Source organism: Orbicella franksi, chromosome 7, assembly GCF_964199315.1.
Source record: "Orbicella franksi chromosome 7, jaOrbFran1.1, whole genome shotgun sequence".
NCBI lineage: Eukaryota > Metazoa > Cnidaria > Anthozoa > Scleractinia > Merulinidae > Orbicella > Orbicella franksi.
The window spans coordinates 21648825-21716324 of NC_138151.1; the positions used below are offsets into that span (position 1 = coordinate 21648825).

The 67500-nt window shown below is 40.8% G+C and overlaps 3 protein-coding genes across 5 annotated transcripts in view; all 3 read left to right on the plus strand.

Annotated features, from left to right (window-relative positions):
* LOC145492366 (fasciclin-2-like) overlaps positions 1-3052 on the plus strand; it is a 6202-nt gene extending 3150 nt beyond the window's left edge. Inside the window, exons 2-6 of the mRNA XM_081471813.1 lie at positions 1-36; positions 459-713; positions 1336-1602; positions 2062-2355; positions 2527-3052. The exon at positions 1-36 is cut by the window's left edge and continues 324 nt beyond it. Of these exons, the coding sequence (XP_081327939.1) occupies positions 15-36; positions 459-713; positions 1336-1602; positions 2062-2355; positions 2527-2870 (1182 nt within the window). The 5' untranslated portion in view covers positions 1-14 and the 3' untranslated portion in view covers positions 2871-3052. The remainder of the gene's footprint in view (positions 37-458; positions 714-1335; positions 1603-2061; positions 2356-2526) is intronic.
* Positions 3053-23043: 19991 nt separating this feature from the next.
* LOC145492284 (uncharacterized) lies at positions 23044-46376 on the plus strand. Of its 3 annotated transcripts, none has more exons than XM_081471687.1 (19): positions 23044-23069; positions 25512-25883; positions 31665-31919; positions 32119-32385; positions 32761-33054; positions 33204-33515; positions 33703-33738; positions 33817-33936; positions 34433-34454; positions 34603-34642; positions 37593-37851; positions 38540-38650; positions 39207-39397; positions 39510-39632; positions 39735-39805; positions 40752-40792; positions 40876-40972; positions 42763-42862; positions 46011-46376. In XM_081471687.1, exons 3-19 carry the CDS (start codon positions 31667-31669, stop codon positions 46077-46079), a joined length of 2406 nt encoding a protein of 801 aa, XP_081327813.1. In that variant the 5' UTR covers positions 23044-23069; positions 25512-25883; positions 31665-31666; the 3' UTR covers positions 46080-46376. The 3 variants fall into 3 exon arrangements, with proteins under 3 accessions (XP_081327813.1, XP_081327810.1, XP_081327811.1); XM_081471684.1 differs by lacking the exon at positions 23044-23069 and adding an exon at positions 23603-23856; XM_081471685.1 differs by lacking the exons at positions 23044-23069; positions 33817-33936 and adding an exon at positions 23603-23856.
* A 1447-nt stretch (positions 46377-47823) lies between these two features.
* Positions 47824-65053, plus strand: LOC145492305 (uncharacterized). Its single transcript, XM_081471728.1, has 19 exons — positions 47824-48101; positions 49416-49778; positions 50854-51108; positions 51630-51896; positions 52290-52583; positions 54708-55019; positions 55225-55260; positions 55384-55503; positions 56794-56818; positions 57707-57746; positions 57965-58223; positions 59097-59207; positions 59569-59759; positions 59905-60027; positions 61154-61224; positions 62290-62330; positions 62714-62810; positions 64025-64124; positions 64717-65053. The coding sequence occupies exons 1-19, from the start codon at positions 48032-48034 to the stop codon at positions 64783-64785; spliced, it is 2844 nt and encodes a 947-aa protein (XP_081327854.1). The 5' UTR covers positions 47824-48031; the 3' UTR covers positions 64786-65053.
* The last annotated feature ends 2447 nt before the right edge of the window (positions 65054-67500 follow it).

The window sequence follows — 67500 nt, forward strand, 5'->3', positions numbered from 1 at the left end:
AAGACCACCTGAGTATGGTTCAACTTATTGTGACAGGTAAATACTGCAAGATGTTCGTAGAGGAGAAAAAGTTTAATTTTACTGAATTAAGAATGTTTTCGTTACACGTACTACGTGCATTTTTACCGTATTTATTCGATTAAGCGCCCAACCTCGAATAAGCACCCACCTGGAATAAGCACCCACCTGGAATAAGCACCCACCCGGTAGGTAGGATCATCATGGTCTAACCTTTCTCTCGCTCTAGTCCGGTCGAGTTCCTCTCCTTCAGGGGGGGAGCGCGGGATCCTTTCCCGCAGAGCGGCTGGTAATCGAGCCTAAGTAAAATGTTTTCTTCGTTATTATCAAGAGGCCGGATTTTAGGGAGTATTGCCTTCCATTACTGCCATGTGTAATATGTCATTAATTTCCACTTGATAAGATTGCTGCGTGGCATACTCACTTTATTTTCTTTGCAGAAATACCAGTTATCAACCCACCATCAATAAACGGAAGTTACATTGAGGGCTCCTCAGTCAATATTAGTTGTGCAGCGACTGGAAAACCAGACCCGGAAGTATCATGGATACGAAATGGACAAATAAAAAGTTCCGGGAGGAGCACAGCGTATTTGAACTTCGACCAAATAAAAAGGACAGAGGATGGACTGTATACCTGTATGGCTAACAACTCAGCAGGAACAAAATCTCACAAAGAGATCCTGGTGGTTCGTTGTGAGTCTGAAGTAGTAGAGAGATTAAGCATGACGTTACGTCAAACGGCAAACGGCAAAAATGAAACTTTTGCTGTCTGTCCTTTGCTGCTTGTACAGTAGAGTGAAAATATTTTGCGGTGAATAGTAAGAGACCAGTGGCGGATCCAGACCTTGAGCTAAGGGTGGGGGGGGGGGGAAGGGGCGGTTTTTGTTTTGCTTTCCCTTCCGGCTGTTCTTCCTTCTGTGATTTCTCCTTTTTTTGCCCAAAATAAGGGGGGTCCTGCCCCCCCCCGGGCCCCTCCCCTAGATCCGCCACTGTAGACGGTTTTCTATTTTTGTGTGATTTAGTTAAGGATTAGAAGAAAATAACTCAAATTCAGATGTAATCTTTGCCATTTGCCATCTGCCGTAAAAGTCATGCTTAAACTCTCAAGAGTTACAATTTACATCTTTATCTTGCAAAACAAACTCACCAGGAATCTCTTAATTTTGTGTGGTTTTAGGACATCGAATACAACCAAAAAAAGCAAAAGGGATTTTCTATTGATCGTTACATTTTTTGTTTACCAAGGCAACTGTCTGTCTTGTTTACCAAGGCAACCGCAAAATGCCAGCTATTTCCTTTGTTATCTTCTTTACAGACCAGGCAAAAATACTAAGTGTTAGTTTGTCAGCTGCCAAGTCTTGGATTGGTCAGGCAATGACGTTGAAGTGTGTGTCAGATGGGGTTCCTACACCAACACTTACCTGGTACAAACCTGAAGGAAATGAACCAAATAAAGTCACAGCTAAAGAAAGCACAGTGAAGGTGACGATAACTGATGATCAAGATTTTGGTGAATACAAATGTGTTGCTTACAATGGCCTTGATCCTTTAAATGGCACTTCAATTACTTTGCTACAGATAAGTATGTCCCAGCATATTGACAAGTATATATAATTCCATTGGCGTAGCTGGAGAACGGTCTTCCTTTTTGTCAAGTATATGTTAATGAACTTGTGGTGTTTGCGGAACAAACAGAGACTGGATTTGACAACACAACGTTTTAATCCGCCATTTTAGATGGTCTCTTCTATTCAAGCACATGGTCACTTCCAAATAAGGAAATACCATATATGGACATACACTACAGAACTAACAACTATTTTTGTAGAAAGTTACAAAGGCTGCCGTTTCGATTTCTAAAACTTTTTAAAATGTGATATAAACTTGGCGTAAGTAAAAATGCATTTCTGAATATTCAAGATTGGAAGAGTTAGAAAGGTGGACTTTTATCCCTAAATTATCCTGCAAGTCCAAATTGAAAGAGGTGACAAACTGTCAGTTAGGTGAAAAAGACGCTTTTGTTTACTTTATTTATTTATAGAACAACCAGGATCCCCGGTCATCATATCTTCGGCTTCAGACATTCAAGCCACTTCACTGACAGTAAAATGGACTGCACCAGCTGATGATGGAGGGAGTCCTATCACAGCATACCGAGTGGTCATAATAAAGGGTAGCACTGAGATAAAGAATGTTAACATTACTGACCCTGGAATAACCAGTCTGTCTGTTGGAGATTTGGAGCGAAAAACCGAGTACAATGTAAAGGTGTTTGTCAGAAATGTGGTCTTTGAAGGAGCAGCTGCCCAAAAAACAATCACAACAAAGATGAAAGGTAAGATCTCCAGGCGGCAGCTTTCACTAAGTCTCACCAAATAAAAGATAATCTTATTACCATGTTATTCATTGTTAGGATTATTTTATCGCCCAGAATAGACATAAGAACTCGTGGAGTTCATTGATCAAAATGATAAGTATCACTTCTATGAAAATTATTATCAATTAGGCATTCCCGGAACACCACAAATTATAGATGTCCCTGCAGAGGTGCAAAGTGATGAAGTCACCTTAAAATGGACAATGCCAAGCAGCAATGAGGTGGACATCACACAATACACTGTGTATATTCGAAACGTTACCAGTAACGACACCGTAGGTGACTGGAGAAAGCTTGAGGTCATTTATGATGTCTCTATTCATGCGTACGTCGTCACACTCAAAAAAGGGCAGAAGTATGACTTAGTGGTGACTGCAACCAACAAATGTGGAGAAAGTTTGAAAGACCAGCACTACATAAAGAGAATCAGAGTTTTAGGAGGTAAAGCTATGCCAAAATTATTATTCTCTTAGGGGCTATTTATTCAACTGGTTCTTTCTTTCTGATTTTTCTGTTTCTCATTAAAAACAAGTGAGCAAAACTCCCCAGGCAATTGATTAACATTGGTTTTAAAGTTGTAGTGCCTTGGATCGCCCCCAGCGAATTGTGGTTACTGTTGTCTTCAATAACTGTTCCTCTAACTTTGACACATTTTTCCAGGGCTAATTTAAGTCCGTTTTATTTTTATTTCAGGCTCCACAAAGTCAACTGCAAACCAGGATCAAATAGGTAGACTACTGTAGACTAATTTGTTTGACAAGGTTGTTTTGGTAACACTGTTATTGTATTTCTAAACTTTATTATATATGTTATCACCCACAGTTGTTAGGTGCGACAAAGAATTGGAGATTCTTCATGCTGTTTATCTCAGCGTCATAATCCTATTGGTGATAATCATACTTGTTATTAGTGTTATCCACTGGAGAATACGTCGAGGACCAGGTACTTTCCATTCGCCTCATACGCATGCTCTGTAGAGTTGTAGCCAGGCTTTCGTCAGAGACAAGGCAAGCCTTGCGAACGTCAAAGGCGTAAGCTCTAAAGGGCGGTGAGGACAACCCCCCTCAAAAAAAATAGAAGCCCTAAATGTTATATATAGAGCATTCTTCATGGGATTTTGCAGAAGTCTCGAGTTACATTGTAATATTTCCTCAAAAGTAACTATCGAAAACTGCCGAGCTGTTTCCTTCCTACGTGTGTGTGTCTGAGGGCATTTTAAAAAAAATGGAAGTGTGTCAGACGTGTTTCCCACAATTCTTAGCGATACTATGGCTCTCTGATGCCAACTCTCTACCTCTCTATGATAATGGCCGGACTTTGTTCACAAAATTAACATTTGTCCCTCAGCTTTAAAAGGGCCGGATCTGGTTATTTACGAACTCGCCACTCGAGGGTCTTCACATCATTTGATGAAGAATTTCTGTAAAAATCTCATAATTCAAAGGGAACAAATTGCGCTGATAAATAACTTGTCTTCTGCCTTTAATTCCTTCACCTTACCTGGGCTTATATTTCACGGACCAATGGCAAATGCTTAATTTGTGGAGGTACTTTTCCAAGTAACAATATTTTCTGTTTAATTTTTTGATAAGGAAATTAACAAACAGGTTAGGTCATGGACGTTATCATTTTCTTCTGTCTGTATTCTTAAGGCCGACCGATGGAGTTTCCCTCTGTGACATAATACACAAGGGGTACATATAACTTTCCTCTATTCCCCATTGACAGTTACTCTTGTTAAGATTGACTGCTTTGCCTTGGCTTTCCTGCCTACTATCACTATCTACTAGTTCTACGTGATTCCCAGTCTGCCAAAGACTTTCCTTGCTGAGTTTTCCCTCTCCTCCAAGGGGGTACTCATTAGATTATTTTATTATGTGGCAAACTGGTCCGAGATGAAAAGGAGAATTCTGACTGATTCCCAGAGCGATTCAAACTTTACAATGCCGACCGATAAGATGATTCGCTCAAGAAATAGTTTCTGCGAATTCCTATTCCAAAACATACCAGAAACATAAAACAGTTTGTTGTTAAGAGGAAGTCTTTTTTTCTTTCCATATTTCGCGGGCAATTTTAATGAGAAGCGACCTGAAAAACATGAAGAAAATGCTTAACTTTCGCACGCGTTTTTGCCGAGATCGGATCACAAGGACACATCAATTCGTTGGCAGAGTTTTAAAAGAGCCATAATCATAAATGTTTTACTGAACTAACTCAGTCGGTTCGTATTGGGAATTCTTTGTCCTGTTCTTCTTTTTTTCAAGTTTTAACTTGCGAATAAAAGAACTCAACAAGTATTTTCCCACCACGGACCTCATGCGAGTTCAAAAACATAATATATGGGGAAGCGCCACCCAGAGGTTTGAACCCTTACCCCCTAAAGGACTTTTATAGAACATTTATGAAGGAAGAGGTAACACTTTCACATACCTTCCATGGAAAATGACGCACCTACTGTAGAAACCAAGTATACCTTTTCTATACAAGCCCATGGATCCTGCCATGGATAGAGTAACTCTTAAAATACTTGAATGAATAATCTAGTCGTTCCTTTTATCTGTTCAAGGTTTTTCATGTACATATCTAAACGACAATATTCAAATGGCAGTTTTTCCTTCTCTTTCCACGAGAGAGAGAAAAAAACGGAGATACCTTAGGAACAAACCCAACAGAAATCTTTGCTAACCTCTGCTCGTTTTAAACGCTACATTAATTATTCCTTCCTTTCAAAGGAATTTTTTAAGGCGCTGAAAGACTTGCAAAAAGCTCTGAATAATACTTTTTATTCAATTTGTTTTCCTTTTTTATAACAAGTTCTTCTTTTTTACAGGGGTTCTTAGGCAAGAAAAACGGTGAGTACAACAGCCAAAACTTGGTTACAGATAATATCTAATATTCTTATTTATTATATGGCTGTGTCTCACAAGGACTGGGAACTACCGAATTTTCGAATTTGATTGGCTGAATTCGATATCGAAAGCGTTCTAGATTTTCCCATCTAGACCGGCATCTAGACCGGCAATGTCTTGTGGTAAAAAAAGTTGCAAACTAAAATGCAAAAATATTGGATATTTTCTTCTAAAAATATTCATTTATGGAAGTGCCAAAAAGCCTGATGAGAAAAAAAAAGTAAAGAGGACGAGCACACTTTGGCAGAATTAATTTCAGCTCATCGCAGTTCGCAAGCAAAATGTCAACTAGTACAAACCAGTTACATTCAACAAATTAAATTTTTCTTGTTTGCCATATAATAAGCATCTTATTAATCAAGCTTAGTTGGTCTGTATGGGAGAATCTTTACCTCGGTTGTGTGTACAGTGAGTTCGGTCTGTACTCACGACCTCGGTTAAGATTCTCCCATACAGACCTCCTGCTCGGTTAATAAGGACTAAGTATACCCTTTGTCTCAGGAAAAAAGATTTAAGTAAAGGACTGTTTTAGGAAGCAACAGCTAGCCATGATTGTTTACACCACTTCTTATTTCAGAGAGTTCTAATTCCAGCGTCAGCAGCTTGTCATCCCGTGCAGATTCCATTCCCATGGTAAGTGCTTCTTTCAGTTTGTCTTCCAGTTTAAACAATCGAGGAAGAAGTCGTTTTGATGACATTGTGCAATAGAAAAATACTGGCAGTAACAGTTTAGAACATATCTAGAGATAGCTTTTCCAATCTGAGAAATCAAACGATAACGTCCTCGTGTCATTTGTGTACATCTGCCTCAGCTCCTATCACGTTTATAAAGTTCTTTTAATCGTTAAAATCCTGACCTATTTTCTGTTCTCTTCAAGATCACTGTTGACCACCAGGAATTAGAATTTCAGTTCACAGAGACAAGTGACGCTACCAGCATAACCTACGAGATCCCTAATAGCGTTGGAGATTATATGCCGCTTCATCCATCAACAAGAAGCTGGGAGATCAGTCGACAACAAGTCGATATCATTAAAAATATCGGAAAAGGGGCTTTCTCCCAAGTTGCTAAGGCAACAGTCAAGAACATCAATGATAACGAAGAGGTCATAACAGTGGCTGTGAAAATGTTGAAAGGTTATGGAAACTTATCTTTCAAGCTTGTCATTAAAACCTTACGGGATCCTCAGAATCGAATAGGAACTTTTTAGATATTATTTGCAGTTTTAATTACTTTGCTATATTTTGAGTTTGCGATTAGGTAACAAATTTGTAGTCTTTAAATGACTAAGAGAAAGAGAAAAAGAAGCACCCCCTATATAGACCGTTTAGGTGACATGTCACGCTACCTTGATAAATGGTGAAAATGCCCAAAGCTTTGTCCGCCAAGGAATTAGAATCACAACTAAACTACAGCAAAACAACCACCCCTGTGACTGGAGTGATAATGGTAAACAATGGCCAAATAGAGACCTTCGTAAGAAGGAAGCAGCTGCCCCCTGGTAACTGTGGGGATTGAAATATTACCAAATATAACTCAGCATTACAATGTAATATTTCTATATGAAGAAACAGTCCCCTTGGAAACTGTATCCATCTAGACACGTGCACAGACAAGTAACAGTAAAGCTGGACAGCCAGCTCTGTACACTGCTCAGTGCTGATGAAAAAAGGCAGCCATATTTCAAAACCTGAGAGTTTGTCCTGGGACGTGTACTTTGAAGACTGCGAATTCGAGTTTTAGAGGACTTTTTAAAAGCTAACAGCAGCTTATTAACCGAGAAGTCAAAACCTGTAGATCTAGAGTACATTTTTAGGGTGCCTTTCTTTAGAAAAATCCAAGACTGGATTCTTAAATCCAAAAACGGATTTTGCGTTTGTTTACTAAACAGATTAATCCAAGATAACTCAGATAATGGTGCTTCAAAGGAACCGAAGAATCCTTGCCCAGGGTGGATACTTGGGTTCCTTTGACGCACCAATTGACACCATCATCTAAGGGATCATTGGATTTATCTGCCTAATAACGAAACGCAATTTTCACTTCACGGACGTCAGCTGGTTATTTCCCGCGAATGCAATTACGATCGAACAATTTTAGCGGCTTGTAGAACTTTTGTATTGGTTTCACCAATTAGAGTTTGTATGTCCGTAAATAAACACAGTATTGTGTACTCTTCTTGTGTTGTTACTGACACTACAGTAGAGAGCCTTGGGTTGGAAGTCGAATTAAGCAAAAGCTATTTTTTAGTTTCCTGCTCTTAGTAAGAAAATAAGCCGTCAAGTTTTGAAGTAAAGGACCTTTTGTATCACCTACGAATGTAATGACCAACCACTAATTAATGTAATAAAAAAATATTATCACTACTGTATAACCACTAATGTAATATACATTCAAAGAGAAGAGATTTTATCTCATTTAATACGCTATTGTTTATGAGGAACGTGTATAGAACATATACAGAAAGATGTACCAAAATGTGATTTTGTTCTAGATGACCCATATTCCAAGTTTAACATACTACTCCCATGCCTTTACCCTGGCTTAACGTTTGCCTGTAGTTTTAAACACTTTAAATGAGTTTTTTTGCACCCTAATCTGTAGCTCATTATGACGCGCTAACAGAAATAATTGGTCCAAATTGAACAAAACAATTGGTAGATGCCTTCCTCTTTACTGACCTATGAAATATGGGAGTTCTGTACTGACGTCGGTGTTCCTTTTTGCCTCATTAGCATACAATGTTAAGCTTGGGCGTCTTATTAAAGGAGAAGTCAGGCTTCAAAAAATGCGACCATGGTTTTTTAAAGCTTTCAGGCTTTAAACCAGCGTAAGGCAAAAAATTACTTTACATATCGGACTTATTTCTTGAGACAATTAACCATGCAATGCTCTTTTAATATCAGAGCAGATGTTTTTTCGTTGCCTGCTCATGCTATACGATGAAGGTAAATGAAGCTCAGAGGAATAAAGCATTCTCCACCACATCATTATGTAAAAGGCTTTTTTGCGGGGAAATAGCTCAGCGAGCGAAGGTTCCCCGGGGCCACAAGTTCAACGAACACCTAAAACAATTTTTTGGCGTTGCTTTAGCCTTTTGCCTCAGTCGAGTAGCTACAAAAGACTTGTCTACAACATAAATACTTTGAAGCGGTTTATGGGGTGTCTGGAAAACCCGAACAGCGAATAGCGAATAGTCCCGAATAGTGCGAATAGTCTCGAATCGGGCGAATAGTGGCGAACAGTCGCTAAAAGTGGCGAATAGTAACGAATAGTCGTCAATAGTCACCGCTTTAGATCTAATATCCAGCGCTAATTAATTATCCAAATGAGCAACGGAATTTCAGTGAATGTATTACCTTTCTTCTCCGGACTCAGGCTAGAAGGCTGTCCATTGCCGACATTAAGAAAACAGAAAACACAAGGATAACCTAATAAAGACGTATTTACGCTTTTGCAGCGGTTAAAACAGAAGAAATTACGTTTAGGAACACCTTTTTGTCCTGATAAGCGTCTGTGCTTTTTAGCGGGAAAATCCCATCCTAAGTTGCTACGAGGTTGACTGCGAGATACTGGGTACCCTATTTGCTACTATTTGCCACTATTTGCCACTATTCGCCACCATTCGAGACTGTTCGCCACTATTCACACTATTCGTACAATGTTCGTACTATCCGTTATTCGCTATTCGGGACTATTCGCGACTATTCGTTATTCGCTATTCGGGTTTTCCAGACACCCGCGGTTTATGATCAGTTAGAAGTTTCTGTCGTTATGATAACAGTATTTCCCATAACTTTAAAAGCTCATTGCTCTCTTTCTTTTGTAAATGATAACAGCAAAACATCTTGAAACAACTCTATCAAGTGAGCAAAGTAATGTGTCAAGCATTTCCCAATGTGTCAAGCATTTCCCTTATTCTGTTCAATCGACTTCCAAATGAAATTTTGTTTGCAAAGGAAATTGAACTGCTACTTATGATTGTCTGTTTATAATTTCTTACTTGGCACAATAATGTATAAATTGCCCTAAATAATGACACGATGTTCAAAAGGAAAATAGTTTTCTAAATCCATGACTCATACCATAATAAGGACTACAACCGTACTGCGTGACTCAATAGGTTTAGCGTTATGCGTGAGGTGATTGCATTACAGTGATTAAGGTATCATGGTAGGTGGATTTTTACGAAAAATGCGAAAAATCTTTTTTTGGCTGTTCAAATTGAGAAGACTGAGATAAATATTTGCAAAAAGAATGGAAGAGAGGGCTTTTTTACTTTTTAACTTCTAGCAAAAAACCTATTTTTGAATATTATTAACCCCTTGCAGCGTGTTGACACCTCTAATAGGCCCTTCGCAGCTGGAGTCACGTGACCAAATTTTTCCTATAAAATTTTTATATTATGGTCTTTAACTTAAAGAATGCCAGAAATGGAAAGAGCGCATCGAAAATACCAAAATGGCCAAGTTTGAGGCCCATGGAATTAAAGAGTAAGTTTATATGACTGTTTGAATTTTCAGAAAATTTAGAGGATTTGTATGGAAAATGTTGCTGGAGAGCAAGGCCTTGCTCTCCAACAACTTTTTCCATACAAATCTTCTTATTCTTTTAAAAACTTGGAGCGTCATAAAATCTTCTTCTCTAATGATGGGGGCCTCAAACTTGGCCATTTTGATATTTTCGATGCGCTCTTTCCATTCCTGGCATTCTTTAAGTTGTAGCCCATAATTTTATGAAAAATAGGTCACGTGATGGCTTAGCTGCAAAGGGCCTATTAAAATTCATCGCCAGTTGTCACAAGTAACGCGAGTTGCGGTGTGATATTTCATTTGCGCACGCGAACTGTTCTTGATCTGGTTGTTTCATCGCAAGTTGGCTTTCGTTCTTGTCAAATTTTCTTTATGTCAGGGCGAAAAATTGTTGCCCGTTTTCGTCTTCGAAGAGGCCGATTAGGTAATTTATACGATTCACGGGGATTCAGGGTCAGGGGCATTTTGGCGGTTTTCGTCCGAAGGACGAAAGTTTACAACGTGAAAGTTTGTCACGCTATCGGACATGAACCTTGTGAAATGAACTGGAATATATGTGGAGGAGAGCAGACGAAAGAAATCTCCCCATTCGCCTTGTGAATATCATAATCACATTGTTTAATTAAAGTAGCAATGACATGACGAGCTTTGGAAAATGCATGGTTTGCCTGAGTAGTATATAGGGAGTCAGACAAATAACGTTTCGCAGAGGAAGAAGCATTTCCCCGTTTTGCAGCCCCCAGCTTTAATTCCGAAGCTCGCAAACTCGCTTCGGTTGAACCAGGGGGCTGCAAAACGGGGAAATGCTGGGTCCCTCTTTGAAACATTATTTGTCTGACTCCCTATATACTACTTACAACAACGGGGGAGGGAGGGATTCCAATTAAAAATAAACGAGCTCACTGTTATACCGCCCGAACATAAGCGATGCTTCCAGCAACAAACAAGTGTGCGTGGTTGATGCGGGGCCGGGGAGAAAGCTGCGAAAAGAGGTGTGTAGGTGTTTATTGCAGGCAGCACAAATACCAACTAAAGAAAGGAATGAAAATGCCAGCGCCGTGTAGAGGCTGGGGAGTCGGGGTTTTGTGCGATTACCGGCTATGCATTCCATGCAGCGGGAGCGCGCTTAAACACCGGCTTATCCGCAAACGGAAATAGGCAAAGAAAAATTTTGAACTTGTTTTGCTCGAGCTCAAGGCAACCCAATTAGAGAGATGAACACCTTCCATCATACAACAAGTCACTATGGCTTCAGTTGCCAAAAGGTTTGAAGAAATTCTGAAAGAAGAGTTTGCAAAATTTGATCCAGCATCGTTGCAGTATTTAGAGCAATTACTTGCAGAAAACAAGCCAGCCGTTAGAAAGATTGTTCAGAACGTGCTGGATGAACCAATTTCCCAAGAAACGCAGAAGAGTTTGCAAAAACCTTTACTTCCAAAACCTTTCCAACCAAGACCCCCTACCCGACAAAGAAAGGTGAGAAAAAATCAAGCGCTTCTGAGGGACTACGACCCTTTCCCTGCGCAGAACATCCGAACAGTGACAGACTACCAGAATGAGATCCTGGACCTGTTCGACGATGCAACGCATCAGCGGGAAGAAAGTAAAGGGCGGCGTTACATTCGATAGCGCTTCATCAGAGGTCTGGAAAAAGACCTGACAACAAACTTTATGGCCAAGATACGTGAAAATGTTACCACAGCGTTTTACCTGAGGCATGTTTTCTCGTCTCAGTTGCGCAACATTGAAAATGAAGAAGAGACGGTGATTCTGTTCTACAAAAACACCGACTCACCTTGGATAAACAAGCTGGAAGAGGCGGAAGAATGGCTTAGCCGCCAGGAAAAAGCCGCCTTGAGCTTGAAGGCGTCGAAAGGCCGAATACAAAGTGAGTGTTTGAAAGCTTTTTTAATGTCGACCTGAAGGTTGTGCTTGACAGGCAGCCGTTGGTGGGAACAGGCCCGTTACCTGACTGGCTGCGCAACCTTGCGCATAGCCGGGCAATGGTGGCGTTGGACACGTATAAAGACAACCTGTGCCTATGGCGCTGTATCGCTGTGCACCAAGGGGCTCTCCCCCACCGAAGCACAAAAGAAGCCAGAAGCTTGGCGCAGAGTTTCTACAAACTCAAAACCATGCCAACCGACCACCCAAAAACATCTCTAGATGAGTTGGACAAGGTTGAAACCCATCTGAATCAGGGCACCGCTGTCTCAACTTGGCTCAGAATACGCGTCTACGAGCCTGAACGTGGAGAAGCTGGCGAAGTGGTATGGCATGTCAGAAGAAACGTGAATCCCAAGCTGGCAAACATTCTGACAATCGGGGTCTACGAAGGGCTCGCTTTCCTAATAAAACACATCACAAAGCTGGCGAAAACCTATGAATGCACGCATTGTAGAGCGAGATTCACAAAAGTTTGCAATCTCCAACGCCATTTCCAAAGCTGCAGTGCGGGAAAAACGGTAATCTATTGCCCGGGTGGAAAAGTCGAAGACCCGCAGACAGCTTTCGAGACAGTTTTCTACCCAAATAGCACAGCATCCAGACAAGCGCTGCTGTGGCTTGAGCGAGAGGCCAAGCAGCGGAAAATCCACATTCATCACGCAAGATGCGGGCATGGGGGGGGGAGGGAGAGATGGCTAGCGCGCGAAAGCGGAATGAAGAGGACGGTGTTCCAATACCACGGCTCCCCCTTCCCCGGATGCCCAAAATGTTACCCACGCTATCCAGAAGAAATGATTATCAAAAACGGTAAAACGCCTGAACAACTGTACCAAGCCACGGTGAACCGTACAGCATTTCTGCGGGAGAGCGGCTACGAAGTAATCAAGGCATGGTCTTGCGAAGTTGGGAACCTTAAGGGGGAACTTCCGAGGACGGAAACGAAAACTTACCAGCACTCGATATTGTATGATTTCGAGGCATATGGCGATAAAAACTATCGGAAAGAGCCGACAGGAGCGTTAACGATAGAAAACGCGCACGTACCAATCTCGGTGAGCGTTGGCGACACCCTGGAAAGAGAGCCCATCCACATCTGCGAAAGAGACCCCGCGGAGTTGGTCCGCAAGTTTATGGAAGAGCTGGAGAGACGCGGAAAAAACATCCGGGCCCAGGTACGAGCGGAGTTTGTGCCAGAAGACGTGCACCTGCTGCCAAAAGCGCAGCGGCAAAAAATCGATGAATGGTGCAACCAGGTTCCTGTCGTCGGGTTCGACTCAGGCAGTTACGACCTGAATCTGATCAAAAACCACTTCGCTAACCGCCTTGCTGAAATATCGCCCAAAGTCAGAGTGGCAAGAAACGGGAACAAAACAATGTTCTTGCTCACCTGGGGATTCCGTTTCCTTGATATCATTAACTACCTGGGGCCGGGGACGAGCTACGAGAAATGGGTGAAAGCCTACGAATGCAAGACAGTGAAATCGTGGTTTCCCTACGAATGGTTTGACACCCCCGAAAAGCTTGATTACCCTGGGCTCCCAAAATACGAGGACTGGTATTCGAAGCTAAAAGGCGGATACGTTCTCACGCGGGATGAATGGGAGGGGTGCCAGCGATTGTTCAAAGAAAAGAGCACGCGCACCTTCGCGGACTGGCTCCGTTATCACAACAATCTCGATGTGGCTCCCGGCCTTGAGGCTCTGGAAAAGATGAGAAACTTCTACACCGAGAACGGAATCGACATTCTGAAAGACGCTGTCAGCATACCAGGCGTGAGTTTGCATTACTTGCTCCGGGGAGCGATTGAGCGTGGCGCAGAGCTTTACAGCCCGGGTAAAGAAGCTTATGAGATGCTAAAAGAAGCTGTTGTAGGGGGGCCGAGCCTGGTTTTCACAAGGTACCACGAAGTTGATGTAACGCGGATCAGGTCTAATCAAATATCAGAACCGCGTCTTTGCAAAAACATCCTTGGTTTAGACGCCAACGCTCTCTATCTTTCGACCATGCTCAGAGAAATGCCTTGCGGAAAGGAAAGGGTCGTGCACTACAGCGGCGAGTTCCAAGCGGAGGCGGCTCCTGCACTAACGCACAGGCTCAAAGAGGGAAGCTGGTTTGGATTTGCCGAAGTCGACATCGAGATTCCAGAGCGCTTGCGGCCAAAGTTTGAGGAGATGTGTCCTTTCTTTTACAACAAAAAGGTTCCCGCCAAAGCTGTGCCGAAACATATGGCCGATTACTTGGCTATAACCGGCAGAAAGCGCGGAGACGGAAAAGAACTTGTGGGGGCGCCGTCTGCCGAACGGCTGCTAGTATACGCCCCTCTGCTGCTGTGGTACGTGAACCACGGGGCGGTAGTCACGAAGGTTTACAGAACAATCGACTACCAACCGGCCAAGATCTTCCCCTGGTTCGTGGAGCAGGTGACGGAGGCGCGCCGGACAGGAGACGTGGACAAAAGCAAGGCGCTGCTCGCTGAAGTGTTCAAACTGCTGGGAAACAGCGCGTACGGGAAGCTCATTGAAGCTTTGGAGCGGCAAACAAACACCATTTACACCAAAGACGAGAAGGTAGTCGACAGAGCCTTGCGAAGCGCGTATTTCTCTGATCTTGAAGAGGTCAGGCAGGCGTATGAGTTGGAAAGCCGGAAGCCTCGGATCACAATCAGACGGCCGTTTCAGGTTGGAATCGCTGTCTATCAGCTGGCAAAGCTGCGGATACTGGAGTTCTATTACGACTTTCTCGACAAATATATTGACAGAAGAGATTTCGAGCTGATCCAGATGGATACAGACAGTAACTACATGGCAATCTCCGGTGAGCGGCTGGAGGACATTGTTCGGCAAGAGCTGAAGGCAGAATTCGAGGCGGAAAAAAATCAGTGGCTGTCTTGGGACAAGTGGAGCGGTCGTACCCCAGGTCTCTTCAAGCTTGAGTGCGAGGGCAGCCGGATGATCGCGCTCTGCTCGAAGTGTTATTTCGTCGACGAAGCAGAGGACGAAAAAAAGAAGTTTAGCACAAAGGGGATGTCAAAGAAGCAGAACGAGATAACGTGGCCGCGTTTTAAGGCAGCTTTGGAAGGCAGCAAGGACATGGCAACGAACAGAGGTTTTAGGATGCGGGACGGGCAAATGGTCACTTACGAGCAGAAGAACCTGGGGCTGAGCGCTTATTACGACAAGCGGTGGGTGCTGCCCGATGGGATACACACCGAACCAATCGAATTTCACATTTAGTTCACGTCAGCCGGAGGAAAAGTAGTGTTTGGAGGGACAACGAGCAATTCTTCACGCACGAAGCCGCGCTTGGGGCCGTCGCGCAAATAGTAGAGAACGGGTTGATCCGGTTTGGTGAAAGATCTTTCAATTTTGTAAACTTTCAAAGACCAGATTGGATCCGTGGCTCTTTTTACACCCCCTTCAAGCTCACCGGGCTGGTAGAGATAACGAACTTGGACAAGAGAGGGGAGTATTTTTTCGCTTTTCCCAACAGGCCTTGAATAAGGTGTCGACGGCCTTGCATAAACAGATTTTTCTTTGATGGCAACGGCGGGTTTCTTGCCGATAAGGCTTGTGACTTCGTTGTTCAAAGCCCAAACAACCTCTGGAAGTCTTTTCACCCAGGCAGTGGACCGCGGACCCTCAGGGCGTAGAATTTCCACGGCGTACTGGCGGCCGAACAAGCGCTCAGCCAGGGTGCGGTTGAAACGTTCAACAATGGCCTGGTCGCGGTGAATGTTAACGCGTCTGCGCCAGATGTATGTTTTGTGCTTTTCCATTTCTTTTGTGACAGCGCCCATGAATTCGCGCCCGAGGTCAACCTGCAGTGTTTCAGGCCATTCCAGAGGCGAGCGCTTGTAAATCTTCTGAAAGGCCTGGGCGACCTCATCAGAATTTTTCGAAGTCAGGTGTTCGGCCTCTTTGTAGCGGCTGGCCACGTCAACAACGGTCTGCGCGTATTTGAAAACTTTGCGCCCACGAGGGAGCTTCTCGTGCGGCAGAAAAAGAAGGTCCGCCTGGTGGACCGCGTTGGGTGTGGGAACGTCGAATTTCGGCCGAGGAATTCGCCTCGGCGCGGGGAGGAATATCTGCCAGAGCGCTTGTCTGATCAGCCACCTTTTTGCGGTTTCTTCAGGTACCTTGGCGGCCTCGGCTAATTTTTTTATTGCGGCGATACCTTTCCAGTAGCCCCCGGGGCCGTAGTATAGCTTTGCTAGTTTGGCGTCCATATAAGTAAGGCGTAAAAAAGTTTAAAGGAACCAGAAGGCTGCGTAGCCCAGAGCGAGCGCCCCGGCGCCTGCGAACATGAGTTCACCCTTTTTCTGCTGCTCGCTTGGTTGACAGAAATCTGAGAACTTGGGCTCTTTGGGGGGTGTCATCTGTTCGTCAGGATGCGCCTGGTTGTAGAGTTTGAAGGCATAGTCGGTGTTGGTGAAGTTCTGCTTGGCCTCTGCCTTTATTTCCGCGTTTGTCGCAATCCAGTCGAGAAGATGGGTGCGGTCGCGCGTGTATTTGGCGTAAGCCGCTTGATAATCTTCGAGAGCTTTGTCGTGGCGCTTTTTTCTTCAAGCGCAGCTTTGTCGCCCCCACCAAGCGCCCTCGCCAGATAATTACCTCCGATAAAAGCCGTGGCGTTCAACACAGCCCCACCAACCATAATCGCTATGCTTGCCATGGTGCTATATTGCAGAGTCTTTTTTTCAAATCATTAATTTCAGAAACTGTTCGAGGTTCTTCTTGTCTTCAGCAGGTTTGCAAGTTGGCCGCAAGCCATTCGAGAAGTTTTTTTGGTTCGATCTTGTGTTTTTCTTTGGTCTTTAGATACGCCTCGACGAATTCGTCGTGGTACTTTTTTAAAGACTCCAAATTTTTTATACGCCTTTTTGTCACAACCCTGTCGAAAACGTCTTTTTTGCGGTTTAGAATTACTTCATCGGAAACCTCTAGAAACTCCTTGACTGCTTCATCGTAGCTCTTTCCTTTTTCTCTAGCGGCCCTCAAAACAGCCTCGTGAACATCGCTGACTGCAGTAATCCCCATGGTGCTATATTGTAGAGACTTTTTTTCAAATCATTATTTCAAACGCTGTAAGGGAGGATTTTTTGGTCCTCGAGGTACGTTTTGAGCGCAATGCTGCCCGCCATGAGGCAGTGAACTTCACGTAATTCATCGCACTGCTGCTGGGATCAGAAGTGAAATTCTCTTTCACAGCCTTTTTTGCGGCTAAGCCAGTGAGAGTAGCGGCGTCAATGACAGTCTTGACAAGCTTGTTGTCTGACAGGATAGCGGCTGATAAAAGGAAAATAACAAAAGTTTAAAACAAAATTAATCTGTCTTTCCCGCGGATTTTTTTTCTTCTTCTTCTATTCTTCTTTCTTCTTCTTCTTCTATTCTTCTTCTTATTTTTTCTTCAAGCCTTCTTTGTCTTATTTCTTCTCTGTCCTTATTGTCAAAAGCTGCTGTCAAAAATTTGAATGTTGCGCGAAGAACCTTTATGTTTAAGCCGAGCAACACATACGTGACACCAAAAGAGGTGGCGAAAGTGATTATTTTCTGTTGAACGTTAAGTTCTGGCATCGCGATATACCTTACACTCAAAAGTTTAAATTATTTTTTTTAAACCTTTTGGCTGTGTCGTGCGAGCGGGTTCTGACTCAACACGCGGGGGCTCAGGTGCAGGCTCAGGCGTTTTTTTGGCGAATGCGGCCTTTAGCTCTTCACGTTTGTAATAAATCCCGACCAGTGAAACGACTATGCTGCCAACAGCAAGCCATTGGATGGTGCTGAGGCCGCTATTTTTTTCTCCGCTGCTCTTTGGGCTTTCGCCTTCTGTTGTCGGGGCTGGCTCAGGAGCAGCTGTGGCGGCGTTCGCTTCTTTTTCCGCGAGATAAGCTTCTGCTAATTTCTTCTGTTGTTCACGGGCCAGCCGGTTTTTTTCAGCTGTCGCTTTGCCAGCAGCCACACGCTTGGGATTTTTTACGCGCTGCGTGGTTGCAGTTGGAGTTGTCGCTTGCTGTGTGATATCGACGGCAGGTGCTGTCTGGGTCTTGCCCTGAGTTGCGCTCTCGGATTGTTCGGTTGACATTCTGGAACAAATGCGTATGCTGAGCAAATATAATAAGGCTTAGAAATTACTCACAATTTGTCTCCAATCCCTCAGTAGTTGTTGAGAATTGCTGCGGAATTTCTTCCAATTTTGCTTCGGCTTTTCTCTCCAAATGGGAGTTAAAATCAATATGTTTTGTGGTGATGAACACCGCGTTGGCCGCAGCAAGAAACCGGCCGCACTTCAAAGCAAGGTTGCCGGACAGATTGGAGAGCTCTTTGTTTATGATGTAGTCGTTTCTGAGTTCTTTTTGGTAAGCGTCGATGTCTTTGATTTTGACGGTCATTCCGACCGCTTTGGATACAAGAAAAATAAAGCTGTCGATAAGGCTTTCTGTTGTCTTTGAGCACACGTACGTCTCGTAGCGTTTGGTGTATTTCTCGACCTCTTTGTCAGGTGCTTCACCTGCTCGTGGGTTAGCTGCACTCCGATTGCCTCTCTGGCTTTGCCTGTGGACACCAGCACGGCCAGCTGCTCGCGAAGAGCGGGAATGTCAGGTCCGGGGGAGATTGGCAGTATACCTCCGGTTGGCCCACTCGGCTCGGGCTCGGTTTGAAGAAGGTTCATAACTTCTGCTAACGCGGCCTCTTCTTCAGCCATTGTGCAAGGCTATATATTCAACTTTCATTTTTTTATTCAAAATAACTTTACCCCGTAGGGGTGTCGAAGCGAGAACACAAGATAAGAGAATTTTCGCTCTTTCAGCTTTGAAACCAGACCTTTGTACTCATCCTGAGAGAGTTCGCCAGCGTAATCATCAAAAATGGCTTTCGTGGTCTTGGCCGAGGGGGTGTAAAAGAGGACGATCGCCGCCGCGTTCTCCCGGAAGGAAGATGTTATGCCGGTCATCTTCTGGGTCAGCACCCAAACGCTGATGCCAATATGCCGAGCAGAAAAGGCGAGATTCACCAGCTCGCCTGTATGCCCTTTCACATCTTTGGAGGCTGCGCAGTCATCGAGGATTATGAGCGTGTTGGTGCCCTCGGAAAGCCATCTCACGAGCTTCAACCACTTTTCCACGTCGTGCTGCTCGCATACTATCACATCCATTCTTGGATCATTTTCACCAATTCTGTGGTAGGTCTTGTTGTGCGCGAACGTCGGGCAGATGAGCACGATGTAGTCGAACTTGAAGCGGAAAGGGCCGTAGATCTGGTCCACCACAAACCTTGATTTGCCTGAATTCGTCGGCCCCACGATGAGAGCGTTGAAGGGTATCTTGCTTGGGTCCATGTTCATATTCAATTCTGTACAGATTCTAGCTGTCTGTCCATAATGTTGGACACCAGCAATTACCGACAATTACCGCTGTTTTGTTTATTTCATGTTGCGGTGTTTTATCTGGAGCCTTGGGCTCTATTTTTTGCGCCGTTGGTTGTGCTTGCTGAGTTTCGGTCGAAGCTGGTTTCCTTGATTCGGCTGTTGCGGCTTTGTGTATCGGGTTGGAAGGATGGCTGTTGGGAGGATTAATTTTTGACGGGCCGCCTGCCATGAGTTTGAGCGCAGCTTTTTTTGTCTCCAGGTTTACCTCGTTGTTTACCCCCAGTTTCATCCCGGAGACCGCCTGTTTCAGCTTGTTGTTGTAACCTATTGTGCTTTCGGTGTTGATTATCATTTGCGCGGGCATAAGCCAGGCCATGGGGGCTACAGCAAGATTGAGCCTGACCTTCGCTTGATCCACCGCGAGCTAGTACCTTTGCACGCTCTTGGCCAGGTCGGGCTGTCTGATCGCGTCTTCCATCAGAACAAGAAACTCGCTTTGGGCTTCTCTCGCTCAACCGCCAGAGCCGAGAATACTGCTGCGTACGTTGACTTGCGCGCCCAGGATGCAATAAACGAAAGCCTCGATTGACTGGTTGATTCGCGCCAAGCCCGCCTGCGTCAAACCTGATGTTGTGTTTGGCGCGAACCAGTCCGATTGGGTATCAGAAGCGGCACCCGGCTCGATGTAATAAATCAAGTCCCCTTTTATAGCTTTCCCGCCTTCATCGCTGAATTTGTTCCATCCAGGGTATTTATAGTCAGTTTTAGTCGCGCCTGACGCGTACACGTAAATGCTTCCCAGACCGTGGTTTTCCCCGTGCGTGTAGCGGAAATCACTCGACGGGTCTATACCGAACTCGCTGCATAGCCTTTTGTACGAAGCAACGTCATAATGATTATTGAATTGGCTGAAAGGCGGGTCTCCGGGCAAAGCGCTTATGCTCTGAATACCTCCAAGCTGGTACAAAATGCGCCTGACCGTGAAATACACGTAGAAGATATAAAAAGCTCTTATCTGTGGGGGGAGATTTATCCCGTTGTCAAAGATTTCGCGAGAAATTCCACACCCTTGTGTCGCGCAGAAAACCGCGAAGTTGAATTGTTGCGACCAATATTTCATGTCAGGCCCTCCTAACCAGTGTTTTGATTCGGTTCCAGAAGTGTGCCTGAGTTTGGTTTTTTGAAATATTTCTCTGAATTTTGTCGTGAAATATTGGTCAGGCGTGACGTAGATTTTGATTTCGGCGTTAAATATTTTTTTCAAGCTTGGCGCTTTGCCATCGAAAGGCTCTGCAGGGATTGCCAAAGAAACCGTCGAACCAAGTGGCGACAATTGATAAGGAAAACCTCCGCTCTCTCCCAAACCAAGCGCTTGTTTCATTTCCGCACTCCAATACCGCCTGTCTGAGCCGAAGACGTTTTGAAACGAGCCTTCGCTTTGTTTGAAAAACACCTCTGCGGTTGCGTGATTTTTCTCGTCGATGCTTTCTTGTGAAAAGAACCTGCTTTTTTCCGCTTTTGGAAAGTGGTTTAAAAAATTTGTCCACGCCTTTTTCTTCGCGGCATCCGCTTTCTTCACAAACTCAGGATCTTTCCACAAATTCGCCATCTATTTGAACACAATTTTGTTTGTTAAATATAAAATGGTTGTTCTAACTATTGTCACCCAAGAGAACGGAGGGACTATCTATTTTGAAGAGCCGATACCGAAAGTACATTTCATGAAACTCATATCTTGTAGTTTATACAACAGCTGGGACACTTTGAAAAAAGAAGGTTCGGCCACCTTGGGAGATAAAGACAAAGATAGAGCTGGATCAGTCAGTAAATTACTCCCAGGGCATTATAGTTTAGAAAGATTGGCAAAAGAAATAGACGGTCTGTTCGCCAAATATCAATATAAAGAGTTGCAAACAGCAATAAACCAACCTGTTGGCCAGCTTGTAATCAGAAATTTTGGGGCTGGGGCAAAACCTATTGAACTTGATCGCGATTTAGCCAATTTGCTTGGTATTGGGCGAAAGTTGCTGCCTATAACCTTCGTAAAACGGCTTACAGCTCCAACGACATATTTTATTCATTGTGATTTGATGAACAAAGAACGGAATCTGTTCAATGGCAAACGGTCAGATGTCTTAGCCCTTTTTGATTTGAAAGGGAAGCCTTTCGAAAAGGTACGCTACCAGGGTTCTCCGCAACAGGTTTTGCGAGACTGCTCTACAGACGAGTTTATAAATAGCATCACTATTAGCGTCAAAGATGAAAATGGCGAACTCTTTGATTTCAAGGGCTTCCCGCTTCTTTTTGAATTAGAGTTAAATTAAATTTCTTTATATACACAATGTCTTCGGCAAATCTGTTACCTCCAAGCGCGCCGCCTGCCTCGCCTCTCTATCCAGTACTGTCGACGCCTTCTGAAAATTTCCGCTTGCAAAAGATCAACGAGATTTCCAACAGTTTGGACCGTGAGGTCGGCCACTATCGCCTCGTTGCAAAAAAATACAAACGGGCAAGAAAATTCGTTAATTGGAGTGCCGCCGGCTCCAGTGTTCTCTCGGCAGCGTTTTCCAGCGCAAGTTTTGATTCCGCTCTGTCTGTGGTTGGCCTGCCGGCAACAGTTCCTCTTGGCGGCGCTGGTGGATGCTTCGCTCTCGTTTCATCAGGGCTGATAATCGCCAGCAAAAAACTTGATTCGAAAATAAAGAAACATCAAGAGATTACCGCGCTCGCCGTTGCCAAGCGGGATACAATCAACAGATTGCTCTCTAAAGCTTTGAACAACAACGAAGTGTCTTCCCACGAGTTTGACACCATCCTTTCCGAGTTTCAACAGTATAACGCACTCAAGGAACAAGTCCGAGCAAAGATGCTTCGCCAACCGTCAAAGAGAAAGCTTACTGATGTTGATGTAAAGAAATTGGAGAATGACATCCGCGGCAGACTTCAAAATGAACTCATAAAAAAAATAACAGGTCCCCCCGCTTCGAACTGACTTTTAGAAACGGACGGTTTTATTTGCATATTATAAAAGCATGATTGCCTGCTTCCACTTGGTTGCGTTTCTTGTGAATGAATATTTCACACCTGAGTGGCAAACAAATGCTCGCGATATTACGCGCGAGGTCGTTGCTGCTATGCTTGAGGCCGATGAGGTTTTTTACTAGGAACACCCCACCTTTTTTCGCTAACGCTCCCTGCCAAAAAGGAACCACTCACGCCAATTGTAACCATCTCAAGAGCATACTACCAAAAAATTCTTGTACTCAGCGATGGCTTCTATTAGAGGTATTAACCCAGTAGGCGGGCTTAGCGATACTTTATGAATAGTTCCCTCCCTTTCGAAACAGGGGAAGCAACAACCCTCGAAATAGCAGTCCGGATATTCTAAACAAATTATCATTGGTGCAATCTGCTGCCTGTATTTGCAGAAAGGCAGTTTTAAAATATGCTCGTGCACCTTATCCCAGCCCAAAGCCTTTTTTTCCCTTCTTTTTTTTTGCGATATACTCCTTGTAGATTATCTCACGAAGCTCTGAAGGGAGGTTTTGAATGGCCTCGGAAAGTTCGCAGCTTTCTTTCCGGCCCCGCATCAACCACGCACACTTGTTTGTTGCTGGAAGCATCGCTTATGTTCGGGCGGTATAACAGCGAGCTCGTTTGTTTTTAATTGGAATCCCTCCCTCCCCCGTTGTTGTAAGTAGTATATAGGGAGTCAGACAAATAATGTTTCAAAGAGGGACCCAGCATTTCCCCGTTTTGCAGCCCCCTGGTTCAACCGAAGCGAGTTTGCGAGCTTCGGAATTAAAGCTGGGGGCTGCAAAACGGGGAAATGCTTCTTCCTCTGCGAAACGTTATTTGTCTGACTCCCTATATACTACTGCCTGGTACTTAATTTGACGACGTATTTCTATTGCGGAGGTGAGTATTACACCACAGACACAGACAATTTTACATATTTACGAATAAATGAGGACTTAAAACGGTAGCGCGACCTTCACAGAAACGATGGATTCGTGCTATCGAGCAATGGTCATATCAAACTTTTCAAGGCTGTCAACAAATATGGCACACACCTCCGACTACGAGTAAGTATTCCACGGCATGACAGAACTGTCATTATGTCTCATTAACTTCCGCTTGGAGGCGAACGACAATTGCTAAAGGTACACTACCACAAATTTCGTGATCTATATTTCACCAGGAATGGATGTTAGATGTAAATTATTACTTTTCATCCAACAACTCATGTGAGCAAAGAAGCGGTCTACCTCTAATTGTGTCAAACCATTTCCCGTGTTCCGCCCGGCTCATTTTTGATTTAACATAACATTTTGTTTGCAAAGAATATAGAAGTGCTTTCTACGATTGTGTTTTGATTATTTTTGACATAAATGCAAAAATGACCCCAAATAATGACACGATGTTTAGAGGGAAAGCAGGCTTTAATACTCCCACAGGAACGCTCTCTCATGCGTGTTGCGTGACTCAATTCGCGTGATGTGATCAGGCTGATTAAACATGGCGACGTTGACAACTGAGACTGTTATCTAACGGCGACAAACGAGTGTTTTTTTCGTTCCTTGAGTGACTGCGACATCACCATTTAGAGACTTTAAAGTTTTCTGTGAGCTGATGATCGCGGTAAACGTTCTTTCGTCAAGCCACGTCTTATATTTTATCCTGTTTCCGATACTTCCGCATGCAGGTACGTGTCGGGGATTCAGTATTTATTCGAAATCTGTTTCATTTGCTGCATGAAATGAAAATAGAATGGTGCTGGTGACAAACATGGACGAATTACATTCGTTAAACTGGAAGTTAAAGTCTGATCACAAATATGTCTAATATAAGTACAGAGTTATATAAAGGAATACATGCTTTCAGATGGTTGTCTGAAGCCGATATTCTCAGTAAAGACAGTTTAGGCCCAGGTCAAACGTCGAACTTCACCTGAGACGAACTACTGTGAATTGCAATTTGAGTCGATCCAAACGGATAAAGCCCAGCTCTAATTCGAATTAAGATCGACCAAACGTCGAACTTATCATGAACTTAATCCGCTCAGTTTAGTCGATCAGCTTAGTTCGTCTCATGTGAAGTTTGACGTTTGACCTGAGCCGTAGCTAAGTTTGTTTGAATTCATCATACGGTTAACCAAAGTGTTCCGTGTTATTCAGTGAAATGTTGATGTAATTCATTAAAAGGATAAAACCCGGGGATAAAACAAAACTTATTTTTATCTACCGCGAAATCATCATTATCTGTCGTTAACCGAAGTTATGTGAGATTGTTATGGAGAATGCAACAAAATTGGACACGCAACGATGACTGTAAGAAACTGACATCAAGCTTTGGAGACGAGAGCAGTTTTCCCGGGAGTGGGGTACTCCTTGGATATTTGGTGAGAGTGTACCACACGGATTTCTTAATCTTGGCCCTTATTACGTTCTTTTGCATACCCGTTTCAGTGTTTACTTCATGCAGGGACCTTTAACCTCACGGATCTACTTTTTTATTTATCGTCACACTCATCTTTTATGATTGTTCACCAGCATTTACTTATCTTAATAAGCTGTTTAATCTAGGGTTTGTAAGCGGTATTTTTCAGTTCAGGCTTTGGCTAGCTGTCTGCTTGATGCCTCTTTCTTCCGCGTTTCGTGCATGTGGCAGTCAGCCGTGTGTCTAGTTCGCTGTGTATATGAATAACCGAGTGTCCCCTAGCAAGGCAGGAACGGCCGAATTTTTGTGCCTGCTCAGTTTAAGGAGGAATTAGATGAAATGTAACATTTTTAGCCGTATGCCGTCAGTTTGCTTTGTTTAGGTGCTGTCCACTGCTGAGATCACAGTTAAAGTGACGGGGGTGGGGTGGCGGGGGGGGGGGGAGAGAGGGGGAATCACATAGATAGCGCTCTTGTCTATAGTGCGCTGAACTCTGAGCTGGGACACTGACCTGGGTAATTTTGTCTGAAGCAAGACACTTAAATATGCCACCCTCCAAAAAGTAGCATAAATGACGATGAAAAGCTGTGGGTAACACTGCGATAAAGGAATATCATCCCATCCACCAGGGGTAGAAATACTCTTAGTCCCTTCATACTATGGAAACCAGAGATGATCGTCGCCCTGTCGGGCCATTAGGCTCAAATGTAGATTCCACCTGTTTTACCAGTTAAGTTATTTAAGTTTCGAAGTAAAAATCGTTTCCCAAGGATTATGGATATATACATAAATTGAAGACGTTACAAGACCTTTACAAAATCCATGTGTTCGGTCGTAAATGAACTTAAATAGTTAGTTCAATTTTATTTTTAAGGGTTTTTAATACTTTGTGAGAGACACTGACAATTTTGTTTTGTGCAGTCTGTGGACTACAGTTCATCTCGCCCTTTAATGGAAACAAGGTGACTGGAGTTCTTGGATCATCTGTTAACTTCACTTGGGCCTTTCATGGAAGAAACGTAGGCAGAGTTGAGTGGGGAACAAAACGCGATGGTGCTGTTGACATTGAAAGTGTTCTGGTTTCCATAGACAAGCTCCAAACAATCGCTACTACACAGAATCCTCCATACAGTGGACGTGTGAGTGGAGACTGGGATGGAAGCAGCCCTGGACAGGCCACTTTCACACTGAACTCAATCCAGAAAGCAGATGAAAGGTTCTATAGTTGCGGACTTTCACCTGAGAAGCTTGGTGGACAACCTGTTTATGATACTGTTCAGTTGCTTGTTGTGGGTAAGTGAACAAAATTAAAGGTAACTAATCTCCTTACCAATTTCTCTCCCAAACTCTGTTTTGTATTTTCAATTTACTAATTAAAAAACTAAAAGATTGTACTGATAGTAACTTCAAACTTGGATCTGATAGTGTTGAAGCAGTAAGTTGCTGTTTTTGGGAATCTGCAGTTTCGTGTTTTAAGTCAGTACAAGTCAGCACATTTTTTATGGTGTACCTTACTATAACCTGCAAGTGCAAGTAATTCATACTCCCAACATTTATTGCATGATATTAAGTGTGCATAGAATGTGAGGTACATATAATTAACATACAGTACCAGAAGTATATAACCCCGAAGCGTGTAACTCCGACCAATGCTGCTTTTTTTAGCGAGCCAATCAAAATTTGCATCCTAATAATGGAGTGTTGACTACTGCTATGTCACAGTTTGTCATTTCTTCCGGAGCAATGGCGGACACATTTGTCTGCTTATAGCGGAGCTTTCCACGCTGGATGCTGCATGTATGATGATTTTTCTTGAAATGACTGAATATTCGTAAGCAACAGACTGGTTTTCTTTTCAAGGTAATCCACTACACTCCGGCTCCCATTCGCTTCTGTAACCAAACATTTTTGTGGCTCGTTGCGTCGACGGGACGGATTAGTACTATCAACTTGGGCCTTGCGAAACGGACTTGACTAAGAGAAAAGCTTGGCAGAGCTCAAGCGGTCATTCATTACTTTAGTGTCAGAGATAAAGGGCAGTTTGCACAAAAAAAAACAGTAAGATCTGAAATTCAGGAGAACCACATGATTTACAACAAAATACATAACTAAATTGAGTTATCTAGAAGACAAATTTCTTAACATTTTTCAAGATCAGTGGAAGGATATCACTAAACACGTAGGCAACAATGAAATTAGTTGCCATGCGATAAATTTCACAGCAATGATACCCTTTAGGATCACCTCGCTTATCTTGGTTGGGCAGTCTGTATGTGGTGGTGGTGGTGAGGATAATGATAAAGAAGAACAAGTTGCCCTCACTCAACGAAACATAACTATCCGCTGGGCTTGCACTTGAAGAAGAATTCTTTTTTTCGTTAACAAGAACCAATTTAGCGCTTATAGTCACATTGAACTAGTAAGTCCATTATAATGCGAATAGGCCTTTCCCGCATTCCACTTCAGTGCGTACGAGCAATAGCACCAGAGCGAGGTTGGGGTGGACATTTTCATACATTTACTGTATTTTTGTCCACCCTGACCTCGACTTGGCGCTATTGTTTGTTGGAATGCGGGAAAGGTCTATTTTCTATCATTTTGATATCAACATAAGCCTGCTGTTCAAACAACATGTCCGCATAAAGGGTGAGTCGTGGTCGTGACATCTCCCACTACCGGAGTGGTTGAACTGATATCACCAAGTCTTGGATTCAATTGAAGTATGATATTTTTAGCCTCTCTTGGTAAAACCCTATTTACATGGTACGTATTGCAACTATTGTAACGAAGTGAACACCTGATTCCCTTTTAGTTGTGGCAGTTCAGAATTACATGTCTCTCGTTTTGTGGCGTACTTAATTACATGATGTGTGACACTCTCCCAGGCCGACAAGATTATATATGATACAGCATGGTTCTATGTAAAAAGAGAGAAATGACTGCAGTAAAGCACAAAATGTATAAGGATAGTATTACATAGTCCCACGGCAAATCCAATATTGTTCACTTAATGTTAAAGGTCATTCTGATCGTTCCTTGATTCTCTGCATTGTTTTCTGAGCAGTAAGTCGTACGGGACGATGTTGCTTATCATTTATTGTTTCTCTGCCTGTGTTCCTATTACTGCGCATGCTGCTTTCGTTTAACAACTCCAATGGATATACTTTATAGTATCTCTAAAGGACTTGAAAGCTCTTTTCCACAACGTACTCTTACATATCTCACTAATCCGTCTTTCCCTGTGTGTAAATTAGTAACGACACCTTCTTCCAACTGGTTGCGTGGTGTATTATGATATATGAGAACGACGTTTCCTATAGCAATGTCTTCTTTTTTCTTGTTTGATGTTTTCTCTCGGTAATAGTGATGTTCGCGCAAACTCGTTAGATATTCCTGTTGTTATCGCGTCCAGATAGCTCGTATTACTTTCTTGTAATACTTTGCTCTTTTCGTTAGTTCTTTAACTGAAATTTGAGATAGGACATAGTCTGGATCTACTTCATTTTCTACAATTTTTGTGTGATCGGGTCGGAGGAGTGGCTTTGTTGAGATCTACGTAAGGATATCTTAACTGACGGCTTTTTAACGTTGCCTCTATTTCAGTGAGTATCGTGTTTAGTTCAATCACGTTCGGACAGGTTTTCCCTACTGTCTTCTTAAAGAATCTTTTCACCAGCCCTTTATCCCTTTCCTAGAATTCTCCCCACCCGAAGCTCTTTCCGTTATGAATTTCCGGGTGATGTCATGGCTGGGGAAGACCTGTTGTGAAACATTTGTTTTCAAGAACTTAACTTTGCGTTTTTCCAAGCTCTTGAGCCCCCTCCCCCTCCCCGGGGGGGGGGGGGGACTCCCACATAGAAAGGACGGGAGTACTCGTCAGAAATTTTAAAAACAACCCCTCAGAAATACCAAGATCCTGTTTTGTGGGTGTGGCTTGAATTTGTCTTCACCCCTAAGGGGCACCAATTCTAAAACAAAACATTATCTCCTGTCATATTTTTCCTCAAAAGCTTCCGCTGTGGACCTTTTGAGGCTGAACTCCCTAAGACGTAACAAAACCGATCTTGTCACCCCTTATGCGCAGGTGATCATATTTACGAAACTCTGATTTTTGAGTTTTTTTTTCTTTCAGGTTTTAACTTTTTTTTTTCTTTAACATTTCTACAACAGTTATTGTTTCCTCTGTTAAAAAAAGAGACATGTAGGGTAGGAATTGCCTAGAGTATACACATTACTATCATTTCACACTAATTTACCTTTACCTGTGTACATAGCCACTTAATGACTCTAAATGCTTACTGGATATGATTATGTAGGTAGGCTATATATTGAAATTTTTACAGAAATCATTTTAGGGAAAAAACTTAAGGAACCACAGAATTTCTGAATTTTTACCAGATACATGTAAGATTCAAGTTTGTATGAAAAAGTACTCAATAAACTTTGTTTACTATTACTAAAGAGAAATTATTATTATTATTATTATTATTATGATTACTATTATTGTTATTATTATTATTATTATTATTATTGTTTATTAAAAGGCACGACGAGCACCCCATCCTTTTATATGGGAGTCCCCCCTTCCCCCCCCCCCGGGTTGAGCCACGGCTTTGAAAGTTCTTGTGCAGGCAACCTTCTCCTCAGTAGGTCTCTTGGTACTTTTCACAAATAACATTTCGTTTTATTTCAGCACCAGCCTTGCTCCAAACTGTCAATTCTCCCGCTTTCTTGTCTGTGACTTTAAAAAGGCTTGGGTCGTAGTCTGGAAATCCGCCTTCGTTCCTGTCTCATTTGTGCTTTTTGACGAGTGATACCTTAGCTAGAAGGAGTTATAGGGGGGATGCGATTTAGGCAAATGAGCGGCCGGTTAAGCACCCATGAACTTCCGGTGTTACTTGATTCTAACAGTAGGTAATCAACGAGTGATAACGTAACGATCAAGTATACAAATAAACTTGACTCTCCTTGCACGCTGAGACTCCATCAAAACTCATGCAAAGTGAAACCGAGTTTCCAAGTTGGTGTGTGCGTGCATATATGTATGGATGTATGTATGGATGTATGTATGGATGTATGTATGGATGGATGGATGGATGGATGGATGGATGGATGGATGGATGGATGGATGGATGTGTGTATGTATGTCTGTTTCGTCGTCCTTTTTAAATAGAGGAGTAACCTGTCCCATCTTCCAGCGTGAAGGATGATGCCCCGGTAGAATTGCATTTCGCACGTTACTATTTGACAACAACTCCTCTATTTGCGTCTTATTTGTAAGATGAAAACTAAGACGATTTTTATTTGCTTCATAAGAATGGCTTTTATGCTTGGGTGGTTGTCAAAATCTTTTCCGGAGTCATGCTCTTCAACTTTCCCGACAATGCGCGCAAAGTTGTCATTAAATAGCTCTGCTATTCGGTGTATCTCGTAGAGAACAGTGTCTTTTTCGATAAGCGTTATGTCATTCGCTTGTTTAGAGTTCCTAGAGTGTAAGAAGGGCTGGTATGTCGTCCAAAACACCTGCCTGCGCCTTGTTATTAAAGAATTCTCTTATGGCTTTGCGCCTTCATGAAGCGCAGATATTTCTTTGTGTATAGCTGATAATTATTATCCGTCCTCTCCTTTGTCAATATTTTCCAGGCCTATTTCTGTAGCGTATCGCCTTGTGCCATTCCTCTGTCATGTAAAGGACTTGTTTGCTCCGCACCTGAAATTGTTTCAACGGAGCATGCTCGTTACGCACCTCCGTAAAAAGTGTTTGGAACACAAAAAGTTTGTCGTCTACGTCTTCAAAGATATCTATGGCACCAAAAGGAACAGTTTTCAAATCAGCTAAACACATATCACGATCAAAGTACCTTAGACTGCAGAAACGCAACTTTCTCGTTTTCATTTTTCAACAAACAACAACAACAACATAATGACCTTTTGATGAAAATAATATTTGCAGTTATGTTAGTTACCAAACAAAATGATTACAAATTCGATTGTTTCCTATCTTCGCGATAGCCATTTCATTTTCAAAAGGTTATGACTTGCTGAGTCGACTTCACTTACAAACATTAAAATTCAATAAAACTTCCGCGCAAACCAACACAAGGTTTAGGGTATTACCCATCGCAGGTCTCAGATAAGCATCCAACCCACAGTTATGAAGAAGCACGATGACACCTTGGTTCTGGTAATATATAATCGTCTTCTGATTCACTTCTCTGCAAGTCGAGACCACTTGAACATCACCAAAAACGTATACGTAATAGACGTTAGCTTGGGCGGTTTATTTCCCATTATAGACCACGTGATATTCTCTGGATAATTTTTCTTTTACCCATATTAAAATTATTCATTCATACACATTCGACTCGTTTAAAAATTTAAAAGAGAGAATTGTCACGAGTATCACCACGTGGTCTGCAATGGGAAAACAAACCGCCCAAGCTAAAGAGGTGCATTGAGTCATAAGTCAACAAAGGATTATATTCATCAAGTAATCCCTGAGGAATCATCAAAACACACGACAAAAATATACTAGCTTACAAAATCCGACCGATACAACCCTTGAAACATCACATAACATTTTAAAATAGTTAATACGTTATTACTGCAACCAATACATAACTAAGTGTACTACATAGAGTGTCTTGGAACCAAAACAAACCCAATTACAGTACCCTGTAACAACTGCAACAGACAAGAACAAAATGAACCAATAAGGACTTGTAGCAAATGCGCGTACCCGATGTCAAGTGCGGGAAAAGTACATACCGAGTCGAAAAAAGTTTAGGTTTCCATCTGATTAGTTGATTAGGAGGCGCTAAAATATTGTAAACCAATCGCAGAACGCAGTAAAGCTGCACCAAAGCAAATCAAAATTACTTGCCACAGTATATTGAAAACTACTCTCATATCTCGATGGAGTAGATATATCAAACACTCGAGACAGTGTTTCGCCACATTCCGCTTGGAACTTAGTCAAAAATACTCCGTTGCGTGTCGTATTTTCGACTCTCTTCGCAGTGTACTAGCTGCAATCCTTTTTTAAAACTGCTCTAAAATGTCCTTTCTTCGCAGAAATGCCCGTTATCAGTCCAACGTTAACAAACGGAAGTTACATTGAGGGATCTTCAGTCAGTATCAGTTGTACAGCGACTGGAAAACCAGACCCGGAAGTATCATGGATACGAAAAAGACAAACCAAAAGTTCCGGGAGGAAAACAGCGTACTTGGCCTTCGACCAAATAAAGAGGACAGATGATGGACTGTATACATGTACTGCTAACAACTCAGCAGGAACAAAATCTCACAAAGAGATCTTGGTGGTTCGTTGTGAGTCTGAGTTATTATTACATCTTCAGTATTCACATCTTTAAATCAATCTTTTGACTTGAGCTGTTTTAAAAGGCACACGTAAGTTTAATGTATCTTGCGGACTTTCTCAATTAGATATCGAAGAGAAGCTTTAAAATTTAGGGTGGAGTCCTTTTGCCTTAGGTCTGAAGCGAACATTTTCTTTTTTCTTCCACAGACCCAGCAGAAATAGTAAGTGTTACTTCATCAGCTGCAAAGTCTTGGATTGGTCAGACAGTGACGTTGAAGTGTGTGTCAGATGGTGTTCCTACACCAACACTCACCTGGTACAAACCTGATGGAAATGAATTAAAGACAGTCACAGCTAAAGAAAGTACAGTGGAGGTGTCCTTAAATGACGAAAAAAATTTTGGTGAATACAAGTGTGTCGCTCACAATGGCCTTGATCCTTTAAAAGACGTCTCGCTGACTCTGGCACAAATACGTATGTTTATGCTTAACAAAGTATTTGAGCTTACTAGTCCAGCTATTTAAAAGCCCCTTTCTCTTATCATCTAAAAGTTAACCAGTTCACTTAAGTGCTGTAGAAAGTAATAATGCTGAACTGACGTTTCGATCACATATTTTGGTTTTAGACCTATTTAGTGTTAACAGCCATGGACATTAAAAATTGTAAAACTGAAATCCGGAAATAAAGGATTCTTTTCCCCGGTTATTACGGGTTTCCACATTCAAAAGACGTCGTTACCACTAGTTTAACGATCAAGGTGATGGACTGTTATAACATACTGTCAACTTCATTTCAGTACAAAGAGAGAGATAATGATACAAATCAAATTTCTTCTTTTGATTTCATTAGAAGAACCAGGATCCCCGGTCATCATATCTTCAGCCACAGACATTCAAGCCACTTCACTGACAGTAAAATGGACTGCACCAACTGATGATGGAGGGATTCCTGTCACAGCATACCGAGTGGTCATACTAAAGGGTAGCACTGAGATAAAGAATGAGAATTTAACTGACCCTGGAATACCCAGTCAATCTGTTGGAGATTTGGAGAGAGATACCGAGTACAACGTGGAGGTGTTTGCCAGAAATGCTGTCTTTGAAGGTGCACCTGGGCAAAAGACTATCAGGACAAAGGCTATCGGTAAGATATCCAGAAGCTTTCCGTAATTGAATATTTAACCTTGATGATGGCAAGGTGTCACTTAAACTACTATTTCGGAATAAATGGGGAAACATTACAAATTTTATCCGACTATTAACAAACAGTATCTTGAATATTATTATCCTCAGGAATTCCCGAAACACCAGACATCATAGACGTGCCTGCCGAGATACACAGCGATGAAGTGGTCTTAAAATGGACAACACCAAGTAGCAATGGAGCAGACATCACACAATACACTGTGTATACTAGAAACGTTACAAGTAGCGATACCGTAGGAGACTGGAGAAAGCTTGAAGTCATTTATGATGTCTCTATCGATGCTTACGTCGTCACACTCAGAAAAGGCCAGCAGTATGACTTAGTGGTGACTGCAACCAACAAATATGGAGAAAGTTTGAAAGAAAAAAACAACATAAAGAGGATCAGAGTTTTAGGAGGTACAATAACAACAAAATACAAATTATTTCACTAATTTTTGATCTCCAAATTTCTTTTCTTTAAAACAAATGAGTAACTGTACAGTAAATAGATTTATTTGAATCCTTACCGAATAGTAAGTATTATTATCTTCGAGTACTGTTTTTAGTGTGAATCCTAATTCTGTCTTCTTTCCTGTTATTTTAGAGTCCACTAGATCCACTGCGAACCAGAATCAAACAGGTAATGAGACAATTCGGTGTGTACGTGCATAACTGAACACGTGTTCCTATTTCTAACGTTTATTATGAACATTATCAGTTGTTAGGTGCGATAGAGAATTGGAGATTCTTCATGCTGTTTATCTCAGTGTCATAATCCTATTGGTGATAATCATAGTTGTTATTGGTGTTATCCACTGGAGAATACGTCGAGGTCCAGGTAATCGTATCACGTGCCTTACTAAAATTCAAATTAACAAAGTTATCGAGTCGTCCAAGCGGAATTACCCTCAATTCCTCATACTTGAATAAATTAGCCGTTACTTATGTCTGAAATGGCCCCTACTGGATACTTTTCCTATCCTTTTCTGCTGTTCAAATCGTGAAATTTCCTCCCCATTTATACACCCTCATCCTGATATGTAGCCCTTCTGGGCAGAGTCTTCCCGTATGTCCATCTTAAGGAGAACCTTCCAGAGTCCATGTCAAGTTGGCCTCTGGCCGATCCAAGCGTGCGACGGAAAAAGTCTCGGTTGTCTGGGATACGAGCGTAACTAAAATGTGTCCGATTCTCTTAGTCATGCTGTTTCTTAATATAGTCCACAAAAGTCATAAAAAGAGATCCCTTATGAAGGCATCGTGGCATGATACTTTTTTAAAGCAGCCCATTTCGTTTCGTTATATATTTTGTCATTCTCATATTTTCTTGCTTTGAGACATTCTTAAGTGTGGACAGCGGTGAGTACAACAATCAAAGTTCAGTTGTGAAAAATCTCAAATGTTTTTATAGTTTATCCTTTGCCTTAGGGAAGGTTTGATAAACCTACACATTTAGGAGGCAGTGCTTATTTCAAAGAGTTCAAAATGAAATGTTTTGTAATTGCAGTATTAGCAGGTCTTCGTCACGTACGGATGCCATTCAGATGGTAAGTTCTTCCTTCCATTTCTCTTTTGGTATAGGCTCACGGAAAAAGCTGTTTCTAGCAGAAACGGCAGGTTGGCATAGATACAGGAAGGAAATTTTCTTTCTTATAAATAAAATGAATGCCTTCGAATATCCGAAGGGGGAACTGCCAAATAAAAAGGACGGGAGTGTTCGTTGTACCTTTGAGGGGTTGAAAAGGCAGTTGTGGTATCTTTTAGGATGTTCAGCCTCAAACGGTCCACAGCGGGAGTTTTCGCGGTATCTTTTAGGGTATTGAGCCGAAAAAATATGACAGGAGATATTTGACAATCAGCTGATTTATGACAATGCTTTCAAAAACTTTACAAGTAAAAGATGTGTAAAATGAGGTTGACTAGCCTACACGACTTCTACGGTTCGTGACATTTGTACATTTGCCGTTCTCTGTTCGGTCACTCGACCTTTCTTGTCGCTTCACTCGTGTTCATGAAGGGCACTTCATGTTGTGTAATAAGGAGGAATTTTAAGTAAAGTTGAGCCGTTAGATCGTGCTATGGCAAATTTTTATAGGTCATAGGTCTGCGTGTTATCTGCATGTCGACTCGTTGAGTTTGACACCTCTGTAATTTGCCATGTGTTTTTGCATTTTTTAGGCTTATTTCTATTGCAAGATATGCTTTTATAAGTCTCCATGAATTTGCTTTTGAGGGACAAAATATGAAATTTACCGTGAACATGTTGCTTACTTGCATTCTATATTGTGACGCCGGGCCCGGCTGTGATTACATGTAGAACTGTTTGCAAGCACAGTAGGTAGATCCTTATCACGGATATCATATTTGTTCTCGTACGATTTCCTTCGGAGACGCCGTAGCTTTACTTTGAGAAAGCTATACGTTTGTCTAGTGACATTCTTATGTTTCTTGCAGCTATCTGATTGAGCTTATGTTTCTCTTGCTCGATGTATAAGTTTATTCCTCCTTTGGTTGTTCTGGCACCACGTGATTCAAATGTAGCTGTTTACGCACAAGTCCTGTTGACTGTTTTGCGTGTTTTATATGCCATTGTTCGGCTTAGTTCAGGCAAGACCATGGTTTCGATCCTCCATGTGGATCTCATCAGTTGCCGGTATTTCTAAAATACTCTGTACATCTGAAGTTGCTAGCGCAACTCGTACCTCTGTGAGAATGCAAGACATTCTGCGGCTTGGCACAAACTTCTCGTGGTGTGTACCCTTGTGACGGATAGAACATGTCTGGTTTCTATTGGCTATGACAGCTAGCCAATGGCGTAATGTACTTTTCGATCCTTACTTTTTTGAAGCTTGACCTCGTTATTGTGTGTTTCTTTGACGGCATTTTTTCTAGATTTCTAGGCACTCGATGGCTGATCTGCAATTTGGAGCTATTTTGATTTAACGCACATATTCTTTTGCAAAACCCCTCTTTAAAATGGGGTTGATGCTATACATTGAGTGCATATTTTTTGCTTTAAGCTCCTTGACGTTAGTTGAGTGCTGCTATGTCTTGCACGATGTAGAACGGGGCACGTCCATAATAATCATATCAGTGTAAAATGGGGTTGACTAGCCTACACGACTTCTACGGTTCGTGACATTTGTACATTTGCCGTTCTCTGTTCATGTGCGTTAAATCAAAATAGCTCCAAATTGCAGATCAGCCATCGAGTGCCTAGAAATCTAGAAAAAATGCCGTCAAAGAAACACACAATAACGAGGTCAAGCTTCAAAAAAGTAAGGATCGAAAAGTACATTACGCCATTGGCTAGCTGTCATAGCCAATAGAAACCAGACATGTTCTATCCGTCACAAGGGTACACACCACGAGAAGTTTGTGCCAAGCCGCAGAATGTCTTGCATTCTCACAGAGGTACGAGTTGCGCTAGCAACTTCAGATGTACAGAGTATTTTAGAAATACCGGCAACTGATGAGATCCACATGGAGGATCGAAACCATGGTCTTGCCTGAACTAAGCCGAACAATGGCATATAAAACACGCAAAACAGTCAACAGGACTTGTGCGTAAACAGCTACATTTGAATCACGTGGTGCCAGAACAACCAAAGGAGGAATAAACTTATACATCGAGCAAGAGAAACATAAGCTCAATCAGATAGCTGCAAGAAACATAAGAATGTCACTAGACAAACGTATAGCTTTCTCAAAGTAAAGCTACGGCGTCTCCGAAGGAAATCGTACGAGAACAAATATGATATCCGTGATAAGGATCTACCTACTGTGCTTGCAAACAGTTCTACATGTAATCACAGCCGGGCCCGGCGTCACAATATAGAATGCAAGTAAGCAACATGTTCACGGTAAATTTCATATTTTGTCCCTCAAAAGCAAATTCATGGAGACTTATAAAAGCATATCTTGCAATAGAAATAAGCCTAAAAAATGCAAAAACACATGGCAAATTACAGAGGTGTCAAACTTAACGAGTCGACATGCAAATAACACGCAGACCTATGACCTATAAAAATTTGCCATAGCACGATCTAACGGCTCAACTTTACTTAAAATTCCTCCTTATTACACAACATGAAGTGCCCTTCATGAACACGAGTGAAGCGACAAGAAAGGTCGAGTGACCGAACAGAGAACGGCAAATGTACAAATGTCACGAACCGTAGAAGTCGTGTAGGCTAGCCAACCCCATTTTACACAAGCAATCGTATCAATCGGTATTGAAAATCATGAAAGTATCAGTTAATGCATTGTTTTGGAATTGGTACCTCTTAGTGGTAAAAAAGGTTTTAAGCCGGGCCCACGAAACAGGAACTTGGTAACTCTTAGGGGTTCTTTACAAAACTTCTGACGAGCAGCCCGGATAGAAGTCCCCCCCACCACGGATTCGAATCATTCGTGAACATTTGTGGCAGCTCCTATTACGCTGATGAAGTTAGTTTTGTCGTATAGCTTCATAACTTATTTCCTGTTCCTTTCAAGAGCCCTGTTGACCACCACGAAGCAGAAATTCAGTCCACAGAAGCAAGTGACATTACCAGCACAACCTACGAGATTCCTAACAGTGGTGGAGACTACATGCCGCTTCATCCGTTAACAAGAAGCTGGGAGATCAGTCGAGAGCAAGTCGATATCATTAAAAAGATCGGAAAGGGGGCTTTCTCCCAAGTCGCTGAGGCAACAGCTAAGAACATCTATGGCAGCCAAGGGGTCATAACTGTGGCCGGGAAAATGTTGAAAGGTTATAGAAAACTTTTAGTTAAAGAGACAACTTGCATTCTTCCGTTGTCAGAGTTGAGTTAGGAAGCGTCCACACTTCGCCCGAGAAATTTGAATGGGCAGCTTTATTTCTAAGGTTAGGACTATAGTCCACATGTACTAATCCGTCACGATAACGGAGCTTTTCGAAAACGCTCTTCAAACCCGAGGAACTTAAAAATGAGCGGTGATTGTTCCTCTGGCGTAGTGTGGACAGAAAACATTTGATGCGTTTCCCGAGTAAAACCTCCGTTTTTAAATTCCTCCGGCGTAGTGTGGACGGAGCCTTATCGTTCGACTGGATTGATTTAAGTGATCAATTCATTATCAAAATAGATCGACTGATGGACTAATGGATCGATCGATCGATCGATAGTTCGATGGATCGATGGATCAATTAATTGATTCATTCATTCATTCATTCATTCATATATTCATTGAACAATTGGTTCATTCATTCAATCATGCATGCATTCATGCATTCATGCATTCATCCATTCTTCCATTCTTTCATTCAGCCATTCGTCCATTCATCCATTCATCCATTCAGCCATTCGTCCATTCGTCCATTCGTCCATTCGTCCATTCGTCCATTCGTCCATTCGTCCATTCATCCATTCATTCATTTAAACAGGCTGACACGTTTGGTTAATTTGATTTGCCTGTAATAGAAAACGCTCCTGAGTCCGACAGGATGGATCTGCTGTCAGAACTTGAGGTGATGAAAAAACTGAAGCCTTACCCTCACGTGATCAAGCTGATAGGATGCGTTACTGAGTCCGGTAAAGGAAATGGTCTTAAGATATTATTTGTATACATTAATGAATGCGTCTACATCAATTTTTAGGAACGTGTGAGCAAAATTGCTCCTCCATTATTTTGAATGGTAGCTTTATAAGTCTGTAAGAACAGGAGCCTGACTACCAGATAAGCTCGTTGATTCACTGCACATTTGACAATTGGCCTAAAATCTTCCTTGGCCTATTTATATTTGAAGTGCAATCAGTTCTGTGAAGAATTTTAATACGGAAACGCTGTATGGGGAGGGCTTACATTTGTGGGGAGCCTTATAAGGGTAATCTTGCCTAAAAATAAGCAAACAGCTAGGCCTTTAACCAAGGAGGCTTGTAAGAGAGAAAGAAGGCTCATAACCGGACCTTTACGCTTTAAAATGAACTGCACGTACATATTCCCTTGCCTTTAAAATTCACATCAGTGCGAATTATATACTACCTCTATTCGTTAACGCTCCAGCCTAAAATTGAAATTAAATCTTCTTTTTCTCGTCTCTGTATTCTTTTTGCACTTCACGTGATACAGGTGTTTCTTTTTCTTTAGATCCGTTACTGGTCCTTATTGAGTATGTTCCGTACGGTGATCTGCTGGGTTATTTGAGGAAGAGTCGTGGCCTCAATGACACGTATTTTAATAACCCGGATAGAAAGCCGGAAACCAACCTAACTTCAAAGCAGTTGATAAGGTTTGCATGGCAAATAGCTGACGGGATGGCTTATTTGTCTTCAAGGAAGGTGAAAGTCTATAATAATTGCTATTCAATGACTGAAAGGCTATTTTCGAAGTAGAATATGACTTAACACAATTGCAGTAAAGCAGATCAACTAAAAATGACATCTGTTTTAGATAATCCATCGTGACTTGGCGGCCAGAAATGTTCTTGTTGGTGAAGAAGAGAAATGCAAGGTGACGGATTTTGGGATGGCGAGGAATGTTCAGCAAGATGATATTTACACCAAACAAAGTCGAGTGAGTACATAAGCCTGACCGAATGGGACTACTGATAAACATCTGACAAATATCATAGGATAGCATAGAGACGTCTTGTTAAGTTATTTGTTTATCTTCCAGGGCCGGTTGCCTGTTAAGTGGACCGCTTATGAAGCTTTGTTATATGGAACCTACACAACACAAAGTGACGTGTAAGTGCTAAACAACCTAACAACATTTGTCTCCACGTTGAGTTGTTTGTCAAGGGTTTCTAAAAGCTCATGAAGGATAAGACTTTTACCAGGTGCTCATAATCGCTTTTTATTACTTTTAAAATAACAACAATGAAAAAGACTGAGCGTTGCACCTGTGGAAATGAAATGGGCTACCCCTAGAGGCAAAAAAAAATCTCGAACTCGTGGGAACTCCAACCCACAACCAGACTGTACAGACTGACCTTCGAGGTTAAAGACGATGGAGGTGGCTCGACCTTTGAATCAAACCAGAATGACTGAGAATAAAAGAAAGAACGAAGGGAGGTCACTGATTATGAAAATTGACCGAGGAAGAAAAGGCTAATTAATTTTCTGTGATAATATCGTGATGGTTGCCTAATATATATACTTCGTGGAGGGTGCATAAGGAAAGGTTAGTGAAGATGTTGAACGTCTCGTGGTTTACTTATCATTGTTGCTTAATATTTCTACTAGTTTGAGCGGCCATTGCATCAAAAATACCCAGACATGCCTAGGCCCGTTATGAACCGTTTTTCCCCCTCCCCCTCCGTCTCCCGCTTTGATTGGATAATCACGTGTTCCCTTGACGGGCCAAAACACGTGTTTCGTGAAGAGTTGGTAAAAGCGATTCACAATTAAAGAAGTTTATCCTGACATAACAACTAGATGCAATAATTTTTGAAAGTAAGTTCTGATTTGAAAGATATACATCTAGATCTGTGACAGAGCGATTCTCTAAAAAGATCGAATTCTTGGGAATCGCAGTTTGCTCAACAGACTAAGAAACAAGAAGGGCAATATCAGAGAGCCAAAAAGTGTTGACTTTAACAACCTTTGCTGCCCTCCATTGCTCCCCCAACTTCTCTTTCCGTACAACTTTTTGATGCCAGTAATGTATCATTTATGTTTATTGTTTTGGCAGTTGGAGCTATGGCGTGCTGCTGTACGAGATTCTCACCATAGGTAGGTTTAGTTACACATCATTTACATTTAAGCTGTAACTGAGTCGTGCAAACCATCATGTTACCTGTGTTTATCACATCTAGGTGGATCTCCTTATCCAGGAATAAACCCTCGCCAAATCGCAACGAAACTTCAGGAAGGATTCAGAATGCCGAAGCCTAAACATGTGGATAACAAACTGTAAATACATGTCTTGTTGCACACTCTTTTATGTGAAGCGTGGTTAGCCGATGTGTACACTTAAATAGACAACGTTGTGATGCAATAACGCGGTAAAAATGGTTGCCAAAACACAAACAAACAGATCACTGGCAACGCGCTGGTGTCATACTGTTGCCTTCAGAGGAATCTTTGCTGCGATCATTGTTTACATCTTGCCTTTTTAACTTAGAAAATATTTATTATTTTTCAAGTTGCAGTGGTGGAACGATTTCACTCCATCACTCCATCCATCACTCCTTCACTCCTTCACTTCTTCACTTCCCGTTAGACATTTGGAGACCCGGTCGGGGGAACTCCCATATGAAAAGACAAGGGATCAAGGGATGCTCGTCGGAAAATTTGAATTTAACTCCTAAGGGAGACTAATGTGGACGTTGCTTGAGCTTCATTAAACCCCTAAAAGATACCGCTTAAAACAGAATAGGTTCGATTACTCGCCACTGTTCAAGAAAGGATTCCGCGCGCACTTGTAGACCCGACTCGCGTACTCGAGAGATCAGCGGAAATCAAGCCTGAAAACAGAAATTAAATGAGAGCGTTTCTTTTATCATCATTTCCTCGAGTGCACCCTAAAGGATACTTTGACAGCTAAAAATGATGACGTTTCGTCATCAACACCCTTAAGGACACCAGAATCCTTGATTTGTACCCGAGACGACGAGCATCCCGGACCTTTTCATATAGGAGTCCTCCCGGGTTTCGAACATCAGCCATCTAAGGCCGTTTCACAGTCGCTGGCAGCGTGTCAAGTTAGTTATTTTCGAGAGGTGGAAGGTATAACGATTTTTTTCATTGTAAGGAAAATACTTATGGTTCTTCCTTAGCGATTCGATTCAGGGAAAGTCTTTGTGGTTTTTCCTTCAGAAACCAACGCGATATTGTGAATTCGAAAGCAATCGTTATAAACGAATGATTAAAGGCTCCAGACGATTTTTTTAACACAAGAAACGGAAAGACAAACGCTACCTTTCGGTAAATGGTTTCTTGAAAGAAAAAGGAAAACCAATGATGAAGAAAACGAAAAATAATCAGTAGTCACCACGTGCACTAGGATTTGAAGTCCCGGTGTTTCGCTCGGCGAGCTAGCGCTTATCACACAGCGCTACTTTACATTACTTTTAGGAAAAGTCAAAATATTAATGATTTATGTACGTTCCGCAGAGTAGTGTTTCGTTTAGTCTATACCTTAATCGGTGAACGTTTTAGCTTTTTGGGTGTGATATTGAAGGGGCATTGAGTTTCAAAAGCTGCAAACTGTTTTTAGGTTGTGAATGCCCTGCATGATGAGCCCATACAGTCTTTGTACAACTTTGGATATTTTAAAGCCGCGTCATGCATCAAGTCTTTAATAAATCAAGCTGTAATTTCTTTGATTAATCGTAGCATGCTCTCTAAATATTCGAGTGGATATTTTTGTAGCTCTATCAGAAACTGAAGCGCTTGGTAAGGAAACTGATACTGTCAACAAAGAACCCGCTATAAGAGTACATACAGTGGCTAACTATCAACCATTTCTTTTTACCAGATTTGTTAACGAGACCCCATAAACATCATTTCTTTTATAACAACTTTAAAAAGGCTAAAAGATTTTAATACCGTTTTTTTAAGAATAGATCCTAAAGGTAAATTTCTAACAAACAAAATTTCGGTTGAATCATGAATGCCATGTGGTCGTTTGAATGATTTAATTGTAGTGACAAATCGTCTTTCCTCTCTTCTTGCGGTTGCTAACAGTTTTTATTTATTAGATACCAGATTATGCTCAAGTGTTGGGAAGAAAATCCCAGCGGTCGACCAACGTTTGCCAAACTAAAGGAAACGATGAAAGAAATGGAAAAAAACCACAAGGTAAACTCAGCTGAAAGCACTCTTTGTAACCTGTCAATCATATTCAGTAATGCAAACTTGATAATGTTTATTTTCCCTCTTTGTAAGTTTTTAGTTCGATTTTTATCACACCTTTGCATCCTATGCCATAATACATACATGTAATCCCATTAGCACTTACGTAAATCAATACTTATTCCAAGAAAGCACTGTTTGTTAAAGTGATCTGCTGCATGCTGATAATTGCTGTTTGCCAAAATGTAGTAAATATACTGATTGTAACGATTTTCAGACAGAAAGGTTGCTGTGGAATACTTATAAACAAATTTTGGATATTCTGGGTTTTTTTCATTCTATATTCTTTTAAAGATCATTCTATACTATTTATACTCAATTGAAGTCAACCATCAGACCATCAATTCAGTTTTTTTGATTCCATTATGAACTCAAGTCTTCTTTTGAGTGCATACTCGATCGCCTATATTTCCTTCCTTCCGATCCGTAGTGATCCAAAATTAACGCTGTCTGTGGTCTAACTAGCGCCAGAGGCTTTCTTGTTTTCTGGCGTATACTTTGTCTCTGAAGAATATATCATTATTACGTTCGACAGAACGCAGTTCTAATCGCGTTATGCATAAAAATTCGAGACCTGTGTATCTATCTATCTATAGGGGGACACCAGTTTGCCCCCCCCCCCCCAAATAAAATTCTTCAGGGGCGAATGACATCATGTTCATTCTAGTCGCGTCTCCATGTGCTCGTCGCGTCTCCATGTGTTTATCTGCTGCTAACGGCAAGTTGCGTATTTGAAGTTTGAGGTTAGAGTTATGGCGTTAAATGACCTTGTAAGCAAGATTTATCGATGTCTTCACGAAATGTATACGACTTTTGAGACAAACACAAAGGTGCAGTGTGGCTGCTTGTTGTCTACCGTCTTGTCTTCGATCAAAAACCAACACTGCTTTGTGCGGAATAAATCGATGGAGGGAATGTGTCGTTTCACTTTGCTGACTTTGATTTCTGTGCGCAAAATATATTACTTTAACTTACCGAGTTGTGTAGTTCGGTACATGGCCATGATTCGCGGTTATAGAACCATCTTACCGAGTTGTCTAGCTCGTTATAGCGGGTTAAATGAATGGAAACAGAAGCCGCACATATAACTAGAGAATGATGGTATGTAAGCAAACACCTAGAAAGAATGTTCAGCTAATTAAACGGCTAAGTGAATAACAGTTTATTTATATTACCGTAGTTATTCGGTTATAAGGCGCACGGTTTTTCAAGAAAAATCTGTCTTTGGGCGGCCAGTAAGTGCTAAAATTGGGGTACGTCTTATAGCCAAGTATTTTCGTGCAACAAAATCTTAAGATCACTATTTGAGAAGAACTTACAGTTTAAACAACACAAGAAAAGGACACTAGTTGTTGGTCATTGACTTTTATAGATTTGGTAGTTCTGAAAAGAACTGGGGTAGCTCTGAAAAGAGCTTTTGTGGTGGTTGTTGTTGTTGTTCGTCTTGCCGGCTAATCTTCCTGCTCGCTGTCCGTGTCGAACTCGTTCTCCAACTCGTCGTCTGCTTCATCAGCTCCAGCTCCTTCTTCTTCCCACACAGCTTCATCCTCGGTGCCGTCCAGAGCGTTCGAAATTCCACAGGACTTGAAGGCGTTAGCGACTAAATCGGCGGGTATCTCTTGCCAAGGTTTGTGGATCCACTGTAAAACAAGTTCCTTACTCAGCGCCCGCTTTTTCCCCGAGTGAGTGTAAGTTAACGGACCGTTCACCATCCAAGCCTGATATTGGGAGCGTACCTTGTTCTTAAACGACTTGTTAATACATTTGTCAAGGGGCTGATTTACGGGTGTAAGTCCGCCAGGGATGACAGCGACGTCATTATGTTTTTCTGGTCCCCTTTAGTCTCAGGCCATTGAAAGTAAATTAAAAATAACAAACAAAACTTGGCATAGACGCAGAGCCTGAATTATGAAATTGCGCAAACCAAACCGAATTTCCCTTTGGGCAAACGAGAAAATTTTCATGAACGCAAATCGAATGGGAGCTTTAAAATTACTTACAGGCCAGAGTTTAAGCTTGTTCTTTTGTTTACGTTTTGAATTCATGCTGAGTTTACGTCAAAACATGAAATTTTGAAGGGCTACTATTTTTGGGAGTCTACGGAAACTGGCGCCGTCACGCAACATTTTGAACAACAAATCGGCCATCGTAGTCTATACAGGGGACCTCTTCACTGACATGGACTTTGACACTATATCTGTCTGTGTACAACCTCGGTTGTAGACAGAGGTTGAAAGTCAGCTAGTTAAGTCATTTAAGGTATATATATATGAAAGTGACGGTGTCGAACGTACTCATGATCTTTGATTACTACTAGTATATAGTTTTTGTTTTAGTCATGCGGGAGGCGCGGTGGCCTCATGGTTAGTGCGCTCGTCTCCGGATCGAGCGGTCCGGGTTCGAGCCCTGGCCGCGGACATTGTGGGCAAGACACTTTACTCTCACAGTGCCTCTCTCCACCCAGGTGTATAAATGGGTACTGGCGAACTTAATGCTGGGGGTGACCCTGCGATGGACTAGCATCCCATCCAGGGGGGAGATGAAATACTCCTAGTCGCTTCATGCTACAGAAACCGGGATAAGCTCCAGCCTGGTGGGCCACTTGGCTCGTATGCAGACTTTACCTTACCTATACCTTTATTTTAGTCATAACCGGTTTCGTTGTGACTTCAATTCCTAAAACATACAGAAGGTCGAGCTGTTTCTCGCAGGGCTCTGTTACTTCACCCCAAAATACAGCCGAAATATTGCTACGAAATTCTCCCGAACACTAAGCTATGACAACTGAAGGCACGTATGTCGGAAATGGGTAGTACCGGGTTACATTATCAGTTTGAAGTCTTTGCTTTGATGTCAGTTTCGTCGACGACCGGTAAAATTTGCACGAAACGACGACTGTTTACTTAGGCTAAGACATCAAGACTTCCAAAATATAATTGAAAACCTTTTTGCAGCTGGGTTTCAGGTCTTTTTAATAATTATATAATGGATTATGTTTTTATCATTCGTTTGTAGCTTTCGTCTTCTCTGTGACTGTTAATTTGCCCGTGAAAATAACAGCTTACTAATAATATGATTTACCTTTCTGTTACAGACCTACGTCAACCTCAAAGAGTATGACAACACTTTGTATGCAAATATTGACGATCTCGCGGCTGAATGACTGTTTTATCGGCTGACTTGGCCAATCAAGACGTTGCTTTTTGAATAATTTTAATTTTTTGCCAGGTCTGCAACAAGAGCTCAGCTTTGCTCTGAAAAGCTTGCTCCCTCTTTTGTTGTGGGTGTCCGTGCTACAAGCTCACAGTAAGACAGTTGTGACTCTGGATATGCATCAACATCTACGACAGTTCAGTACTAAGGACTTAAGCTCCATAGAACGTAAAATAACTCTGTGATTTTGTAAAGATAGTTTTTACAATCGTATTCACTTACATGTAGCTTAGTGTAGAAATTAAAGTTTAGAGCAGATATTTTATGTGTGATACTTAATTTTGTACTGAAGTGTCCTCATTCTTCGGGAGGGAACATCTGGTGGAATCCAATTCGTTATCGTGTGTTAGGAATATGAAGCGTTAAGCAGCACACATGCTCAGTAGTTTCGGCGGACTTTTAAACTCACTTAATAGTTACAAATATTTCGGGATTAAATTTCCTATACAGGGAAAGATCAATGACTTCGTCTATTTTCAAGATGAAGGAGGAAAGAGGGCCGCCTATTGAGTCTTATGGTAAACGTTTTTCTCACATCTCCTCACCCACCAACATATCTCTTGAGATTTTTTTGCAATAAGACGCTTCAACAGCTAACTTTATCGGTATCTAACTAGATATAGAAATGGTCAGAGGAAGAAACCGCTTTCATTTAAGTTTCAAAATGCGTTTATAGCATAGTTAACAAAGCCATTCTATCAAATTCAGTTCTCGAACAACCCTAACGCTTTTGTCATGCTCTCCAAAAACTGAATCAGGCTGGTGAATACAATTTCACCACGGATATTTTCTCCTAAGAGCAAGTCTGGGACAAGATTAGCCTGCGACTTTACGATACTTACCGAGAGAATTGATCGGCCGGAAATTCAGTTCCAAAGTTCCTTTAGGCACTGGATTTGCTATACTTCTTTTCTTAGTTTGAGATAAAAATTCAGTATGTACAGTCAGTAAGTATCTGCCGACAGACTCAAGAGGTAACAGATTAAAGTGCCTTCAGAGATGTATTTGACTACGTTCCAGTTAAGATTTATCTTAATGATAATAAAGTTATCCGTAAAAATCTCAATTTACAGAATAACCAAAGAAAAGACTCCGCGCTCTACCGATTGGTTCTGAGTGAACTCACAAGTTTGATGATATTCGTCCAATAAAGTTGAACGCAGCGGTTACCCCATTTTTAAACCTCGACTGCGAGAAATCTAGATAGTAATTCAGTTTATGTCAAACATCGAATTAACATACAGATTTATCGAGTAACTCCATACAGTTTTTATTCCTTTTCGCTCTTGTGGCATCGCACCGGTTGTGTCAGGAAAGTTTCCCGACGTTCATCACGTCTCCCCAGTTTTCCCGACTAAGCCCTAGTTGGCACCGCAATATATTTTTCATTCAACTCAGCTCCGATTTTGCTAGAAAATGTCCAAAAATAGAAGATAAATCGGGGAAATCCTTCTCTAAAACTTGGCCATCTATAGATTAAAGCTGCTGAAAAACTTGATACTAAAGAGTGAAAACTCTATGCAGACCCCGAGGATTTTGCCGAAACAAAAATCAACAACTCACACCCCGAAAACGGCGGAGAAAACAATTTTATTCGTAACATCGTTGTCACGTACATAAAGAGCAAATATAGCTAAATATACTGAAACCAGAATTATGAATCAGTTCCACCTCTAGTACAGACCACTGTTTATGTCATTTGACGGAGGCGAGTACCTTACGTGACTAATCAAATAAAGGTCACAGATGACATCTCACTGATTGATTTTTACAACAGAAATTTAATATGGCGGCGTTATAGACGCTTGGGTGCAATCTGTTTGCTGGCGGCGGCAAATACAGCTCTTTAAGCGACTGTGTTAGCAGCATTTGAGGCATACTGGGAGTTTACAATGGTTTAACATGATGGTGGAAAACTTTCTTTCGTTAAGTTTCTTTTATGTGATCGTGATTCAGATACTTCCGCACACAGGTACGTCAGGGAAAGTTTGCCACATTTGTTACATAGACCAGCTTATTTAGAATGATTTACGATTCAGCAAATCGCATAGGTTTAAGTGCGAGACAATGGCTTAACTGACTGACCGAATCGAGGCAGTGAATGGTATCATAAACGTTTTAATGATAAATGACTGTTTTAAACAATACAGGCTGACGTGACAATCAACTACTTGAATATATAAAAAGTTAAAGCAAAGTGCCTCGTTGAACTAATTACAATGTTGAATATAAAACTGCGTGTAGGTGTCTTCTCTACCAAACAGGCCAGGAATCCTAGTTTAAAGTATATATGACAGATACTTTTCTATTTAAGTGATGGAATGTAAATGAGATCATGATGTGGAAATCGAAAAAAACATTGCATGTAGTCGACATAGCCTGACTAGTCCTAGGCCCTAACCCGCCTCGGTTCCTGACCCAACCGGAAGTGAAATTTCACTCTTTCAGATGGCTAAACCGCGGAGAAATAAACAATGAAATCCAATTTGTTTTTCGGTTTTCATCTCACGATCTCATGTAGATTCCATCAAGCAAATTTAAAAAAATATATGTCCGACACCTTTAAATGGTAGACCATTGTTTTTTGTTACATCATAAAGAAACATTATTCCACCTCTCTCGCATGTATTGAATTTATAATAGAACTTCTACTGCCTTTGATGGAGTTAAATGTGACATTAGTATTTTCCCTGACCTTTCCAAAGCTTCTAATGCGGAAGGTCGTGCTATCCTGTTTGAAAAGCTCGAAAATAGCGTAACAAGTTGTTCAGCGCTAGACTGGGTAAAAAAAAACTACTTTTCAAACGGATTTCAGTATGTACAATTTAATGAGTGATTTAAGAATCACTCTTTTATAGAGTTTAATTTAAACGAGTGTTTTATATTTTGTTTTATTTTTGTTTTCTTTTTCTTTTTCATTGCTCGAGTGTTCTGAAATTTCCACAGTGTTCTCTAAAATAAATCATTAACCGCTCGGTGGACTTCCAGAATTCAATCTTTATTACAACCACAAATAAAGCAACATGGCCTCTATTTTGAACTACACCACATTTTCTAAAATTGCTCATTTTGTTCTCACTAAGTCAAGGGATTTAAGATATACTTTACTAAAATAATACAAATGAGACGTATCACCAGTACCGGACATGAATTGAGAACTGACAACCAGACACTGTTACGTGCGGCCTAAAACGAAAGTCCTGACTACCAAAAACCCAAAATTCAATTATTGTTATTTTTAATTTTCTGTTACATATAACTGTCTGCTGTTTATTTTTTTTTTTAGAGGAAGCTGTAAGTTTCACAAAAGAACCAGACAACCCAAGTTACGTCAAGAAGGGAAACAATGCCACACTTGTATGGGACTACAATGTTACTGATAGACAGACAGAGCTCAAGGGTTTCATCTGGGCAGTATACTTCAATAATCAGTTTAAAAATTTGATGGCAGAGTCAAAGAATGGTGACAGAGTAATTTCCTCTGGCATGCCATCGGCATACATTGGAAGAGTAGGCATTGAAGGGAGAGCTACTCTTGTAATTGAGAATATTACCTCTCAAGATAATGCATTCTTCAAGTGCACTCTCCGAGTAGAGCCAACTTCAGGTCTTCAGAGTCAGATCAGCACCATTAGGCTTATTGTCGCAGGTATGTTTGGTATTATTATTATTATTATTATTATTATTATTATTATAATTATTATTGTAAACCTCGTTATAAACATGGGCAAGCAAGATGTGCAAGAGTTTTTTTTTTCTGTAGGTGGCAGAAAATGACCTGCTTTTAACCGGAACTCGAAGTCGTTAAGTGCCACTGCCTGTAAATATGGAGAATGCTATGACAGGCCCGGAAAATTCGAATTTATGTTATTTCGTCAAACAGATTCTTTTGGGGTACTATTTTAAGAAATATGGATTAAATGTTTCAGCGACTCCCCACTTTGTGAAATCTAGGAAAGTTCGAAAAACGGCCGGTCGATGAACCAAGATGGCCGATGGAATATATGCAAACTTGAGCATTTTCAAAAGGCCAGTAAAGAATGAGGGAAACTTGCCTTGATATTATATCCACGCAGTTTGTAATTTATGCTTTTACCATTGGCCGTTTTTATACTACAGCACGCATTATCCGTCCAGAGGGATAATGCGTCCTCGCCGTTTTTATACTAAAGACGCATTATCCGTCTGGACGATCGCGGGCAAACATTTGTAGTTCGTCTGGTTATGCGTCTTCAGTATATAAAGACGGGCGCAAGACACATTATACGTCTAGACGAACTATCCTTCGAAATGCGTCTTGAACGACGCACTACGAGAAATAGTTCGTCTAAACGCATATTACGCCTTGCGCCCGTCTTTATACTAAAGACGCACAACCAGCCGAACTTCAAATGTTTGCCCAAGTTCGTCCAGACGGATAATGCATCTTTGGTATAAAAACGGCCATTTCTTTGAGCTAAATATCATCTTTAATTTAATGTTTTGTGACTGCACCGCTTAGGAGCAGCGTGAGGCATCTCTCTAGTCAATGACCATAGCAGTCAACACGACGGCGTTGATGAACAGTGTTGGCACGCAGCCGCAAACACTGCACTTCGTGTCGTATTTTCATTTCTCTTCGCGGTTTTTGGGAAAGAGGTAAAGCGCAGTCTTTTGTGATATATATAATACGTCTTAGCTGTGATCCTTTTTTAACACTGCTCAAAAATTTCCTTTCACCGCAGAAATGCCTGTCATCAGCCCATCGTTAACAAACGGAAGTTACATTGAGGGATCTTCAGTCGATATCAGTTGTAAAGCGACTGGAAAACCAGACCCGCAAGTATCATGGATACGAAATGGAAATATAAAAAGTTCCGGGAGGAGCTCAGCGTATTTGGCCTTCGACCAGATAAAGAGGACAGATGATGGACTGTATACATGTACAGCTAACAACTTAGCAGGAACACAATCTCACAAAGAGATCTTGGTGGTTCGTTGTGAGTCTGGAATTATTTGATATCAAATCTCTACATCAAGACTTCAACTTAATTTCTTTTAAATGTGATCACTCCTTTTTTTCTCTGTATTCTCCTTGAAAAGTTGAGGGAAATTTTCCAAATTTGCGCCCCACCTTACATAACGGATATAAGCAAAGCAAATTAGAGCGGAGTTTCCTTTCGATGATTAGGTTTTGCTTGTTTGCCGACTCGGTTTAAGACAAAACGTAAAGTTTGTTTTAAACACTAACTGAAACAGTTTATACTTAACCATTCTTAACCTTAGTTTTTAGTTAGTAGTAGTATTTTTGATCCTAGCTCCAGTTTTGAACTCTAGTTTTAGTTTTAAGTTTTTAGCGTTTATTACTTCTGTATTTTAGACAGTTAATGTATATTTTAGACTTTTTTTTTCAGAGGACCCTCCTAAAAACCACCTCTAGGTGATTGGAGGCCTCCTCTTCAAATATTAATTAATTATCATGATGATTTATTATTTGTCTTTTTCAATATTTTCCTTACAGACCCGGCAAAAATACTAAGTGTTACTTCATCAGCTGCTAAGTCTTGGATTGGTCAGACAGTGACGTTAAAGTGTGTGTCAGATGGCGTTCCTACACCAACACTCACTTGGTACAAACCTGATGGAAATAAACTAAACACATTCACAACTAAAGAAAGTACAGTGGAGGTGTCCTTAAATGATGAGCAAGATTTTGGTGAATACAAGTGTGTCACTTACAATGGCCTTGATCCTGTAAGCGACTTTTCAATGACTCTGGAACAAATACGTAGGTGTCCTTATATCTTTCAGAAATATACAAAGTTAATTGTAAAGAGAGATGACTAAGAGAAAAGTAACTTGTCCCGCCGCAGAAAAGCCCCTTTTATTTATCAACTTAAGATTACTAGTCCACTAAACCACCGACAGCGATCGCATTTTCATCTTATAAGACAGAATGTTCATAGTAGACATCCCAGTAGATTGAAAATTTAAAACTTAAGGAAATGGGACATATTTATCCTTAGTTATTATACGGATTTCTCGGCTGATAGCCACAAAAAAGACTAATTTAGGCTGTTTTTACTGTTGCCTAGAAGTAAGAGTGAGAGTCAATACATCATTGAGTGAGCACGATTTGAATAAAAGTACAGATATATGATATAAATCAAATTTCTTTTAGAGAAACCAGGCCCCCCAGTCATCATATCTTCAGGGACAGATATTCAAGCTACTTCACTGACAGTAAAATGGACTGCACCAACTGATGATGGAGGGAGTCAAATCACAACATACCGAGTGGTCATAATAAAGGGTAGCACTGAGATAAAAAATGTTAATATTTCTGATCCTGGAATAACCAGTCTGTCTGTTGGAGATTTGGAGAGAGATACTGAGTACAACGTGAAGGTGTTTGCCAGAAATGCTGTCTTTGAAGGTACACCTGGGCAAAACACTATCAGGACAAAGACTAACGGTGAGATATCTATTGATTTTTATTAACAGAGTATTTCAACTTAAAGATATTCACTATCATACAACAGCTCTACGTGATAATTTGTTTTTGATGCAAAGATATCACTAAAACTACACAGTCCATCAGGGCCCATGTTAATATCAGGTCCTGAAACTTCTAAAAGGGCCACCTTGATGTAAATTTAATAAATAGAGGATATTACATGGCCGCTTGGAGATACGAGATTTCTCTTCGAGTGTTGAAGAATATTTCAACACGAGAAGAGAAATTTCGTTTCTCCAAGTGGCCATGTAATGTTCTATTTACTATATAAACTCCAATAAAATCCCAAGCCATTTTAATTTCGCTGCGCAAGGCGCCATTTATTACGTAACCATAGCAACGGTGATCCTTTCACATGTGAGGATAACATGTTATTTTCAGGTGAGAAGATACCACGTTTTCGCGCGAAAGCTCACCTGGTATTTTATTAGTTTGCATATAATATAAAAGGTGTCTATCTTTCTACCTATCTATCTGTCTGTCTGGTTATTTATCCGTCTATCTAATACATTTAACTAAGCCTTAACCCCCGACCGGTTACCTCAGTGGTAGAGCACCGGACTAGCGAGTGGGAGGTCGCGGGTTAAAACTCCGGCCGGACCAACACTCAGGGTCTTTAAATGATCGAGGAGAAAGTGCTGCCTTTGTAATGACATCTGCAAATGGTTAGACTTTCTAGTCTTCTCGGATAAGGACTATAAACCGTAGGCCCCGTCTCACAACTCTTCATAATTAATTCTGTGGGACGTAAAAGACCCACACACTGATCGAAAAGAGTAGGGGACGTAGTTCCCGGTGTGGTGGTCTTCTCTCGTCTGATGGTTAAATGCTCGGAGATATTAGCTGCACAAGCTACTCTGAAATCCGAGGGTAAATAAAGTAATGTATGTAAACCTAAAAGCGGAGCCCCTGGGCCGGGTTGTTCAAAGCTCGATTAAGCTAACCCAGGATAAGCGAGAATTTTGATTTGCGTTTTGTCACTTTGCGGTGAGGTTTTCTGTTTATGTTGTTTGGCATTCTGTTTTGAGTTTGAAAAATCTAAAACTGCACAAAACAAAAGCAGTAAAAATATTTGTATGTAAGAAAAATTTAAACTTTGGTTAAAATACTGGGTTAGCGTTAACTGGCTTCCGAACAACCCAAACTCAAATATCATATCATCTAAACTTGAGCCCGCGATATGGTCACTTGATAGTGGTCAGTGGATAACTTGTTTTGGCAGGTGCCAATTGACCATAATACGGATGTCCAATATCAATGAAGTACGCTATAAAGGCTGCATGTCTCTGTCAAACTACAGTAGAACCCCGGTAACTCGAACTCTGAAGGGAAACGAAAAACAGTTCGACCTAGCGGGATCGATTGAATATCCAACTCAGTTGCCACATAGTTGGTTGCCATGTTAATAATCGATAGTTTACTGATTGTTCAGCACTTCAGTATACTGTGACAGCTAAAGGCACCGCATCCGGTATGACCCATAACATCGGGAAATGACTCTCAAATATATGAACGGTCGGTTGCACTAATTAAAATCAAGTTGCTGTGGTGTTAGTTTTGAGTGTTTTTACCGACTACACGACAAGGAAAGCTAATGGGATGACATCCCTGGTGAGTTACATGAACCAGAATTCGAGTTACCGGGGTAAATTTTTATCAAGGAAAACGAAATTTAGTTCGAGTTAGTGGGGAATTCGAGTTATCCGAGTTCAAGTTAACCGAGTTAAAAATGAATGAAAAGTGGGGTCAAATCGTAGGAAAATGGGACTCGGTTCGAGTTAGCGGGGGAGTTCGATTTATCCGAGTTCGAGTTACCGGGGTTCTACTGTATTAGCCGGAATATGGCCGTCATCTTGCGCGACTCCGTCGTCGCCATCGTCGTGCGAACGCGCCCACGAGCAATACCGCTAGCCAAGAAAATCAATTCATGTGTTTCCTTTTCTTTCCTATATGAGTATGGAGCCCGGAGGGCCGCCGAACCTCCGCTATTATTTCGCAGAAAGCAATATTACAGTAAAAATGCTTTGAACTCATTTGATCCAACTAGTTGGAAACAATTTGTGGAATAACTTTATCACTTAGGAATTCCCGAGACACCAGAAATTAAAGACTTCCCTACCGAGATACACAGCGATGAAGTGGTCATAAAATGGACAGAGCCAAACAGCAATGGAGCGGACATCACACAATACACTGTGTATATTCGAAACGTTACCAGTGATGGTACCGTAGGAGACTGGAGAAAGATTGAGGTCATTTATGATGTCTCTATTCTTGAATACGTCGTCGCACTTGAAAAAGGCCAGCAGTATGAATTTTTGGTTACGGCAACTAACAAATATGGAGAAAGTTTGAAAAAACAGCAAAACATAAAGAGAATCAATGTCTTGGAAGGTAAAGTAATGGCTTTTTTTTCTTTTTCTGGATTAGTTATGTAACTCGCTAGTTAAAATGAAATTTTTGTTTTTCGTAACAACATAACAACTAACTTGGAATTTAATGTTGTAGTTGTTACTTACTGGAACATTGGTTATTACTGTCCTTAAACGCTGGTACATTCTTGAATACTAGTTTTATGTCTGTTTTCCTGTTATTTTAGAGTCCAGTAGATCGACTGCGAACCAGAATGAAACAGGTAATAAAACAATTCGGTGTATATATTTAAAGACATAATTTATTTGGCAAGACTTGTTTGGTAAGACGTGACCAAAAATATGCTCCTATTTGTCGCTTTAATTGTAAATGTTATCACCCACAGTTGTTAGATGCGATAAAGAACTGGAGATTCTTCACGCTGGTTATCTCAGTATTATAATCCTATTGGCGATAATCATTGTTGTTATCAGTGTTATCCACTGGAGAATACGTCGAGGTCCAGGTATGGTAAATATATGTTATTTGCCGGCTTATGGTTGGTCCGTATAGTGAAACACTGTGACCGAGGTCTTGAAAATGCTGCCCGGGGCCGCAGGCCGAGGGCAGCATTTTCAAGCCCGAGGTCACAGTTTTTCACTATACGTACCGACCCTAAGCCGGCAAATAACCTATTTATTTTTTTCCTGCGGTAAATTGGCCTACGAGCAGGTTTGTCCACGCAACTTTCTAATTGAATTGCCTAACTTGCCGTGTACAAACCATCGACAAAACTCTAACGAGTGACCGAGCAAGTAACTCAGATACTAGACATGGAAAGATGTAAACTCGACTGCAAATGACTTTTTTTCGCTTAAAATTGTGCGGCGAAAGAAACACAGGATAACGCGCCATTACAACGCCGAGCTACAAACAACCAAACAAACTCTCACAACTTCAAAATACTCTATTGAATTTACTAACAGTGACTTTCCTTGCCATTTAAAAGTGAATAGAGCTAAACCTTCATTGATTAATCGTCGATGGAAGTGTAAAAAGGGCGGAAGATTGACGATTACCGCCAGTTCACTCGATCAGGAAAATTGACCAACAGGACAATTTCACCCGCGCTGTTTCCCGCCGTTACCGTGTTCGTGCTCAGAGATAGGAAAATCCGGACCGCGCCAAGAACAAATCAGATTGCAGGATTCGTTACCGTGCCCTCTTGGCAAAAAGTAACACTTATTATTTAGTCTCTAGACACGCTCTACTGAAATGGAAATTAACAAAGTTATTTAGCCGTCGAAGTGAGATGAGCTGGAGATGAGCTCGGCTGGAAGCATACATAAATTGACAAATGGAATTCCATTCTTTTCTTCACACTGGACTAAATTAGTGGTGTTGTGTGTCTACCCGAGGTAGAAACTTTGAAAGGGACCTATAAATAACTGACACTCAGTTTTCACTACTCTTTTCTGCTGTTCATCTCGTGAAATCTCTAGCCTTTTATAAACCTTGAGCCGGATAGCATCAATTTTAAGTAAAGCCACCCTAAAGTCAATTCTAAGGTGACCCCATACAGTCCTGATCCAGTTGTCCTGGCTGATCCCAACGTGTGCAGGAAGAAAAAAAGGTATGAGCCTGACTGATATGTTTGCATGTAAGCCCTTAATACAGTCCCAGAATTAAATAATTTTTTGAGGTATCAGGAGATGTATACAAAACTTGAAAAATAGTATTCTCAAGTAGGCCATTTTTTCATTAGTTATTTGTCTTTTTCAGCACATTTGTTGTTGTTGTTGTTGTTGTTTTTCAGTAATTTCTAAGCGGCGTGAAAAGCGGTGAGTATAACCGTCAAAGTTCAGCAGTTTTCCCTAGACATAATAGCGCACGCTACGATTGCCTGCCAGAAGTCAGTATATTAGTTGCACGTGCAAAAATGACGCAAGTAACGCTTAGAAAAAACGAAAGCAACTTCAGTATTTGAAACGCGTTAAATCATTTTGGCATACGTAGCGATAGTTTCAAACTGTTTTCAAATATGTGTTTAAGCGTACGATCAATAAAATATGACAAAAAATGTCGATAAACAAGGGGTAAAAAAGTTCTTAGTCACTCTTGTTTTCTCGCACACGATACATGGCACATGGCGTCACATGAGCGTGTACTTAAATAAAAGTCATGCGCAGTCTTTGATCGAGGATCGGGTTGAATCGCGTTTAGAGATAAAATTTAAAAAAAGATCTGTGAGACAGATTTTGAGCTATTTGTGAAACAGACAAAATTTCACATTTTCTTAGTTTGCGAAAAATCTGTTACAGATTTTTATTTTACTTTGCGGGGGAATGTTTAATCAGAGCCAATTTCTTATTCCTGAAAATTTTGAGGTGGGGTCAAAGGTGTAGATTTTGAGGAAAACGTCTTTTAACCTACTAGTGCCCAGTCTCTCCGTAGGTACTCCGTCTTTCATTTTGGCCATTTGTTGACGTTTAAATTGTTCAAGTTTCACATAGAATGGTAAAAGACTCGGACAAACAGTAAATAGAGAAAGGTAAAACATTTTGGAACATTTTTGAAAAGAGTTCGAAGTTGGGCTGTTGTAATCCATCAAAACTGTAGTAAACCACCTTAACTGACAGCTCCAGGAAGCAATAGCTATTCATGACTATTTACACCACCAACACGATACTTAAAAGGGTTTAAAATGAAATCATGTTTTCTAATTCCAGCATTAGCAGATCCTCATTAAGTGCAGATTGCATTGAGATGGTAAGCCCTTCTTTCAATGTCTCTCGTTATGGACTAGAAGAAAATATCGGTTTTATTACATTACCATTACAAATGAGTCAGAATAAACCAAAAATGGAAATTTTTTCTGACACTAAAATGCCTTCGTATCATTTCTAGGTCTCCACCTCAGCTTCTATCGCGTTGATAAAGGTTGTTTAGCGGTATAACTTCGTAATTTGTTTTACGTTCCCTTCAAGAACACTGTTGACCACCACGCAGCAGAAGTTCAGTCCACAGAAACAATTGATGTTACCAGCATAACCTACGAGATTCCTAACAGTAGTGGAGATTACATGCCTCTTCATCCTTCAACAAGAAGCTGGGAGATCAGTCGAGAGCAAGTGGATATCATTAAAAGTATCGGAAAGGGAGCTTTCTCTCAAGTCGCTAAGGCAACAGCTAACAACATCTATGGCAGCCAAGGTGTCATAACTGTGGCTGTGAAAATGTTGAAAGGTTATGGAAAATTATATATTTTAACCTTATGATTAAAGCTCTTATTATATGGCTTTGGTTTGAAGCCGATATAACGTGCGCTCTTATTGGCTAATTCTAGTGCATTATTCTCCCATGATGCCCAAGTGCCGATTGCGGGGCTACAAAAACAAAGCAAAAGATAATAATGAAACTATTGCGTTTTCCTGAAAATTGTAGCGGCTTTAAACGATGAGAAACGAGGAACACTCTGCGAATGACTCCTATTACCCTGACGAGCTTCAATTTTAGGAGAGCACAGCGAACCCATAGCATTAAATTATGAACGAGTAGTTGTTGAACAGGACAAAGGAAACAGCCAGAGCGAAATTGGAACTTCCGTCATAGAGCCATACAATAAACTACTTATCAACGTCCAACGTTCAGTCTTCACGGGAAATTTCTCAAACCTCGGCCTTGCAGTATAGACGGTTTGCGATTTCCCCATAAAGACCTCATTCTCGGTTAATAAGTAGTTATTGATATCCCCCTGACTTTGTCTTTTGTAAGATAGTGGTTCTTCGACCGATTGATTTAATTGATTGTCTGATGACTGACTGACTGACGGACGGACGGATTGACGAACAGACGGCCTAACTCACTGCTTGCTTGCTTTCATTTTTGCATGACTACCTAACTGACTGACTGACTGACTGGTCGATCGATCGATCGATTGACTGATTGATTGATTAATTGATTGATTGACTGACTGACTGACTGATCGATTGATTGATTGATTGATTGATTGATTGATTGATTGATTGATTGATTGATTGATTGATTGATTGCCTGACGGACTGACTCATATTCTCACTTTTGCTAAATTTTTAGTTTTAATTTATTTACCTCAAGTAGAAAACGCTCCTGAATCAGATAGGAAGGACCTGCTCTCAGAGCTCGAACTCATGAAAAACCTCAAGCCTCATCCTCACGTGATCAAGCTGATTGCATGTGTTACCGAGTCGGGTAAAGAAAATATTTCTTTATGTAATGTGACATGGCTACGTCAATTAACAATCAGGAGTTGAGTTCAGTAATATAATATGCATTTGGCGATTATAATAAAAAGTTTATCAGACGTTAGTTTTGTGAAAACGCACACACTGAAATCGCTAACAGAATATCAATCAATGTCTAAGATTGAACATTTAAAAGTGAAGTATATACACATATGCCTTAGTATTTTCCGTATGTTTGCCATGTACTCTCTCTTTCCGTTCCGGCACTCTCAAACTTTAGGTTAAGTTCCCTGCAGTTTATGGAGATTGTTTCTGTAGTCATTTTATACTTGAACTTCATAAGGTAAGGGCATTTTCCTTTATTTTAGATCCTTTACTGGTCGTTATTGAATATGTGCCGTACGGTGATCTGCTGGGTTATTTGAGAAAGAGTCGTGGGCTCAGTGACACGTATTTTAATAACCCGGATAGAAAGCCGGAAACCAACCTAACTTCAAAGCAGTTGATGAAGTTTGCCTGGCAGATAGCTGACGGGATGGCTTATTTGTCGTCAAGAAAGGTAAAAGCATCTCTACTAATTGCTATTCTATGACTATTAAAGGTATCTCAAACCTGGAAAAAGACTTACAATACAAAAACAGGACAACAAATCAAGCACATGTAGCCATGACGGTAATTTTGAAATAATCACATCTTTACTTCAGATAATCCATCGTGACTTGGCGGCCAGAAATGTTCTTGTTGGTGAAGAAGAGAAATGCAAGGTGACAGATTTTGGGATGGCGAGGAATGTTCAGCAAGATGATATTTACACCAAACAAAGTCGAGTGAGTATCATATATTTACTGAGCTTCCCAAAATAATTATCTTTATCAAATCCCAAAATAATTATCCTTATCAAATCGATTCCAAAGAGTCAGACTGGGGGACACACTTTCGAATTGGCAATCTATATCTAATGGTGTACCACAGGGATCTATCCTCGGACCATTATTATTTAACATTTCTATGGACGATCTTTTATATGTTATTGAGAAGAGCACTCTTTCCACTTACGCTGACGACACTCAAATCTTTTACGCTGACAATGAACTCTCCAAAGTTGAAGAAACAATCAACAATAATCTTATCAGTGCTGATATATGGTTTGCGCGAAATAGTATGAAGAGGAACATTTCAAAATACCAGGTGATGGTGCTGGGAAAAAATAAAGGAACTGATGATTCAGTTTTCAAGCGTGAAGAGTCACAACTTCCCATATCCAACAAAATGGAACTTCTTGGCGTGACAATTGATGAGAAATTAAATTTTGAAAAGCACATCGCTAAAATATGTAGAAAAGTCAGTCAACAGATCGCTGTATTAAAAAGGATGTAAAAACTCTTGTCTTTTGAGACTAGAAGGGATCTTTACAAAGCTTTTATTCTGCCACACTTTAATTACTGCTCCGAAACGTGGCACTTTTGTAATAAGAAGTCAGCTGACAAGTTAGAGATGGTGAACAAACGAGCGCTCCATTTTGTTTTTAGAGATAAGTCCTCGCCTTATGAGGAACTTTGTAAGCGTATCGGTCTCTCAAGTCTTCGTGAACAGCGATTAGCGAAAATAGTGTCCACTGTTTTCAAGATACTGGCCAGCAATGCAGGACCAGCAAGTTTACGTGATCTTATAACAGTAAGGTACTCCACTTATAACCTTAGTGGCACCACAATACTGGACCTGGCTGACTGGCTGGCTGGCTGCCTGGCTGGCTGCCTGGCTGGCTGGTTGGCTGGCGGGCGGGCGGGCGGGCGGGCTGGCTGGCTGGCTGGCTGGCTGGTTGGTTGGTTGGTTGGTTGATTGATAGATATAAAGAAATTTGGTTGATATGGTAGATAGATATAAAGAAATTTCTTTTGTAAAGTCTACCATAGGATAATGCGAAGAAATATAGTAAAGACATTTATCTTCCAGGGCCGGTTGCCTGTTAAGTGGACTGCTTATGAAGCTTTGTTATATGGAACATACACAACACAAAGTGACGTGTAAGTAATAAACAATCTAATAACATTTGTCGCCTTATTTTGTCCTAACGACCATGGGGATGCCAATTTATTATAACTACGTCATAACCGATTTCATTTTGTTTAACTGCCAACATAAAAATAAAATTAGTCGATAATTTCTAGCTAATTCCTAAGTTCTGGCAAAGCCGTGCGAGGGCCAGTAGTCGTGCAATTGAGGAAGGTGGCGATTGGCAATGCAATGGTGCACCACGCAGAAGGGTACGAACTGGAACGTATTAGAAGCTACATAATGTAAAAAGTAGAGCATTAGATAAGGAAATGGGTGACCATATTAGCTTCGGATTAAATCATTGTTATTCCACCCAGCCAGAAGCAGATCTTAGTGTTCCAAGTATTCTTTTCAAGGTAGATATTAATGGCAAACTTGCGAATGCAATGTAGTGTCACTTAGCGCTGGTATTGAAAGCCTAAGAGAAGGGAATATTTATATAGTAATTTAATATGCTAGCATTAAAATCATGAATTTCTTTCTGAACGTTACCCATATAAGGAAATGGAGGATCACATGAGGCCAAGAAAAATTATTGACCTCATTAAAATTGCACCACCGTTGCTTTGGCGACTAAGTAACCTACGAGGCCATAAAAGATGAAAGTGCGTCAAACTTTGAAGTGATCAGACCAGAAGGATGTTTCAGTTATAAAAGAAGAACGAAGGGAAGACGCTAATTATAATAACTTTCCAAACAAGAGGTTGAGTTTTTCACGGGATAACCTCGACGTGACGACCACGTGTTTTGTGTTTGATTTATGAAGACTGTTCACAAGTAAATAACTCTATTATGACATGATTGGTTAATGTTTTTTTAGAGCTTTGAAAAGAAACCGTCATTGAAAAAAATATATTGCCTATTACTTATGAAAGAGCGATTCCTTAAAAGATGAATTCTTGGGAATCACAGTTATTTAACAGAGAACCCGGAAAGGTATCTAGCTCTGCTCAATCCCCTTATTTCCCCAAATACTTCCTCCATACAACTTATTGCAAGGAAGAAGTATTACTTATTGTTTTATTTTCTTTCAGTTGGAGCTATGGTGTTCTATTATACGAGATTCTCACCATAGGTAGGTTTATTTTTACATGTACACTATAAATCTACAAGATGCATCACGAAAACTATTTTGCTATTATTGATAAACAAATGGTAACGAGTGAAATTAGGAATAATTTCAAGCACGTTTGGCGAAATACTAGTGATTTTCCGAGCCTTTAGGCGACGGAAATTGATATAATTTTGACAAAACACAAGTGAAATTATTTATTAATTTCACAAGTATACCATTTGATTACCTTTCAATATCATGGGTGACAAATTAGGCTTACAATCTTGGGTTTTTATTTTATTTTGTCGACAAACATTTCACACCAAACGTTGCCTTTGGCAATAACTTCACATCTGAAATGATAAATTTGTCGCCAATGATATTATCTTCATTTTCATATCCAGGTGGATCTCCATATCCAGGAGTAAACGCTCGACAAATCGCCAGGAAACTTCAGGAAGGATTCAGAATGCCAAAGCCTAAACATGTGGATAACAAACTGTAAATACCTCGCTACATACCTTACATATCTTAATTATCTTGATATCATTATCAAACTTCATCGAGTAAAGCAAAATAATTTACAATTAGAAAAACGTATTTGATACCGCACTCCTAAAAAAAATATATTCGAGTAAACGCCTGTATAACGCATCGCTATTCAGTGTTTACGTTCAGTCTAATTTTATTCCGAACTGGACAAACTTGACGCTTGCAAGTCAAAGAGTTTTTGTTACTCTAACCCAATGTATGCACTCTCATAGACAACGTTGATGGGCAAAAGCCGGCGAGCATGGTCAAAACCTTTGCGGAATCTCTGGCACACGCTCATAACTCAGCCACATTCTGTTTTGACCATGCTCTGACACGATGCTGTTGTCTCTATGAGAGTAAATAAAACGGCTAATGATCCGAGTTGTAAACAAAGCTGTATAAAGCTAGCAATCGGAAAAAATCTTAAAAGGTTAAAAAGTTTTAATCACCCGTATTAATCATTCATTACTTTACCCCATTTGTATACGGCCACTCAAACAGTCATGTCATCTTCCATTTAAAATTACATCTGCATTCCTGATGTTTATTAAAGAGCAGTTGTTTAGAAGTGTAATTGTCATATATCTGTTAATTTAGACCAGTCATGAAATTTAACCGTCACCCGTTAGTACAGCCAAATTTTCATGGCCGTTTGGTGACAGTTTTACGGGGTTCCACTGTATTGCAGTATTTTTGTGAGCTCCTAGGACTAGTCATAACACAATTGACGGGTAAAAATACACAAACGAACTCTAAACAATAAGGCGCCCAATAAAAGATTTATTTTCCAATCTGTTTTTCATCCTAATTTTAAACTTTTTTTTTTAGTCTTAAGGAAGACTTAAAAAAAGATACAGACAACCTCTTATCTGGTCTCTTATAGTGTCGCCGCCATAGATCGTACAATGCTGGTTGCTCCTCTTCTTTCTCACAGCCACGATTTTCCGAGTATAAAGAAACCGGCGTTGTATGACCTCGACAATTTCTCTAGCACAGTTCTAGTAATGGAATATCGAAACCTCTATTTCGAACAGAAATGCAATTTCCAAAAACATTAATCGCCGTACGTCTGACCATTATATTTTCCAACCTCAGAAACCCCATTAGGACGGTAAACGGTTATGGTGAAGTTGTTATTATTATCGTTCCTTTTGTTGTTGCTAATGATTGCTGTATATTAGATATCAGGTGGTGCTAAAGTGCTGGGAGGAAGGGCCAAAAGATCGACCTACTTTTGTCAAACTAAAGGACACGATGAAAGAAATGGAAAGAAACCACAAGGTAAGCTCAGCTTTACACATTTACTTAAAATACAACTTACCAAAACAATCTTGCATGCAGAGGACCACGCAACCAAGAATTACCCTGCGTGGCTTGATTGTTGCCAGAGCTCTTGCTCAAGCATATGCAAGCATATACACGTACCAGCTGGCAATCTAAATGTAAATAAAACCAAATTTATGGCAAGGTTAACACTATGAGAAAAGGGCATGTATTTACCCATTGCTCTCCAACCCCGCAAGATACTAAAGAAGGTCGTTTTTACCGAAAAACCTTTTCGTAGCTGGAGAAAGAAGTCTTCGTAAAAGCTGCCTTCAAAATTGGCAATAATAATAATAATAATAATAATAATAACAATAATAATAATAATAACGAATATTTATACAGGATAGCCCTTCGGTGCAAGAGTACTGTTATCAAAGGGTTCCTGTCTAAATAACATAATATAAGGATAAAAACTAAAATAAGATAAGAATGACTCCGTAACTTATTAATTTTACTAAATTTGTTATGTTTACTTTGTTGTCCCATGTCAAAGAATTTTAATATACGTTCAGTATCACTAATAATATGATTTGCCTTTTTCCTACAGACGTACGTCAACCTCAAAGAATACGACAATACTTTGTACGCAAATGTTGAGGACCTTAAAGCGGAATGACCAATTTATCACATAATTTGTTATTAAGATGTTGATTTTTATAAATAACTTTCCCTCCCCGGACAGTCCCAATGAAACTGATTCACCTTCTAACTCCCTACACCCTGTTCTAACTAAATAACAGTTGGGTACCCCTCCTATTCGACTTTTATGACCATGATGCAACAAAGGGTTTTTGTTTTGAAAAACCCCTCTCTCCCGCTCCCTTCCGATGGGCATCCCTGATATAACCTTATAGCCGATTTAGAACTCGGTTTTTATGATAGTTATGAGGTATTCTTTTGTAAAAATCACTCTCAATGAGAAGCAGAATGTAATGTCGTTTAAGTCTTATTCTCCTTAAGAGAAACGATTATACATCGAATGGAAAAGTAGCTTTTTGCATCTTATTGACAGAGTTTGGTTATACGTACAGTTATCAACACGTAGTTTTTTGGGATAAGAAATCATCACGTCGTCAAAGTTAAGGCTGTTAACGAAATTAAATCGCGTTTTAGCCGAGTATTTCGAAACAATTAGATAATTCTGTAATAATAATAATAATAATAATAATAAACAATTATTGGATGAGGTTTTTGTGATATCCAGAATAATCAAGGTCGAGGCCTTCGGCTTCGGCTGACAACCCTTTCCAAGAAAAATGGAAGTCATGTTTTTGCTTCTTCACTGACGGCAAGCAACACAAAGCGCGCGAACTTGACATGATTACCTCTAGAAATCATACACCGCGGTCATACATGACATGATTACCCGTGACCTTGAGTGTCCTTGACATGATTATTGTACAATCTGCAGTTATGACATCACAGGCGCTGATTTCAAAAAATCACTGTACGCTTTTTTTGGATAACACAATTACTGGTAAAACCAGTAGTTCTCAGTGTGATCCTTAAAATCTACCAAGCAACTACAATCACAAATTCAAATAGGAAAATACAAAGAAAAACTGCAATCGAGAATTCATTAGAAATTTCTACTAATAATGAAGTTGTCAATTCTAAAATTCTGATCTTTGTATTTCTTGTATATTAGATTTCTGAATTTACAAAGGGGAATGAGGCCCCTCGTAATACTGTCTTGATTGTTCCATAGTTTAGTGCCACTTGCCTGAAATGAACGTTTGCCGGTCTTGGCGTTGAAAAAAGGAGTGGTTAAGTCCATGTTAGTTGACGCGCGAGTTGTGTAATGATGTCTGTTATTGACAAAACGAATATAATGATTAAAGTAATGAGGACACTTTCCATGGATAATATTATGCATAATACACAGTTTCCTTAACTCTATTATGTTACAAATGCGGATCCAGCCTAACCTCTTGAAAAGGCCAACTGAACTTTCATAGATGCGAGCATTTAAAGCTACTCTAGCATAACGTTTTTGAATTCTGAGGAGCCTATTTAAATTATCAATCTAAGTGTTTCCTCACTCTGAACAACAATATTCAAAGATTGGATTAATTAAAGCGTTGTACAGCAATTTTCTTATTGACAGATTCAGGTACTTTTTGGCTCTTTTAAAAAGACTGACCCTAGAATTTAACTTAGTGATCATTTAATCTATATGGTTATTCCAATTAAGATGTTTGTCTATCTTCACGCCAAGCAGCTTTTCGTTGACGGCCTCTTCGATTTCAGTACCTCGCAACGAAAGGTTGAGCAGTGGGTTTGTGCAATGATAAAGCTTTTGCTTGGTTCCAATAAGTAGTAGTTTTGTTTTCTTTGCATTTGGGACCATCCTGGGTAGTGAGAACCAGCGATCCACTTTGTTGAGACTTCCCTGAAGTCCATGTTGGATATGCAAAGGATTGGAATTAGTCATCCATATTGTGGTGTCATCAGCGTAAATATCTATATTGCAATCAGATATTGCTAGTGGAAGGTCATTAATGTACAACAAGAAGAGGGCGGGGCCCAGGATAGAGCCTTGTGGAACGCCTCGAGTGATTGGAAGTGCATCAGACAGTGATCCATTGATACAACATCGCTGTGTTCGAAGGTGTAGATAAGATTCAAACCACTGCTGCGAGATATTATCAAAGTGGTGCATATTAATTTTTGACAAAAGTAAGCTTTGGTCTACCTGATCAAAAGCTTTACTAAGGTCCAGCAATACCGCACCTATAACTTCTTTCGAGTCCATAACTTTGAGCCAGTTGTCAGTAAAGCTCAAAAGGACAGTTTCACAGGAATGATAAGGGCGATATGCTGACTGTTTACTATGTAAAAACATGTTCGATGTTAAGTAATCAAGGTAAGAGCGCTCGACATGCCTCTCCAGAGGTTTGGATATTACGGGTAGTATGGAGATAGGGCGATACTTGCTTCTATCATGGACTGAGTTGTTCTTGTGGACAGGAGTCAGTTTCGCTCTCTTGAAGCATTGTAGATATGAGCAAGCGAAGGAGCGATAGCGTTCAAAGCTTGTTTTAAGGAGTTAATTCCAATTCCGTCAAGTCCAGTAGCTTTATTATCAGGGATGTTCTTAAGATCTTCAACCACCTGTTTTACACTGATTGGCGGGATATGGAATTGAACTGTTGATGCGATTTTCTACAAAATCAGCGAGTCGATGATTTTGATCTTTAGTATTCATTGCATCCATCTGTTTTGTTGGATATTAATAAAATATTTGTTGAAGGAGTTAGGCATTCCCGTGGAATATCCTGCAGCGCAGACGTTTTTGCACGTTGGCTCTGGGTAATATTTGTTCGGCCCT

Bases quoted from the DNA above. Each gene is read 5' to 3' on its own strand.
- LOC145492284 (XM_081471684.1), top strand. From the start codon at position 23,784: ATGATCGCGGTAAACGTTCTTTCGTCAAGCCACGTCTTATATTTTATC. The intron at 33,516-33,702 runs GTACAATAACAA...CTGTTATTTTAG, and splicing joins GAGGATCAGAGTTTTAGGAG to AGTCCACTAGATCCACTGCG. The intron at 40,973-42,762 runs GTAAATACATGT...TTTATTTATTAG, and splicing joins AAACATGTGGATAACAAACT to ATACCAGATTATGCTCAAGT.
- LOC145492305 (XM_081471728.1), top strand. From the start codon at position 48,032: ATGATGGTGGAAAACTTTCTTTCGTTAAGTTTCTTTTATGTGATCGTG. The intron at 60,028-61,153 runs GTGAGTATCATA...TTTATCTTCCAG, and splicing joins TTTACACCAAACAAAGTCGA to GGCCGGTTGCCTGTTAAGTG. The intron at 64,125-64,716 runs GTAAGCTCAGCT...TTTTTCCTACAG, and splicing joins AAATGGAAAGAAACCACAAG to ACGTACGTCAACCTCAAAGA.